The sequence below is a fragment of the Lithobates pipiens genome, unplaced genomic scaffold (genome assembly GCF_037356315.1).
Source record: "Lithobates pipiens isolate NorthernLeopardFrog02 unplaced genomic scaffold, aLitPip1_a1.2 Scaffold_13, whole genome shotgun sequence".
NCBI classification, from domain to species: domain Eukaryota; kingdom Metazoa; phylum Chordata; class Amphibia; order Anura; family Ranidae; genus Lithobates; species Lithobates pipiens.
In genome coordinates this window covers 48,618,717-48,690,805 of record NW_027507718.1, presented here as the reverse complement: position 1 = coordinate 48,690,805, position 72,089 = coordinate 48,618,717, and the positions used below count along the sequence as shown (strand labels likewise).

General features: G+C 45.5%; 1 pseudogene; it reads right to left on the bottom strand.

Moving 5' to 3' along the window:
* Positions 1–45,709: 45,709 nt before the first annotated feature.
* On the bottom strand, positions 45,710–54,082 carry LOC143976008 (transcription factor BTF3-like; annotated as a pseudogene).
* Between the last annotated feature and the right edge of the window lie 18,007 nt (positions 54,083–72,089).

Below are 72,089 nucleotides of genomic sequence, written 5' to 3'. Positions count from 1 at the left end.
AATTGCTGGTGTTCTTCTGATCCTATACCACAGACAGCTGCAGTAATTACAGTCGGTGTATCGTGTCATCTGCACAGTGTGCACTTAAAGCTACCCCAATTGCTGGTGTTCTGCTGATCCTATCCACAGGCAGCTGTAGCAATTACAGTTGGTGTGCTGTGTCATCTGCACAGTTTGCACCTAAAGCTACCCCAATTGCTGGTGTTCTGCTGATCCTATTCCACAGGCAGGCAGCTGCAGTAATTACAGTCAGTGTATTGTATCATCTGCACAGTGTTAGCCTAAAGCTACCCCAATTGCTGGTGTTCTTCTGATCCTATCCGCAGGCATCTGTAGCAATTACAGTTGGTGTATTGTGTCATCTGCACAGTTTGCACCTAAAGCTACCCCAGTTGCTGGTGTTCTGCTGATCCTATCCGCAGGCAGCTATAGCAATTACAGTCGGTGTACTGTTTTATCTACACAGTTTGCACCTAAAGCTACCCCAATTGCTGGTGTTCTGCTGATCCTATACCACAGGCAGGCAGCTGCAGTAATTACAGTCAGTGTATTGTGTCATCTGCACAGTGTAAGCCTAAAGCTACCCCAATTGCTGGTGTTCTTCTGATCCTATACCACAGGCAGCTGCAATAATTACAGTCGGTGTATTGTGTCATCTGCACAGTGGGCACCTAAAGCTACCCCAATCTGAATTGGATCTGAAGAACACCAGCAATTGGGGTAGCTTTAGGTGCACACTGTGCAGCTGTACCAATTACAGTCAGTGTACTGTGTCATCTGCACAGTTTGCACCTAAAGCTACCCCAATTGCTGGTGATCTGCTGATCCTATCCGCAGGCATCTGTAGCAATTAGAATTGGTGTACTGTGTCATCTGCACAGTGTGTACCTAAAGCTAACCTAATTGCTGGTGTTCTGCTGATCCTATACCGCAGGCAGCTCTAGTAATTACAGTTGGTGTATTGTGTCATCTGCACAGTGTGCACCTAAAGCTACCCCAATTGCTGGTGTTCTTCTGATCCTATACCACAGGCAGGCAGCTGCAGTAATTACAGTTGGTGTATTGTGTCATCTGCACATTGTACGCCTAAAGCTACCCCAATTGCTGGTGTTCTGCTGATTCTATACCACAGGTAGGCAGCTGCAGTAATTACAGTCAGTGTATTGTGTCATCTGCACAGTGTGCACATAAAGATATCCCTATTTCTGGTGTTCTGCTGATCCTATACCGCAGGCAGCTGCAGTAATTACAGTCAGTGTACTGTGTCATTTTCACAGTGTACACTTAAAGCTACCCCTATTGCTGGTGTTCTGCTGATCCAATACCGCAGGCAGCTGCAGTAATTACAGTCAGGGTACTGTGTCATATGCATAGTGTGCACTTAAAGCTACCCCAATTGCTGGTGTACTCATAGTAATAATACTACAGGCAGGCAGTTGATTCTGCTAGCTGCAGTATAATCAGTATATAAGTCCCAGCTTTGTGCAGCTACATCTCCCCGCAGGCCATTAGTATGTCTGGAAGGCCAACAAGGAGAGGCAGTCAGTCACGAGCCAATAAAAGAGGGCAAGCAGGCTCTGTGTCTAGAGGCAACAGTGCTGGTTGTGGACATAGTGCATCCTCATCAGCACATGACCATGGGACACACTTGTCCTTATTTTCAGCAGTTGAACGTGTGGAGCCTCAACATGCCGAAGACTTGGTAGAGTGGATGACCAAGCCGCTATCATCCTCCTCATCCTCTCTCTCACAGGCTCAGGGTACTTGCAAAGCAGCTGCCAACGTGGCCTCTTCCCTCGTCTCAATGGCATCAGTCAATGGCATCAGTCACTCCTTCCCTAGCCCCACCATGTCCTCCTGAGGATGCCCAGCGTTTTGAAGGCTCTGATGATGATACCAAGCTAGAGGAGGGCAGTAACGTGAGCCCAGACAGAGGGGATGCCCAAGAAGGACATCAATCTGGTAGTCATGTTCCCCCAGCTGCAGCATACTGCCAGGTTTGCTCCAGTGATGAGGAGGGAGGGGATGATGAGGTCACTGACTCCACGTGGGTGCATGATAGGAGAGAGGAGGAGGAGGCACATCTCCAACGAGGTAGGATGCCCTCCAGGGGCCATCTTAAGGGCAGCACACCGACTGCATCACACCACAGAGCTCCGCCTGTGCACGGTGCTGCCTCTGCGCGTTATTCCAAAAGTTCTTTGGTGTGGGCCTTTTTTGAGACAAGTGCATCAGATAGCACCACTGCTATTTGCAATATATGTCTCAAGTGTATCTTGTGTGGCCAAAACATCAGCCACTTGGGCACCACATGCTTGACCAGACATATGTCGACCTGCCATACAGTTCTTTGGCAAGTGTACCTAAAAGACTCACACCAAAGAACAAAGCGGACCTTTCCTTGCTCCTCATCAGCTGGGATCTCCAACCCCACTATACCTTCAGTCCTCCCTGAAACCTGTACTGAGAGGAATGAAGATGTAGAATTAGGTGTGTCACAGCCAAGTACTTGCGGGCAATCTGCTAGCGGTACACTGATGTCCGATTGTACCAGGAAAATTTCCCTGCCCCAGCTGCTGCACCATCGAAAGAAGTTCACTCCCAGCCATCCACATGCCCAGTGGTTGAATGCTAGCTTGGCTAAATTATTAACACTTCAACTGCTGTCTTATCAGTTGGTCGACTCGGCCCCCTTCCGTGAGTTTGTGCAATGTGTGGTTCCTCAGTGGCAGGTTCCCAAACACCACTCTTTCTCATGGAAGGGGATTCCGGCTCTCTACCGTCATGTTGAAGGCAATGTCCATGCCTCGCTGGACAGGGCGGTTAGCGGTAAGGTGCATATTACCACTGACTCATGGTCCAGCAGGCATGGACAGGGACGTTACCTATCTTTCATAGCCCATTGGGTGACTCTTCTGGCAGTTGGGAAGTATGCAGGACAAGGTGCTTGGTGTTGGAGGTTGTTCTGCCACCAAGGCTCCAAAATGCCACTACTGATGATTGTGACACACCTCTCTCCTCCACCCCCTCCTCTTCTTCTTCCTCCATGGCCTCTTCCTATGCTTTGTCCTCGGAACCAGAGGTGCTCCATAGGCATTTAAGGGGCTACGCAAGTACGCAGGCAAAAAGATGCCATGCCATGCTTGCGCTGTGTGCTTGGGGGACAGGAGCCACACTGGGGCAGAGATTCTGTCATCTCTGCAGGGGAAGGCTGAGAGGTGGTTGTTGCCATGCCAGATTAAGCCAGGAATGCTGGTTTGCGACAATGGAACCAACCTCCTCTCCGCCCTCTGACAGGGACAATTGACCTATGTGCTCTGTCTGGCTCATGTCCTTAACTTGGTGGTGCAGCTGTTCTTGGGCAAGTACCCTGACTTACAGGATGTCCTGAGGCAGGCCAGGAAAGTCTGTGTGCATTTCCACTGGTCATATAATGCCAGTGCTTGGCTGGCTGACCTCCAAAAGGAATTGAACCTGCCCAAAAAACACCTAATCTGTAACATGCCCACCAGGTGGAACTCAACGTTGGCCATACTGCATGGGCTGCACACGCAGCAGAGGGCCATCAATGAGTACCTGTGTGACTATGGCACCAGGACAGGGTCAGGGGAGCTAGTTTTTTTTCCCCACACCAATTGGTCGTGATCAGGGATGCATGCACTGTCCTGTCACCATTTGGAGAGGCCACGAGGATGGTAAGCAGTGACAGTGCATTCATCAGTGACACTGTCCCTGTTGTCCACCTGTTGGATGCTGCGTGGAATAATGGACAGGGCACAATGAGGCAGAACAGAGGCAGGAAGAGGAGGACTTCCTTGCCTCTCAAGGCCTTCCTTCCAGACAGTGTTCCTGCTGGCCCGCTGATCACACAGGAAGAGGAGGAGGAGGAGGAGGAGGAGGATTGTGTCAGCATGGAGGTGGAGCCAGGCACTCAGCATCAGCAGAAGTCTTTTATGGATCATTTACAGTCCCAAGAAACCCATAGACTTGTACGTGGCTGGGAGGAGGTGGCTGCGGATCATGTCTTCCTTAGTGACCCAGAGGACTCCGGACCGAATGCGTCAGCTAACCTACGCTGCATGGCCTCTCTGATCCGGCAAAGCCGGCGGAAGGATCCTCGTATTCATCGGATCAAGGAGAGGGATCATTACTGGTTGGCAACTCTCCTGGATCAAAAGTACAAGGGTAAGGTTGCGGACCTTATCTTGCCATCGCAGAGAGAGCAGAAAACTAGACATCTTTGGGAGGCCTTGCAGAAAGGTCTGTGCAATGCGTTTCCAGACACTGGGAGGTTACAAATTCCTGTTCCTGGACAACGTGTTGTTGAGGCTTCGGTCAGTCACAGAAGGAGCGGTGGAGAAGGTGGCCTTCTGACCGATGCGTTCAGACAACTTTTTAGTCTGCAGCCCCAAGGTATGATCGGTTCCAGCAACCATCGCCAGCATCTGATTTACATGGTGCAGGAATACCTAGGGGTAAGATCAGACTTGGACACCTTTCCCATCGAAAATCATCTGGGTTACTGGGTCTTGAGGATGGCCAGAGCTTGCACAGTATGCAATTGAGCTACTAGCTTGTCCTGCATCCAGCGTTCTTTCGGAACACACCTTCAGTGCTGCTGGAGGCTTTGTAACCGATCACAGGGTGCGCCTGTCCACCTACTCGGTTGATTGACTGACCTTCATAAAAATGAATCAGTCTTGGATCACCACCAGCTACCAAGCACCTGAAGCTGATGTAACCAAATAATTTTTTTTAAATGTCATATCCCTTCAAGACTGCCTATGCTGATGCTGAGTAACTATCCTGTTTTTCTGACTGACTATCCTCTTCCTCCTCCTAGATCCCGCTGATAGCTTGGAAGAACTTTTTTGGTTCTGGCCACCGCCACCAGTGGCTAAGGCCCAATTTTTCAGCCCCTGTTTAACAGGGGCGTGTAATTACAATTTTTGATGCAATACTTTGCAACAGGGCTCATTCCTGTGCTCCAACTAGAGTATATGTGAGGGGTTGCAGTGTCGTGGCACCAGCACCAGTGCCTAAGGTCCAATTTTTCAGCCCCTGTTTAACAGGGGCGTGTAATTACAATTTTTGATACAATATTTTGCAGGAGGGTTCGTTGCTGCGCGCAACTACAATATCTGTGAGGGGTTACAGTGTTGTGGAACCAGCACTAGTGACTAAGGCCCAATTTTTCAGCCTCTGTTTAACAGGGGCGTGTAATTACAATTTTTGATCCAATACTTTGCAGCAGGGCTAATTCCTTCTCTCCAACTAGAGTTTCCATGAGGTGTTGCAGTGTTGTGGCACCAGTGCCTAAGGCCCAGTTTGTGTGCCCCTGTCCAACAGGTGCATGTAATTATAATTCTTGATATAATATTTTACAGTAGGGCCCATTCCAGCGCCCACCAAGAGTAACTGTGAGGACTTACAGTGTTATGGCACCAGCACCACCACCACCAAAGGCTCAATTTTTCTACCACTGTTCAACAATGGCATGTAATTACAATTCTTGATATAATAGTTCACAGCAGCGTTTTTGAGGGCTTACAGTGTTGTGGCAACACAACACCTTAGGCCCAAATTTATGCAGAGCATATAGGGCTGGCCCCTACTTTCAAACATCCAACTTACAAACGTCTCCTACTTACAAACGGAAGGAGACAACAGCGGGGGAAATGAAATCTACCCCTAGGAAGGGAAATTCTCCCCGTACACACGGTCAGACATTCCGGCAACCAAATCCGTCGGATAAATTCAATGGATTTAGTCCGGAAGTTGTCCAGAAGTGGTGTTGCATACACACAGTCAAACTAAGTTGTCAGAAGTTCCGGTTGCCAAGAACGCAGTGACGTAAGCCGCGTACGACGGGACTAGAAAAGGGAAGTTCAGCACCACATCCGGCACCCTTTGGGCTCCTTCTGATGATCTTGTGTTTATCGCGTGTTAGTAGAAGTTTGGTGAGAGAAGATTCGCGCTTTTCAGATTTGTGCCTCAGTTCGTTACTGCTCTTCAGTTTGTGCTTGTCTGTGCGTATCTGATTATCAGTGCGTGTAGTCAGTAAGCATTTGTTGCTCATTGTGGACTATATCTTGGTATATTACATTTTGATTTGCATTGCTTATTGTCTGCTTGTTTCTGCTTTTCAAGTCGTTCTTTCAGGCATTGCTGTTTATCGGTGCTTTCTGTTGTCTATTCTGACCAGCCGACCGTTTTAAACCATGTTTCGTGTACGTACTCGTCGTAGAGTCTGTGCTGTGCAGGGGCTTGGTGTTGGGCTTTTAGCTTTGACACAAGCCTGGTCCATGAACAGGGCGAGGAGGAGTTTGTGGACCAAGAATTGGTTGCGCCAGCATGACCAGTTCTCGCACATGCCTTTGCTCCGTGAGATCCGGGAGAATAATCCTGATGATTTCAGGAATTATCTCCGGGTGACGGACCCCGTTTTTCACCATCTGCTGGCTTTGCTGTCCCCTTATATCACCAGGCAGAATACCTGAATGTGGCAAGCCATCACTCCGGAGCAGAGGCTCATCGCCACGTTGCGCTACTTGGCGACAGGGAGAAACCTTCAGGACCGAAAGTTCTCCACAGGGATCTCCCCCAGGCTCTGGGGATCAATATTCCAGAGACCTGTTCTGCCATCATTCAGGTCCTGCAGAAGGACTATATGAAGGTTTTATCCTTTAACATCACATTCTATGTATTTAATGATTGCTAATGTCTTGTATTTCTTTCCTCATTCCCTAATTACCATGATTGCAATATGCTCTAATTGATATGCTGTGCCCCTTTGTCCTCATGCATGCTGGAAGCTTTTCAAGTTCCTTTTTTGTCCTTCATGCATATTTGCCTTCACTAACTTCCCCACCATGCTCTTCTGGGCCCATAAACCTATAGTCTAGTCACTTAGCAATGTCTTTTGTCAGCTCCATAGTATTGCTTTCCCCTCAATACTTTCAAATGCTACATTTTCTTGTTTTTTTTTCTCCTATTATTATCTTGATAGGTAATAGCATAATGTCAAAATGTGCTTCCGTTTTTTTTGTTTTTTTTTGTTTTTGGTATTATGACACTTCTTACCTGTCCGGTGGGCTGCCAATAGTGAAAGTAAGGAGGGGCTGCCCAAAGTATCACACATTATTTATACATTCAGCTCTCAATGAAGTCCAAAACATCCTCCCCCCTCATTTTTTTGCAAGGGCCCATCAGATGGGGGGGATGGGGGGGGGTGATGACTCTAATAATAAGGGGACCTTATACTTTAGGCTTTAAATACTCATTTCCCAAAATGTTATACTGATCTTGGCCAAAAATGTTTGTCTCTAATCTGCTTGCAATGTTGATGTGCAAAATGACACATTTTTTGTCTTGTTTCACTCCACAGTTTCCTATAACGCCACAGTAATGGCAGACTGTGGCCTCCCACTTTGCCAATTGTGGAGGTGCAATTGATGGGAAACACGTTTGGCAAAATGGCCGGATGTCGGATGTTCGCACGTGTTCGCACGGACAGAATTCTACTGGCGTCTCCAGAGTCTGGGCTTGCCACCCCCAGAGGAGAATGTAGAAGAACTCCCGTTCATTTTTGTCGCGGATGAGGCGTTTGCCCTGGCAAACCACCTGATGCTGCCTTTCCCGATGAGGACCCTCACCCCGGATCATAGGATTTTAATTTCTGGCTGGCCAGAGCCAGAAGAGTCATGGAGAACACTTTTGGAATACTGGCCAGCTGGTTCCGCCTATTTTTGATGCCAATCCACATGGCGGAATATAAACTAAATCACATTGTGCTTGCCTGCTGTGTTTTGCACAATTTTTTGAAAAAACATTCAGCTAACTATGTGGTCTCAGTTGGCCCAGATGCAGACTTGCCTGAAAATGAGAATCTCACATCCCTTGAAGCTGCTCGTCCTGGCTTGCCCCCCCCAAAGCGCCCGCGAGGTCAGAATCCAATACGTGGAGTACTTTGTGGGTAGGGGGGCCATTGATATGCCAGACAATGTCTGAGAGGCATTTTTTGTAATACATTTTTCTTTGAAACTACAATAATCTTTGTTTTCATTTACTGCTTGGCTTGGTTTTAGGTGTCTCCTAGGTCTTTTTGCTTTTTTTTTGTTGGGCCTTCTTCTACAACAGTGCAAACCCAAGTTCTGAGTGAGATGAGATGACAGTCTCTTCTTCAGATAATCGTATTGTGTTGTGGGTCTGCTACACACACACCTTGTTTTTGTTGCAAATGTATGTAGTGCATTACTGACAAAAATATTGCTAATCTTCAGCACCATGACAGAAATATGTGGGGTCAGGAAAATTGCATGATTGGAGAAATGTAAACATCACTGTGGGTGTTATTTACTAAAGGCACATCCGCTATGCACTGAAACTGCACTTGGAGTACAAAGTGGATTTGCCTTTAGTAAATAATACCCATTGCTACAGAAAACAACAACTTTACTCCAAATACTGCTTTTGCGCATTGAAAAAGGAAGCCACACATTTTTGATAATTTTACTTTTTAATCAAAGCACATTCACATGTGCGTTTAGAAAAGGGTTTTACAACAAACCAACATATTTGGTGTATAGAAAACATTATTTTCGGTAACATTTTTGTAACTTGGCGTTTTTGTGTCAACAGGCATGTATCAAATCATGTCATACAGAACACAGGAACTTACAAAGTTCAACTTTGAAAAGTGAAGACAATATCAGACATGAGTATGTACAAACTGGGCTGATATTGCCTTCATCGCATGGGGTGTCACCCCTGGAAAAGTCAAATTTGGAAGATGCACACACATTGAGAATACAAAAGTGGTAATTTTCCTCCTGATCCCATGCCTAATGTGAACATGTGCTATCTCCCATCATGGGGTATCAATGTACATGTTTTGGGGGTGCAACCCCTTCATCTCAGCCACTTTCCACAAAACACGTACATTGATCCCCATGATGGGCGATAGTACATGTTGACACACTGTGTACATCTTCCAAATTTGGCTTTTTGTAAAATACAAAAGTTGTTTGTTAAAAACAAAAAAAAAATACCCTAGCTAGTTTGGGATGTTTCAGACTCTCCCCAAAACATCAATGATGTTCTTCATTTTCTTCATTTTCTGTTGAACATCATTGATGTTTTTCTGTATATTTTCTAAATCTCGATTGCACCCCATTATCTCCCCAATCAGGATCTGGCCACTTTTACTGGTAAAATGTGATTCTTCTTCCACATCACCTAAAAAAATAAAATAAACACACCATGTATTATAAATATGCCGACATACATTGATTAGCTTACCGTAAGCTGTGGTCTCCGACACTCACCTGTTGTGGTGACAATTTGTCCAACTTCAATAATCTCTCCTTCCTCCTCCTCCTCCTCTGCTTCTGGTGTTGGAATTTTGCCTTCTTTGGGAGGTGTGGGGTCCCTGGTGTCCTCAGACGTCCCGACTCTTCTCTCCCCTATGAGAATGAGTGAATGAATGAATGAAATACTTGCATAGCGCACAATGCGAACTGAATCGCCTTTAGGCGCTATAGCGAGCTTTGATCATCTGCTAAAAGAGGAAGGTCTTGAGTTTTTTCCTAAAAGCCAGGTGATTTTCTTCCAGGCGGATGTTGATTGGTAGAGCATTCCATAGCCGAGACCCTTGGACAGCGAATCTCCAATCTCCCTTGGATTTATACCGGGCTTTGGGCACGAGTAGGAGGTTTTTTTGGCTGATCGAAGACTGCGGTTTGGTGTGTAATGATTTATTTTCTCCATTAGGTATTGCGGAGCTTCTCTATGCACGCATTTGTGGGTGAGGCAAAGGGTCTTGAACGTGATCCGATTTTTTACGGTTAGCCAATGTAAGCTCCTCAGCGAAGGTGAGATGGATTCCCAGGGTTTTTTTCCTGTTATCAGCCTTGCCACCGTGTTTTGGATCAGTTGTAATCGCACAAGTTGATATTGTGGTAATCCTATGTAAAGCGAGTTTGCGTAGTCCAGTCGTGAATTAATGATTGTTCCAACTACCACTGCTTTATCATTCTTTGGGATAAAAGGGATGAGTCTGCGAAGCATGCGTAGCAGGTGGTGAGATCCACTGATTACTGCTCCTATTTGCGCATCCATTGACATTTGTGCATCTAAAATAACCCTGAGTCTCTTTGCTTTGGTCTTTGGGGAGATAGTCTGCCCAAAGGCGGTTGGTGGAGACCAGGAGGTTTTGGTTGCGGGCTTATGATTTGGGTGTAAGATAAGAAGCTCTGTCTTTGATTCGTTCAGCTGGAGGGAGTTAGTGGTCATCCAGTCCTCTATTGATTTGAGGCAGTTTTCAAGTTGTTGTTGGTGATCTTTTTTTCCATTGATCCGGAAATAAAGTTGTGTGTCGTCAGCGTAAGAGTGGAAGCAGAGATCTGAGCATCTGTTGATTTGAAGGAGTGGGTGAATGTAAATGTTGAAGAGAATGGGTGACAAAGGAGAGCCTTGATGGACTCCGCAGGTGACTGCCTGAGTTTCGAAGAGGAATTTTCCTAGTTTCACTGTCTGTGACCGATTTCCTAGGAAGGACGCGAACCATTGGAGATCTATGTCTTGGACTCTGGCTACTTCTGTGAGGCGGACGAGCAGACTTTTATGAGAATGTAAAAAAGGAATACTTAGCACACAGAAGGCAGAAATAGGAATATGAAACATTGCTTGGAAGTGTCGTACAATTGTGTTTTTTGGCCGAGTTCAAAGGTGAGAACATTATTTTGGACACTTTCTAAAGCTGGAATACTTACCTGCAGTGTGAAGAAATGTAGTGAAGTGTAATTTGGGAAAACATCATTTTGGAGTGGGCAAATGAACGATGTTTAATACGAACGAATGAACCCATGAACTTGAAAGTGGCCATTTTAAACTGTACAACATTAAATCAGAGCACATGGAGCAGTATGCAAGCAATAATAATAATATGAACACACGACAACTACTTACTTTTTTGAAGAACTCGCTTGATCCTTCTGTACTGATCGTGCTCCCTCAGTTTCAGGTCTGACCAGCTTTTTCTCAGTTGATCCTTGGATCGTCGTACCCCAAAATTCTTCTGAAGACTCTTCACAACTTTAGTCATGATCTTGGCCTTTCTGATATTTGGGTTTGGGTAAGGTCCATACTTCCCATCATATGTCCACCATCTCCAACATCTCTCCAAAAGACATATTTGAGGCCTTAAATCTTCTCCCCTGGAAACGGGACGTTTCAGGCTCCGGGCTTTCCTCGCCCTCCTCCTTGTTAGTGGAACTATGATTGCGCACCTGCGTTGTCTCCGCCATGTTCTCTCCTCACTGCACCGAAAGAAAAGGGGCAGGGAATAGTCTAGAAAGAACGTCAGGGGCGGGCGGAGTTTCACGCATTCGCACTGTATATAAAACGCAACACGCTTGTGACGTACGTACGATCTGTGATCAGAGGGAGAAGCTGATGCGCCGATCGTGCAAATGAAGGTACAATTTTTAACTTGGTACATCACTAGCCTATACTGCTTCTAGATTGAGGCCTGCATTGGGACAAGATTTAGTCGAGTTTAGCCTGACATTAGGGTTTGTCTTGTGTTGTGTCTTGCAGAGATTATGGGCGGGTTTAATGACCACAGTTTCCTCCCTCTGTTCATCGATAAGTACAGGGAGCTGCCCTGCCTGTGGCAAGCTACGCACCCACATTACAGTAACAGACTAAAGAGGCAGGCAGCGATGAAGAAACTGGTTGAGTTTTTGAAGCCAGTGGTCCCAAGGACTATTTAAAAGTGAAAATTGGTGGCCCCAGGAGTACATATCTGAGGGAGCGGAGGAAGGTGCTGGACTTCATGCAAACTGGAGCTGCAGCAGATGATGTTTATGTCCCCAGGCTGTGGTATTATGAGAGGATACAGTTTCTGTCAGACCAGGCTGAGGTCAGGGAATCCCTCTATACCCTTCCTTTCACGCGTCCTTCTATGCTACATTCCACACCTGCTGAGTCTTCCGACGCCCAACCTGGGCCTTCCACTCAGGAAGAACTGGGGGAGCCCAGCTTGAGCCAGGTATAGTATTGTTGTACATATTTTGGGAGTAAAAATGAATGATGTTAACTTGATTTTTGCTCACTAATTGCTGATTTTAGAAAGTGTTTCACATATCAATAGACAGTAGTGGCCAAAACCTTTGGGCCAAAAATGAAAAATGCTGGGCTCAGAATGATAGTCTTTTCTATTTGTTAACAATTTGCAACAGTCTTGAGCTGAAAATTGTGTGCGTGTTTGATGAACCAAAAACTAAAACTATGTCCTTTTTCATACACAGGAAGACATCAGCCAGGAGGAGGGTGTGGAATACAAAATTAGGGGGAAAACACTGCGCTATAGTTAAATATATATAAAAGAAAGGCCTCAACAGCCAAAACAGCAGCCAACACCAAAAACAAACAAAGTTCAACAAACAAAAAATAAAAATAGTGTAGCGCTTCAATGGTAATAGGTGTAGTCAACATAAATTAAAAGGATAATCATGTAACAGAGATCATATAGATGATATAGATGGCTAGAGAAAAAGTCCAAAAATGGGCACAAATTTCACAATGTAGCTGGCACGGGGGTGACCGAACCGTCACAAAGCAGGAAGAGATCACACTAAGCGGATGTATTCATGTGAATCTGCTTGTCTGTAAACATCAAGGAAGGTAGATAAATACTTCTTACCAACTCTGTTGGACTCACACAGTCGTATGACAGTTGAGTCTGAAAGGCTTGAGGTCACAATCTGGGACCAAGGAGTGTGTGGAGGGAGGTCCGTTGAACTGGTGGAGGAACTCCAAACGGCTGTATGCCGATGATGTATTTCACAGATGGAACATCAAGGTAGTTTGTAGTTCAGCTCAGACGCGGCCCGTTACACCGATACTCCAATCTCCCCCGAGTGGGGAGGAAGATATTTGGGGGTTTAGACCAAAAAGAAGGGAAAAAAGAAAAAAGGGCTCCACATGGTGCGGGTCAAACGGTATAAAATGGTAATTTATTAAAGTCAAAAAGTTATTAATGACTTGGTGATCACAAAAAATGGAGTAAAATGAAATTAAAAGCAATGTAGGGTGCCAACAGCTAGCCCAACGCGTTTCGACACATATGTCTTCGACAGGGGCATGCGTCGAAACGCGTTGGGCTAGCTGTTGGCACCCTACATTGCTTTTAATTTCATTTTACTCCATTTTTTGTGATCACCAAGTCATTAATAACCTTTTGACTTTAATAAATTACCATTTTATACCGTTTGACCCGCACCACGTGGAGCCCTTTTTTCTTTTTTCCCTTCTTTTTGGTCTAAACCCCCAAATATCTTCCTCCCCACTCGGGGGAGATTGGAGTATCGGTGTAACGGGCCGCGTCTGAGCTGAACTACAAACTACCTTGATGTTCCATCTGTGAAATACATCATCGGGCATACAGCCGTTTGGAGTTCCTCCACCAGTTCAACGGACCTCCCTCCACACACTCCTTGGTCCCAGATTGTGACCTCAAGCCTTTCAGACTCAACTGTCATACGACTGTGTGAGTCCAACAGAGTTGGTAAGAAGTATTTATCTACCTTCCTTGATGTTTACAGACAAGCAGATTCACATGAATACATCCGCTTAGTGTGATCTCTTCCTGCTTTGTGACGGTTCGGTCACCCCCGTGCCAGCTACATTGTGAAATTTGTGCCCATTTTTTGACTTTTTCTCTAGCCATCTATATCATCTATATGATCTCTGTTACATGATTATCCTTTTAATTTATGTTGACTACACCTATTACCATTGAAGCGCTACACTATTTTTATTTTGGGTGTGGAATACAGCAGCCAGGAGGTGGCTGTGGAAAGCGGCAGCCAGGAGGAGGCAGGGGTAAGCGGCAGCCAAGTGGTGGGCGGGTGGAGGAGCCTGACTCAATCACAGGTCCCTCCCCTCCGCCTTCCACACAAAAGGGCCAGAAAGGTGGAGGAGTCGGCTCTGAAGCTGATCGGGGAGGCTTTAGCAGCCTTCAAAGCCACCCCCACCTATCAAGAGGCCTTTGCCGCCTTGGCTGCCTGCAAACTCCAGCAAATGGAGGAGGGGCAACAGATCTAGTGTGAGGAGCTTATTATCCACACTCTCAACAACGGGCTGTTGGGCCAAATCCCACAAGCAACACACTTGTGTGATTTGGCCCATGCCCCTCCTCCTCCTTCTGTCACACCTCCAGCACCACAGCCACAGCCTGGAAGGAAGCGTGGAAGGAAGACCAGAGTGTGATGGCCTGGGTTCAGTCTGGTCTGACAGAAGATGCAGCCTCTTGTAGGACCACAGCCTGGGAACATAGATGTCATCTGCTGCTGTTCCGGGTTTCTTGGACTTCAGGACCAGACTTCTCTCCCTCAGATATGTACTCCTCAGGCCACCAATTTTTGCATTTAAATAGTTGATGTGTGCCTGGGGGCAAAAGGCTTCACTAATCTCCCCCGTTTCTCCAGCGCTGCCTCCCTCTTTATTTGTTACTGACCCCTAAATAACGTATGTGTTTTACTTCAAAAAGGACAGTTTATTTTTGAGTAGGCAGGTACATTTCAAAAATGCAAAGTCAAATTAAGAACAAGGGGCACTAACACCATACAACCTCCTGTAGATTAAAAAAGAAAACAATAAATTAAAAAGATAATAATGGTGTTGTGGTAAGTTGACACACCAAAACACACCAAAAAAAAATGCAAATATGAGCAAACTGTCAAAAAAAGGAGATGCTGATTAAAAAAACCAACCACAAAATAAAAATAAATAAAAAAATTGGGTAGATGTGACGAATTAAAATATTGTATTGCTGAAATTAGTAAAAAGAATGAAGAAATAAGTTTGGGAGAAGTATGTGTGAATATGAGCATCAAAACAAATTCATTCTTGTAGCATTGTAAAGAAAAAGAGAATGCGCTGCATGAAAGAATTTTTAACTTTGCAGTGTGACGAATGTGCTATATCGATTACGAGTGGTAGTTTTACCTGAGCAAGTGCTTCCGTCTCCGAATTTTATTGTGAGCATGCATGGCACCTTGTCCGTCGGACTAGGCTACACACGATCGGAATTGACATGATTGGATCATGTTGTCGGAAAAATTTTATAGCCCAGCTGTTAAACTTGGTCTGTTGGATGTTCAGACGGAAACAGTCCGATCTAGCCCACACACTGTCGGATTATCTGACAACACGGTCCTATCGGACATTGTTCATCGGAATATCCGACCGTGTGTACAAGGGCTAAGAGTTGATATGGGAAAAATGTGTCTCCTCTCCACTGATGCTTTATCCCAATCCTTGTTTTACTAAAAATCCCAAATTTTCAAAAAACACTTGTCATTGGGACAGAAAGTGATGTGAAATCTTCTGAAGAGGTGCACAGACAGTAAAAAAAAATGTTACAGGGAATGTACCAGTTCAAAATTACAAACATATTCTACTTAACAACAAATCTACACAGTCCCTGTCTTGTTTGCACTGACTGTATACTGCTGTTCTGAGTATATAGGGCCTGGGGGCCCCACACCATTCCTTTTTTTAATTTGAGTACGAGGTTTCCTTAATATCCCTTAATATCCATACAAGAGCCAAAGGTAATTGGCGGGGGGGGGGGGGGGGGGGTATGCCATTTTTCTCAATCATTTTCATCCATATTGCCGGGACCAGACATTACATTAAAACTGCAAGCAAGTTTTCAATTACTTTTTTTCCATTAGCAATGTCATTTTGTGCAGGGCCTGTTCTAAACATGATTAAATTTGAAAGGAATACTTCACTTTTTTTTTTCACTTTAAGTGTCATTAAATCAGTGCTTCTGAAAATACGTCCATTTTTAAAACTTTTTTTTGCATTGATACATGTCCTCTGGGGCAGGTCCCCAAACTGAACGTTCGCATCCCATAGACTTTAATTGGGTTCTAAAGTTCGTGAACATTTTCGATCCGTTCGCAGGTTCTGGTTGCAACAGCACAGGATAATGTGATTTATTTTGTAGTCCACCATATTGAATGCTGTGAGAAACAGGCAGAACCAGCTGGCCAAGGTATTCTCAACTCTTTTCACTCTGGCCAGCCGGTAGTCAAAAACCCTCCTCTCCAGGGTGTGGGTCCTTTGGGTAAACTGCCTCATCAGATGCTCGCTCAGACTGAAGGCTTCATCTGCAATGAAGACAAATGGGAGTCCTTTAATGTTATGGGCACCAGGTGGCAATTCCAGGCCACCAGTCTTCATCTGACATCCAACCATTCTTCCCCATGCTCACATACATAAATTCATATTGTGCCGACACCACCGCCATCAAAACTACATTATTAAATCCCTGCTAGTTGTAATAGTAAGACCCCGAATGGGGTGGTGGCACAATGTGTACATGCTTCCCATCTATCGACCCCTCCACAGTTGGGAAAGTCCCAAAGGTTAGCGAAATGGGAGGCCACAGTCTGCCATTCCTGTGGCGTTGAAGGAAACTGTTGAGTCAAACAAGAAAAATAAATAAAAGTTCTTTTGCACATAACATTGCAAGCATATTACACAAAAACATTCTTGCACAACAGTATAATATTTTTTTTGAAGGAGTATTTAAAAAGTCAAAAAGATAAGGCCCACTTATCAGATTCCTCACCCCCTCTGATGGCCCATTGATTTAATTAAATTAGGGGGTGGGGGGGGGGGTTGGGGGAGGGTTATAAATGAATCTAAGGACACACATTACATTTGGACACATTTTAAGGGGTGGAGGAGGGTTACAAATTAATTTAAGGACACACATTACATTTGGATACATTTTAGGGGGTGGGGGAGGGTTCTAAATTAATTTAAGGACACACATTACATTTGGACAGATTTTAGTGGGTGGGGGAGGGTTATAAATGAATTTAAGGACACACATTACCTTTGGACACATTTTATGGGGTGTTTTCGGGGGAAAGCAGTACAATAGACCTGACAATATACATTGTTAAAGGGACTAGGCTATAGGTGTATATGGTCTCAGGATTGCATGCTGGGGAGGTTAGTGAAGTCAAATATGCATGTAGGCCAAAAAAGGAGTTTTAAAAAAGTTTCCTGCATGCATGAGGATAAAGGAGACATTCACAACATATTCTAATCATGGTAGTTAGGTAATGATGAAATTAATACAATACATTAGCAAACATTAAATACATATAATGTAATGTCAAAGGATACGGCTTACCTTAATATAGTCCTTCTGCAGGACTTGAATAATGACAGAACAGGTCTCTGGGATAATGATCCCCAGAGCCTGGGGGGGATGCCTGTGGAAAACTTGAGGTTCTTCAGGCTTCTCCCAGTTGCCAAGTACCGCAACGTGGCGAAAAGCCTCTGCTCCGGAGTCATGGCTTGCCGCATACAGGTATCCTGCCTGCTGATATAAGGCATCAGCAAAGCCAACAGACGGTGAAAAGCGGGGTCCGTCATCCTGAGTAGGGATGAGCTTCTTGTTGGAGTCGAACATACGTTCGACTCGAACATCGGCTGTTCGCCCGTTCAGCGAATTCCGAACATTATGGGCGGTTCGCGCAAAATTCGTGTGGCGCTCACGGCCCACAATGCACTGCGTCATCACAGTGCATTGATGGCTCATGATTGGCCAAGCATGCACTGTGACCCGGCATGCTTGGCCAATCACAGCGCCAGCAGCGAGGAGAGCCATGATTGGCCACAGGCAGGATGCCTGTGGCCAATCATAGCTCAGGCTGTGTAGTACACGCCCCACACTATATAAGGCCGCCAGCGCGGCTGCCTTGTGTAGTGTGTTGGCGTCTGAAGCAGTTAGTGGGTGTTCTGTGTACCTTCAACACAGTACACACCGATCATTATCGGCCGATTTTCGATCTTGCTTTTCTGTAGTGGTTGTTGTCTGCTTGCCCTGACCGCAGTATACACCGCTATATTCACCTCACCTATATAGCTAGTGATCTATCTTTTATAATAGAGCTTGCAGTCAGTAGTGTTAGGAGCTTGTGCGTGCTGTCTGCGTGCTCTGTACCCAGTACACACCGCTATATCCACCTACATAGCTCTTCTCTATTTGAGCTCACTTGCCATCTGCAGGAGTTATTGGAAGTTGTGTGTGCCTCCAGCACAGCACAGTATACATCTGTATATACCCCTTTATCTCTGGTGTTCTATAAAAAAGGCATCTGCAGGAGTTAGTGGGTGTTTTGTGTCTCCAGCACAATATACACCTGTATCTACCCTTTATTGCTGTTCTCTAATAGAGCCATCTGCAGGGCTTAGTGGGTGTTGTGTGACTCCATTACAGTATACCCCGTTATCTCTGGTGTTCTATAATAAAGGCATCTGCAGGAGTTAGTGGGTGTTGTGTGCCTCCAGCACAATATACACTACCCAACTGCTGTTTTACCCAACTCCCTTCAGGCCATTACCATGTCTGGAAGGCCAGCAAGGAGAGGCAGACAGGCGCGAGACGATAAAAGAGGGCAAGCAGGCTCTGTGTCTAGAGACAACAGTGCTGGTCGTGGACGCGGTGCATTGTCATCAGCACGTGGCCATGGGATACGCTTGTCCTTCTTTTCGGCAGCTGGACATGTTGAACTGCAACATGCCAATGACTTGGTAGAGTGGATAACCAATCCCTCTTGATCCTCCTCATCCTCTCTCACCCAGTCTCAGGGTTCTAGCAAAGCAGCTGCCAACGCATCGTCTTCCCTCGTCTCAATGTCATCATCAGTGACTCCTTCCCTAGACCCACCATGTCCTCCTGAGGAGTCTCCTGAACTCTTTGAGCACAGTGTTGGGTACATGCTCCAGGAGGATGCCCAGTGTTTTGTAGGCTCTGATGATGACACTCAGCTAGAGGAAGGCAGTAGCGTGAATGCAGAGAGAGGGGATGCTCAAGAAGGACAGCAATCTGGCAGTCATGTTTCACAAGCTGCAGCATATTGCCAGGTTTGCTACAGCGATGAAGAGGGAGGGGATGATGAGGGCACTGACTCCACGTGGGTGCCTGGTAGGAGAGAGGAGGAGGAGGCACATGTCCAACGAGGCAGGATGCCCTCCGGGGGCCAGCTTAGGGGCAGCACACCGACTGAATCACACAGCAGAGCTCCGCCTGTGCAGAGCGCTGCCTCTGCGCGTTATTCTAAAAGTTCTTTGGTGTGGGCCTTTTTTGAGACGAGTGCATCAGATCGCACCGCTGCTATTTGCAACATATGTCTCAAGCGTATCTTGCGTGGCCAAAACATCAGCCGCTTGGGCACCCCATGCTTGACCAGACATATGTTGACCTGCCATGCAGCTCGTTGGCAAGCGTACCTCAAAGACCCACACCAAAGAACAAAGCGGACCTCTCCTTGCTCCTCATCAGCTGGCATCTCCAACCCCACTAGACCTTCAGTCCTCTCTGAAACCTGCTCTGAGAGGAATGAAGGTGTAGAATTAGGTGTGTCACAGCCAAGTGCTTCCAGGCACTCTGCTAGCAGTACACCCACGTCTCATTATAGCAGGCAAATGTCCCTGCCCCAGCTGCTGGACCGGCGAAAGAAGTTCACTCCCAGCCATCCACATGCCCAGAGGTTGAATGCTAGCTTGGCTAAATTGCTAGCACTTCAACTGCTGCCTTTTCAGTTGGTAGACTCGGCCCCCTTCCGTGAGTTTGTACAATGTGCGGTTCCTCAGTGGCAAGTCCCCAAACGACACATTTTCTCACGGAAGGCGATTCCGGCTCTCTACCGGCATGTGGAAGGCAATGTCCTTGCCTCGCTGGACAGGGCGGTCAGCGGTAAGGTGCATATTACCGCTGACTCATGGTCCAGCAGCCATGGACAGGGGCGTTATCTGTCTTTCACGGCCCATTGGGTCACTCTTCTGGCAGCTGGGAAGGATGCAGGACAAGGTGCAGTAGTGTTGGATGTTTTCCGCCACCACGCCTCCAAAATGCTACTATTGGTTGTGACACACCTCTCTCCTCCACCCCCTCCTCTTCTTCTTCCTCCATGGCCTCTTCCAGTGCTCTGTCCTCAGAACCAGCGGTGCTCTGTAGGCGTTCCAGGGGCTACGCAAGTACGCAGGCAAAACGATGCCATGCTGTGCTTGCGCTGGTTTGTTTGGGGGACAGGAGCCACACTGGGGCGGATGTTTTGTCAGCTCTGCAAGGGAAAGGCCAAGAGGTGGTTGACGCCACGCCAGCTTAAGCCAGGTATGGTGGTTTGCGACAATGGCACCAACCTCCTCTCCACCCTCCGACAGGGACAACTGACCCATGTGCCCTGTGTAGCTCACGTCCTTAACCTGGTGGTGCAGCGGTTCTTGGGCAGGTACCCCAGCTTACAGGATGTCCTGAAGCAGGCCAGGAAAGTCTATGTGCATGTCATGAAAATCTCACGAAGAGATTGTCCTCCAGGTCTTCTGATGTACGATCGTCGCGGGTACGCACGATCGTACGAACGCCCTTACGTTTCGTACACAGGTGCGCGTGCGCGGGCACGCGTGCGGTCGCGTGCGTGCGTCCGTATTGGCGCCAAACGGCCTATTTAAACCAGCCTCTTGCCAACAGTCTTTGCTGTCTCCTCTACAGCGTTATATCTGTGAGACCTGATCCGTATTGTTTGTTCCTGTTTGACCCGGCCTGCCTGTGACCTATCTGCTATCCGCCTGCACCCGACCTCGGCTTGTTGTGACTATTCTCCTGCCTGTTCCCTTGTACTTCGTTCCTGTCTGGTATCCGATCCGGCTTGCTCTGACCATCCGTCTGCTAAAAGGGTAACCTGCTTATACTGAACTGTTCATCTGCTATAAGTGCCTGCTCATATTGAACTACCTATCTACTGCAAGTCACCTGCTTATACTGAACTGTGTCATCTGCTACAAGTGATCTGTTAGTATTGAACTGTTCATCTGCTATAAGTGCCTGCTCATATTGAACTATCTATCTGCTGCAAGTCACCTGCTTATACTGAACTGTGTCATCTGCTACAAGTAATCTGTTAGTATTGAACTGTTCATCTGCTATAAGTGCCTGCTCATATTGAACTACCTATCTGCTGCAAGTCACCTGCTTATACTGAACTGTGTCATCTGCTACAAGTAATCTGCTAGTATTGCACTGTCCATCTGCTCCTAGTGCCTGCTTATATTGACTGTTTATCTGCTGCAAGCACTTGTGTATATTACACTGTTCACCTGCTACAAGTGGCCTGCTTTCCTGCACTGCTTATTGCCAAGTTACCTGCTCCTTTGAACTGTGTATCTGCTATAAACTACCTGCTGATCCCTTCACTGTGATTACCTGCTCCACTGAACCTCGCCTACCCATCCTACCCATCTGTTGATCCTGCCAGGCACCTGTACCCCTCCTTACTCCTGTGTTCCCTGTTACATTGCCAGGAAACCGGTAGTGGGAGTTGTAAAGGAGGCCTCTCTCCGCAATCCGGGCTCGCTACTAGAAGGTACGTAACAGTAGCAGACAGCCAATGTCTGAGCCCGAGCGGGGAGCCTCCGCCATGGAAGAACTTTGTCAACACCTGGCAGGACTGTCTGAGGCAGTTAAGGGCCTTCAACAAGGCTACACTCGGCTGGAGGAACGGGTAATTGCTCTTTCCAACCCCTCCGGATCCTTGGGGGCCCCTCAACCATCAGTTTCTTCAGCTGAAGCAGGTCCAACACCTACAGTTGTGATGTTACCACCAGAACCTAAAGTTCCCACACCCGAGCGATTTTCTGGGAATCGCAGTGGCTTCAGGGCCTTCCGCAACTCCTGCGAATTATATTTTGCCCTCCAACCACGGACCTTCTCTTTAGAGGCTACCAAGGTGGGTTTTGTGGTGTCTCTACTCTCTGGAGACCCCCAGACCTGGGCCCACCGCCTGTTAGAAAACAAGGACGCAGCGTTGACTAATCTTTCTACCTTTTTTGATGCTATGGCTCAATTGTATGAAGATCCTCAACTTTCAGCAACTGCAGAAACCGCTTTGCGGACCCTCCAGCAGGGACGAAGGGCGGTGGAAGATTATGTGGCCGAGTTCAGGCGATGGGGTGCGGATACGAACTGGAATGATGCTGCCCTTCGCCATCAGTTCCGCATGGGACTCTCTGATTCTTTGAAGGATGAGCTTGCTAGAGTCGGTGTTCCACAGACATTAAACGCACTAATTGACTTGGCGATACAGATCGATCGTCGTCTGAGAGAGAGAAGAGCTGAGAGGGCCACTGGTTTCTCTCATCCAACCTGGATGCTTCCAAAGGCCACAAGCCATTTACATCCAGCACCTGCCACCCGATGCACGTCTGACACATCTGAGCCAATGCAACTTGGAGTCTTGCGGCCATCTCTTACCCCCGAAGAACGTCAACGTCGGCGGAATAATAACTTATGTCTCTATTGCGGGGAATCTGGACATTACGTCAGGAGCTGTCCAATAAAACTTCGTAAGTGTCCATCCATGCCTCCTGATCTCCCAGACTCTTCAATAAAGTTTCCATCTCACCTTATCATTTCTGTCTCCTTTCAGTTCCCAGGAAAGACTTTACAGATACCCGCCATTATTGATTCCGGGGCATGCAGCTGTTTTATGGATTCATCCTTTGCTGCCCAACATCAGATTCCTCTCCTACCTAAGACCCGTGGACTCTCTATTCATTTGGCCAATGGCTCCGCTATTAAATCTGGTCCTGTAACTCGAGAAACTGCACCTCTACCTACTGTTATCTCTGGTTCTCATCGAGAACTTCTCCGGATGGACATTATCTCCTCCCCTCTTTTTCCTGTAATCCTTGGGATGCCCTGGCTACAGGCTCACAATCCAACCATAAATTGGACTACAGGAGAAATTACCTTTTCTTCACCGTATTGCCAGAAGTTCTGTGGTTCATCCGGTTCTCTGAGACCAGCAACTTTATCATCTATTGACTCAGAGATCGATTTACGTCAAGCCATTCCCGAAGTCTACCATGAATTTTTGGACGTGTTCAGTAAACAAAAGGCAGAGGTGCTCCCGCCCCACCGGGCTTATGACTGCCCCATTGAGTTACTTCCTGGAGCCAAGATTCCGTTTGGAAGGGTTTTTCCCTTAACAGAGGTAGAGCAGGAGAAACTCAAAGAATACCTCGAAGAAAATTTAAAGAAGGGGTTCATTCGCCCGTCTACGTCCCCAGCAGGTGCAGGTATTTTCTTTGTTGAGAAAAAGGACCACACTCTCCGACCCTGCGTAGACTACCGTGAATTAAACAACATCACTATAAAGAACCGGTACCCTCTCCCTCTTTTTCCAGAGTTATTCCAAAGACTGGGAATTGCTACGGTGTTCACTAAACTCGATCTCCGTGGGGCTTACAACTTGATCCGTATCAAGGCCGGAGATGAGTGGAAGACTGCTTTCCGTACCCGATTCGGACACTTCGAGTATTTGGTGATGCCCTTCGGTTTGTGTAATGCCCCTGCCACTTTCCAATACTTTATCAATGATGTGCTCCGGGACTTTCTGGACTTATTTGCTGTCGTTTATTTAGATGATATTTTGATTTTTTCTTCCTCCCTTGAAGCCCATCGCAAGCACGTCAAGAGCGTGTTGGGTCGGCTCCGCCAACACGGACTATATGCAAAAGCAGACAAGTGTTTGTTCGAACAGGAAAGTATACCATTCCTGGGGTTGATCATCTCTAGTAAGGGTATAAAAATGGACCCCCAGAAGATTGCTGCGATTTTTCGTACTGGCCGACTCCTGTAGACAGGAAAGGAATCCAACGTTTTATTGGATTCGCCAACTTCTACCGCAAATTTATTAAAGGTTTCTCAGCTATTGTTGCACCCATCACACAACTAACTAGACAAGGAACCCGTTTTCATTGGACCTCTGAAGCTCAAAAAGCATTCGAGACTCTTATGCCCCGTACACACGAGAGGGATTAAGTCTGACAGACCTCCAAAGGAGTTCCGCCGGAGTTCCGCCGGAGTTCCGCCGGAGTTCTGGCGGACTTTTCGACCGAACGGACTTGACCACACACCATCACACCAAACTCCGACGGAGTCGAACGTGATGACGTACGACTGGATTCGACGTAGGAAGTTCCTAGACAGTAGCCAATAGCTGCCCTAGCGTCGGTTTTAGTCCGTCGGAGTAGCACACACACGAGCGGATTTTTCAAAGGGGACCGGGTCCGGCGGAGTTCCGTCGGGAAAATTTAAAGCATGCTTCATTTCTAAAGTCCGTCAGACTTTAGCTTCGCTAAAGTCCGTTGCAGCCCACACACGATCGGATAGTCCGCCGGACTCAGTCCGTCGGAGTTTGGATGTCGAAAAGTCCGCTCGTGTGTACGGGGCATTAAGGGACTTTTCACCTCCGCTCCTATTTTAAGACATCCAGATTCCTCCCTGCCATTTGTTTTAGAAGTAGATGCATCCGAAATCGCCGTAGGAGCTATATTATCCCAAAGACAAGGAACTAAGGCCCTGCTTCATCCTGTGGCTTTCTTTACACGTAAGTTATCTGCAGCCGAGAACAATTACGATGTCGGAGACCGGGAGCTGTTGGCCATTAAATCCGCATTAGAAGAGTGGCGTTATTTGTTGGAAGGAGCTTCTCATCCAATTCTAATATTTACAGATCACAAGAACCTGGAGTACTTAAGATCTGCAAAAAGACTAAAACCAAGACAAGCCAGGTGGGCACTCTTCTTCTCCCGGTTCTCTTTCCATGTAACGTATCGCCCAGGGTCTAAGAATATAAAACCAGATGCCTTGTCACGGATGTTCCACAAGTCCCAGGAGAATTCTCCTCCGGATACCATTCTCGCTCCTGGGAATTTCCTTCTGCTTCAGGAAGATCTTCTCTCTCGGCTTAGACAAGCCTCCATGGGACAAAGACCCTTCTCAGAACCAGAACTACAAACCAGAGGTGGGTTACTGTGGTATAAAGACAAGATCTACATCCCCGAAACTCTGCGGGTATCTGTTCTAGAGCTGTGTCATGACCACGCACTCGCCGGACATTTTGGTATCACTAGAACCATTGATTTGGTACAGCGTACTTTTTGGTGGCCTCAGTTACGGGAGGATTGCAGGAAATACGTGAACACCTGCACTACGTGCATTAGGAGCAAGAACTGTAAAACCAAGGCCTGGGGCCTCCTTAAACCGTTGTCTGTTCCGGACAGGCCATGGAAAATGCTGTCTCTAGACTTCATTGTTGAATTGCCTCCAGCAGACGATCATACCACTATCTTGGTGGTGGTCGATCGTCTGTCAAAGATGGCACATTTTATTCCCATGAAGGGTACCCCTTCAGCCTCTGAAACTGCACAAGTGTTTATCAAAGAAATAATTAGGCTCCATGGGGTACCAGCCAATATAGTTTCGGATCGAGGAGTACAGTTCACCTCTCGATTCTGGAAGTCCCTCTGCAAGGCCTTGAATATTGAGCTATCTTTCTCATCCGCTTATCATCCTCAGTCCAATGGGCAGACTGAGAGGACAAACCAAACTCTCGAACAATATTTACGCTGTTTTTCCTCTTTTGCACAAAATGATTGGATCTCCCTACTTCCAGTAGCTGAATTTGCGTATAATAATTCTCTCCATTCCGCCATCAAACAGACACCCTTTTTTGCCAATTATGGCTTCCACCCTTCATTTTTACCCAACTCCCTTCCTGAATGTTCAGTACCTGCGGTCCAGGAAAAGATGAACTTTTTTTCAACCAACAACAAACTTCTACAAGAAACAATGACTAAAACTCAAGAGCACAACAAGGCAACCTTTGACAGGAAGAGACGAGGAGAGTTAGTACTGGTACCTGGTGATTTGGTGTGGCTATCCACGGTAAACTTGAAAATGGCGTGTCCTTCAAGGAAACTAGGTCCCAAGTTTTTAGGACCTTTCTCAGTCAAAAGGAAGTTTAACGAAGTTGCTTTTGAACTAGAACTTCCAGACTCACTAAAGGTTCATCCGGTATTCCATGTATCCTTATTGAAACCTTTCACTCCCAATCCATTTCCTAACCGAAAAACCACTCCTCCTGATCCGATCTTGGTTGATGGTGAAGAAGAATTTGAAATTGAAGCCATCCTAAAATCCAGAAGAAGAGGAAACCAGAACCAGTTCTTAATCAAATGGAAAGGATATGGTCCTGAAGAGAACTCTTGGGAGCCTGAGGACAACATTCATGCGAAAAACTTGATTCGATCCTTTAAAAGGGCCCATCCGGAAAAGTTTGCCCGAAAGGGCATCCGTAGGCTGCCCCTTGGGGGGGGGGGGGCAATGTCATGAAAATCTCACGAAGAGATTGTCCTCCAGGTCTTCTGATGTACGATCGTCGCGGGTACGCACGATCGTACGAACGCCCTTACGTTCGTACACAGGTGTGCGTGCGTCCGTATTGGCGCCAAACGGCCTATTTAAACCAGCCTCTTGCCAACAGTCTTTGCTGTCTGCTCTACAGCGTTATATCTGTGAGACCTGATCCGTATTGTTTGTTCCTGTTTGACCCGGCCTGCCTGTGACCTATCTGCTATCCGCCTGCACCCGACCTCGGCTTGTTGTGACTATTCTCCTGCCTGTTCCCTTGTACTTCGTTCCTGTCTGGTATCCGATCCGGCTTGCTCTGACCATCCGTCTGCTAAAAGGGTAACCTGCTTATACTGAACTGTTCATCTGCTATAAGTGCCTGCTCATATTGAACTACCTATCTACTGCAAGTCACCTGCTTATACTGAACTGTGTCATCTGCTACAAGTGATCTGTTAGTATTGAACTGTTCATCTGCTATAAGTGCCTGCTCATATTGAACTACCTATCTACTGCAAGTCACCTGCTTATACTGAACTGTGTCATCTGCTACAAGTGATCTGTTAGCATTGAACTGTTCATCTGCTATAAGTGCCTGCTCATATTGAACTATCTATCTGCTGCAAGTCACCTGCTTATACTGAACTGTGTCATTTGCTACAAGTAATCTGTTAGTATTGAACTGTTCATCTGCTATAAGTGCCTGCTCATATTGAACTACCTATCTGCTGCAAGTCACCTGCTTATACTGAACTGTGTCATCTGCTACAAGTAACCTGCTAGTATTGCACTGTCCATCTGCTCCTAGTGCCTGCTTATATTGACTGTTTATCTGCTGCAAGCACTTGTGTATATTACACTGTTCACCTGCTACAAGTGGCCTGCTTTCCTGCACTGCTTATTGCCAAGTTACCTGCTCCTTTGAACTGTGTATCTGCTATAAACTACCTGCTGATCCCTTCACTGTGATTACCTGCTCCACTGAACCTCGCCTACCCATCCTACCCATCTGTTGATCCTGCCAGGCACCTGTACCCCTCCTTACTCCTGTGTTCCCTGTTACATTGCCAGGAAACCGGTAGTGGGAGTCGTAAAGGAGGCCTCTCTCCGCAATCCGGGCTCGCTACTAGAAGGTACGTGACAGTGCATTTCCGCCGATCATTTAATGCCTGTGCTCGGCTTGCTGAGCTCCAAAAGGAGTTGAACCTGCCCAAGAACCGCCTTATATGTGACATGCCCACCAGGTGGAAATCAACGTTGGCCATGCTGCAGCGGCTGCACACGCAGCAGAGGGCCATCAATGAGTACCTGTGTGACTACGGCACCAGGACAGGGGCAGGGGAGCTCGGTTTTTTCTCACTACGCCAGTGGGGCATGATCAAGGATGCATGCACTGTCCTGTCACAGTTTGAGGAGGCCACAAGGATGGTGAGCAGTGACAGTGCATGCATCAGTGACACTGTACCTCTTGTCCACCTCTTGGAGCATACGCTGCGTGGAATAATGGACAGGGCACTTGAGGCAGAACAGAGGCAGGAAGAGGAGGACTTCCTTGCCTCTCAAGGCCCCCTTTATCCAGACAGTGTTCCTGCTGTGCCACCCATCACACAGGAAGAGGATGAGGAGGAGGAAGAGGAGGAGGAGGATGATTGTGTCAGCATGGAGGTGGAGGCTGGCACTCAGCATCAGCAGCAGCAGTCTTGTAGGGATGATTTACAGTCCCAAGAAACACGTGGACTTGTACGTGGCTGGGAGGAGGTAGCTGCGGATCATGTTGTCCTTAGTGACCCAGAGGACTCCGGACCGAATGCCTCAGCTAACCTACGCTGCATGGCCTCCCTGATCCTGCAAAGCCTGCGGAAGGATCCTCGTATTCTTCGGATCAAGGAGAGGGACCATTACTGGCTGGCCACTCTCCTTGATCCACGGTACAAGGGTAAGGTTGCCGACCTTATCTTGCCATCGCAGAGGGAGCAGAGGATGAGACATCTCCGGGAGGCCTTGCAGAAAGGTCTGTGCAATGCGTTCCCAGAGACTGGGAGGTTACAAACTCCTGGTCCTGGACAACGTGTTGCTGAGGCATCGGTCAAAAGGAGCGGTGGAGAAGGTGGCCGTCTGACTGATGCTTTCAGACAATTTTTTAGTCCGCAGCCCCAAGGTATGATCGGTTCCAGCAACCATCGCCAGCATCTGATTTACATGGTGCAGGAATACCTAGGGGCAAGGTCAGACTTGGACACCTTTCCCACCGAAAATCCTCTGGCTTACTGGGTCTTGAGGATGGATCACTGGCCAGAGCTTGCACAGTATGCAATTGAGCTACTGGCCTGTCCTGCATCCAGCGTTCTTTCGGGAACGCACCTTCAGTGCTGCTGGTGGCTTTGTTACCGATCACAGGGTGCGCCTGTCCACTGAATCAGTTGATCGACTGACCTTCATCGAGATGAATCAGTCTTGGATCACCCACAGCTACCAAGCACCTGAAGCTGATGTAACCGAATAATTTTTTTTGAAATATCACATCCCTTCAAGACTGCCTATGCTGATGCTGAGTGACTGTCCTGTTATGTTGATTGTCTATCCTCTTCCTCCTCCGCTGATATGTTGGAAGAACATTTCTGGTTCTGGGTGATACCTAAGGCCCAATTTTTCTGCCCCTGTTTAACAGGGGCGTTTAATTACAATTTTTGATGCAATGCTTTGCAGCAGGGCTAATTCCTGCAATAAAACAAGAGTATATGGGAGAGGTTGCAGTGTGGTGGCACCAGCACCAGTGCCTAAGGTCCAATTTTTCTGCCCCTGTTTAACAGGGGCGTTTAATTACAATTTTTGATGCAATGCTTTGCAGCAGGGCTAATTCCTGCAATAAAACAAGAGTATATGGGAGAGGTTGCAGTGTCGTGGCACCAGCATCAGTGCCTAAGGCCCAATTTTTCTGCCCCTGTTTAACAAGGGTGTTTAATTACAATTTTTGATGCAATGCTTTGCAGCAGGGCTAATTCCTGCAATAAAACAAGAGTATATGGGAGAGGTTGCAGTGTGGTGGCACCAGCACCAGTGCCTAAGGCCCAATTTTTCTGCCCCTGTTTAACAGGGGTGATTAATTACAATTTTTTATGCAATGCTTTGCAGCAGGGCTAATTCCTGCAATAAAACAAGAGTATATGGGAGCGGTTGCAGTGTGGTGGCACCATCACTAGTGCCTAAGGCCCAATTTTTCTGCCCCTGTTTAACAGGGACATGTAATTACAATTCTTGATATAATATTTCACAGGAGGGCCCATTCCTGTGCCCACCCAGAGTAACTGTGAGGACTTATAGTGTTGTGGCACCAGCACCACAACCACCAAAGGTCAATTTTTCTACCACTGTTCAACAATGGCATGTAATTACAATTCTTGATATCATCGTTCACAGCAGGGCGCTCCAGCGCCCACCAAGAGTCACTTTCAGGGCTTACAACACCTTGTTCCGCCATTTCTGCAGAGCATATAGGGCAGGCCCCTACTTTCAAACATACAACTTACAAACATCTCCTACTTGCAAACGGAAGGAGACAACAGCAAGTGAGATGAAAAAAGATGTACGACAAAACAAATTATACAGGGGTGATAACCCTTCCCTATGTTTTCCAAAAAGCTTAAAAATAGTTTTTTTGACTGGAGCTACACTTTAAAAATGTACCAGTTGAAAATTACAAACAGATTTAACTTAACACAACAAACCTACACAGTCCCTGTCTTGTTTGCACCGCCTGTATACTGCTGTTCTGAGTATATAGGGCCTGGGGGCCACACGCATTTCCTTTTTTTAATATGGGTACTGGGTTCCCCTTAATATTGGTACAAGACCCAAAGGGGCTGGTAATGGGCAGGGAGGGCTACCCATGCCATTTTTCTCAATGATTTTCAACCATATTGCAGGAACCAGATATAACATTAAAACCACAAGCAGTTTTAAATTATGTTATTTCCATTTAATGTCATTTTGTGCAGGGACTGTTCTAAACACGGGAAACACATGGCACTTCACAGGCATACTACAGACACCCCCCAGGCACCATATTTAAAGGAATATTTCACTTTTTTTTTTCACTTTAATCGTCATTAAAATCAGTGCTCCCGCCAAAACACCATTTTTAAAAACATTTTAGGCATTGACCCATGTCCCCTGGGGCAGGAGCCAGGTCCCCAAACCCTTTTTAGGACAGTATCTTGCATATTAGCCGTTAAAATTAGCACTTTTAATTTCGAACATTCAAGTCCCATAGACTTCAATGGGGTTCTAAAGTTCGTACGAATTTGGGGTCCGTTCGAAAGTTCTGGTGCGAACCGAACCGGGGGGTGTTGGGCTCATCCCTAATCCTGAGGTCATTTCTAAAATTCTTAGGATTATTCTCCTGGATCTCACGAAGCAAAGGCATGTGAGAGAGTTGGTCACGCTGGAGCAACCAATTCTTCGTCCATGAACTCCTCCTCGCCCTGTTCATGAACTGGGCTTGAGTCAAAATATTAACCCCAACACCAAGCCCCTACACAGCACGAACTCGAGAATGAGTACGTCCATGCACCCTGCCTTCAAAACGGTCGGCTGGTCATCACAAACTTAAATGAACGCACTGAAGAACAGCAAGGCCTGTGAAGAGCGACCTGAAGAACAGGAACGAGCTGACTAGAACGCCCTGATATACAGGTACGAACTGACCAACACGCACTGAAAACCAGATACAAACCCCACAAGCACAAACTGAACCGCATTAAAACAATCTAAATAAGCTAGAGTCTGAAAAGCGCAAAGCGTCTCTAACCAAACTAACACGAGATAAACACGCGATCAGCAGAAGGAGCCCAAAGGGGGGCATACTGGGTGATGGACTTCCTTTTTCTAGACTCTACAGTTTTGTTCTGTACATCACCACGTTCTAAACGGGTGGAATTTTTGAGTGATCATGTGTGGGCAAGTCCGTTAGTTTGGAAGTCCGCCAGAACTCCACTGAAAAGTCCATCGAGAAGACCATCGGACCTAGTCTGCCGGAAAGCCCGGTCATGTGTACATGGCATATTGTTTTTACGTTTAACTGCACACAGGTTTTTTCTTTTTTATCTTAATGCATTAAAATAAAAATCTTTCTGACTTTAGAACCACTTTAAAGTCCTTACTTTTGTGCTTGCTGTAAATCTACACATGTTGGTAAATGTTGGTGTCCCTCCAAAAAAAACTAAAATTACCACTACTGTTTGTACCTTTAAAGGCTTGTGAATTGGGTTTCTGTTAGTGCTGTTATCACTTTTGTATTGTCCCCCAACAAAATTTATGTTCTTTTGTTCATTTGTGTGTTCTTTATTCTGAAATCTAGTGTTACAAGTAGTCCTCCAAATTTTGCATACTCTGGCAGAAATCACGATATGTTGGCATTGGTACTGAAAATATGAGTTATCATGCCAAAAGCTTTCTTTTATTTAAGGACAGTGATCACATGAAGCCATTTATTATTACATATTTGTTTGCCTCCCTTTTAAATCATAATGATAACAGAAATCACCCAAATGGCCCTGATTAAAAGTTTACATACCCTGGAATGTTTGGCCCTGGTACAGAAACACAAGATGACACACACAGGTTAAAATGGCAATAATAAAGGGTAATTTCCCCCATCTGTGGCTTTTTAAATGGCGGGTAGTGTCTGTATATAAATAGTCAATGATTTTGTCAGCTCTCACGTGGCTGCACTGAGTAAGCTAGATGCTGAGCCATGGGAAGAAGAAAAGAACTGTCAACAGACCTGCATAATAAGGTAATGGAACTTTATAAAGATGGAAAAGCATATAAAAAGATATCAAAAGCCTATGCATATGCCACTCAGTACTGTTCAATCACTTATTATTAAGTGGAAAATTTAAGGATCTCTTGATATCAAGCCAAGGTCAGGTAGACCAAGAACGATTGCAGCCAAAACTGCCAGGAGAATTGTTCAGGATACAAAGAAAAACCCACAGGTAGCCTTAAGAGAAATACAGCCTGCTCCGGAAACTAAAATGACCTGCATGGTTCAGTTGCCAGAAAGAAGCCTTTACTGCACAAATTCTATAAAAAATCCTGGTTACAATATGCCTGACAACACTTTGACATGTCTCACAGCTTCTGGAACACTGTAATCTGGAGCGACGTGACAAAAATAGAGCTTTATGTTCATAGCCATAAGCGCTATGTTTGGAGAGGGGTCAACAAGGCCTATAGTGACAAGAATACAATGCCCACTGTGAAGTATGGTGGTTGCTCACTGATGTTTTGGATATATGTGAGCTCTAAAGACATGAGGAATCTTGTGAAAATTGATGGCATACTGGCAGACAATATTCATTATTCTGCACGAAAGCTGCACATGGGACGCTCCTTGGACTTTCTAGCCCCACAAGGTCAAGTTAACCCTCTAGTGGTTTCAGCAAAAAAGTGGAGGTTCTGGATTGGCTATCACAGTCTCCTGACCTTAATATCACAGAGCCACAATATAATCAAGCCACAAGACAACCAAAGAATTGAAGGACCTGGAGGCACTTTGCCAAGATGAATGGGCAAAGATAAATACCATCTGCAAGAATTTGGGGCCTCGTAGACAACTATTACAAAAGATTGCACACTGTCATTGATGCTTCACTTTGAAAAGTTTTAAAATTCTAGCCTATAATTAAGAATTTCTGCATAGTTATTTTCATAGCTTTAATAGGATTCTCATAATAAATTGTAATTAAGATTTGTTTCTATGAAAACAGTGTTTATGGGTTAATTTAGTTACATCAATAACCATTTTTATGTATCTTTTAATTTTAAAGTCTATCAAATGTTTTATTACTGTTTTAACACACAAAAAAGTCAATTTTAATGCATTTTTATTAAATTAATGCTGGAAAAAAAAAGTCAGATCCTAAAAAAGTTATTTCCTTTTAAAGGTCAAACAGATCAAGTATGCTAACAAATCTTAGTATTTCACGTTTATTTGGTTCCAAAGCTTTATCACTATTGCAGGTCATGATTTGAAGAACAAATACTGTGAACAAGATAGCACATTGAAAAACAGAAAAGAAATTGATGGTGTGTATTTTAGTGCAGTGACCTGGAAGCGACCAATATGGCCTTTTCAAGATAGCTTATTGATCACAATTCTAAGATACAGACAACAAACATCTCTTTTAGAGATGCTAACAAATACCACACACGGTAACACTGATGACTTCACTTCATTTGGTTTATTAGTGTTTTTCAGGCTATAAGTGAACTACATGATCAGTCCTGTTTAATATTAAAATAGAAAGCACTAGTTCATGAATGTATTAGGAACCCACATGGATACAGGAAACAATTGTGAATATATATATATATATATATATATATATATATATATATATATATATATATATATATATATATATATATATATAAATATTGTTTAATCCAGAGAAATTTCTCATAAATTCATTCATGGGGCAAAATAGAATGTTCTTCTGTTTCTTCTACAGGTCAGATATTATTCAGTCATAAACAATAGAATGGTTTTGAAAAATGCCAAATTATGTTCCCTAGATGGAGCTGATCATTTTTTTTTATTTCCTTTAACCCTTGGCTTCATCTAGTCGCCATAATGCAGCATTTGTTGAACCACTCTATCTTATTTATAAATGAATAACTTTTGACCTATAGAGAAAATAGAAGGAGAAATTTCAACTTTGCTCCATTCACACATTCAAATGTATCACAAGTTTCACTGGACAAATTGCTATGCAAAGTTTAATATAAATACACAAATTTGTGTTTTGAAATGGCAAAAAATAGTAGTAAGGTACAGAACATCAAGCAAAACATAAATATGACTATTTTGAGCCCATTGTATTAAAGATCTAACAGTGTCACATGCCCCATACACACTATCAGTTTTTCTGCTGAGTTTTTCCTTCAGGTTTACCGAAACCATGTAGTGGAAGGGCCTGCCTGATTGCATACAAATTGAAACTCCTAAGGTTTGACCTCATATTATATGGTTTTGGTAAATCTGAAGGAAAAACTCAGCAGAAAACCTGATAGTGTGTATGGGGCTTTATAGTCATATTCCAGGGAAGCACTATTTTCAAAAAAGTATTAATAGCTTTGACAGTTGTATATTGCAGAATATTACATGAGCAGGACATGAAGTATTTATTCCCAGATGTTGTATGGACCCCTGGGTGTAGCCTGGAAGCATTTTGATGTTAAACATGGAAAATTCACAAAGTTCTGGGTTACCTGCCCCTTTGCAAACAGGTTTAATACTACTGTGAGAGGTGTCCCATCTCATGGCTACAAGCATAAACAAATCAGTATGACACAGTAGTGTTCCCGGGGCTGCTTGAAAAAATATTTACCTCCAGAAGATCTCTTAGGTCCCAATGCTCTACTGGTATTGCCAGAACCATTAAGTCACCAGCCTTTGCATATTTCTCTGAAATCTTGCATAGCCATATTTTTTGAAATGTAGACGTATTCATGGGCAGCAGAATGAGTTGCATTTGCCTTCCATTTATCAGCATTCCCTCTGCACAGTTTTGTTATGTATAGTGGTGTCTGGAGACAGAAAATGTACAGTATTTGCCATGTTTTCCAGTGAGTGGTTTTGGGCTATACTCACCATATAAGACTACCTCCTTCTGAAGAAACACCATAAAAAAAAAAATATCAGAAACATTAAAAAAAACAAAGCAAGAATGTCAACTACTTATCCACCATGTTGTGATAGTTTATACAATAAATCAAACAGTAATAACACAGACAGAGATCTCTTGAATGCCACACCTCTGGAAAGTAGAATTTTCACTAACCAAAGCTATACCACTTTTGGGTAACATTCTATGGGAATTGTCCACCAAAATGCATTTAATAAATGTATTAAATTTACTAGTAATACAACCACCCCCCTGTCATATGTCCCAGATTCACCTGTCCCTCTTGGGTGCATGGGACCTCAAAGGCAAACAGCAGGATGTAGAATAGTGGGAGATCAGTGAATGGATTTACCCTGTAAAGTATGTTGAGTAATGTATTCTTTTAATGAATACAAAGCCTGCTCAGATTGGCAGAGGCTGTAACATTATCAGCCCGCTCCTCTCTCTCTCTCTCTCTCTCTCTCAAAGCCAATACAAGCAGGCTACTGTATGTAGCCTGCTCTGATTGGCAGAGGTTGTTACTCCAAACCAAGCAGGCTTTGTATTCATTAATAGAATACATTGCTCGCCGGGATTGGCTCAGCAGTGTATACTGTATGTAGCTGAAGCTACATTCAGTATTATCGCACATCCGGTGGGCTGACATACAGCGGGGGGCATTTTATACCCAATGTATAAGACGACCCCCATTTTTGTGGAGTACTTTTAAGTGTGAAAGGTCATCTTATGCGCCGGAATATATGGTAAATGGTGAATTATAGACTAAAATCTGCATTTGTATGATGTGAAAATTACAGCAAATGTGCTATGGTAAATTCACAGGACGAAGTGTGAGCATGTTGGCAAATCATTGATGAAAGTATTAAAGTGGTTGTAAACCCTTACAAACCACTTTGACCTACAGGTAAGCCTAGATTAAGGCTTACCTGTAGGTCCAAGAAATATCTCCTAAACCTACAGGGTTTAGGAGATATTTAGTAAAAGACAGTGACAGCTGTCTATGGCGCATGCGCTGTAGACAGCGGCACGCAGGAGCACTATTGGCGTTAGCAGCATGCCGCTGCTAACGCCGATATGCTGTTAGTGGCGGCTCCCGTGCGCAAGCGCGGGAGTGACGCCATCACTGCTCCGCCGCTGTGAGTGGCCGGAGCAGCGACACCTGGAAGAAGATGGAGGCTCCGGACTACAGGGGACAGCGGTGACATCGCTGGCTCCTGTGTTAGGTAAGTGACACATAATGGGCTACTATGCGATGCATAGTAGCCCATTATGCTTTACCTTTGCAGGGAGACAAAGAGGAAGTTAACCCATCAGGGTTTACTTCCTCTTTAAGTTGCCATTGCAAAGCCCGATTGGTGTCCAGAGGTTGTAACATTTTCTATATTATGAACACAACTAATGTTACAGAAACCCAGATTTACATCATACACAGGACTCCAACCAGTAAATGTATTTTATAACCATGACTAGGGATGAGCCGAACACCCCCCGTTCGGTTCGCACCAGAACTTTCGAACGGACCCCAAATTCGTACGAACGTTAGAACCCCATTGAAGTCTATGGGACTCGAACGTTCGAAATTAAAAGTGCAAATTTTAACGGCTAATATGCAAGATACTGTCCTAAAAAGGGTTTGGGGACATGGGTCAATGCCTAAAATGTTTTTAAAAATGGCCGTTTTGGCGGGAGCACTGATTTTAATGACGATTAAAGTGAAAAAAAAAGTGCAATATTCCTTTAAATATGGTGCCTGGGGGGTGTCTGTAGGATGCCTGTGAAGTGCCACGTGTTTCCCTTGTTTAGAACAGTCCCTGCACAAAATGACATTAAACGGAAATATCACCATTTAAAACTGCTTGCAGTTTTAATGTTATATCTGGTTCCTGCAATATGATGGAAAATCATTGCGAAAAATGGCATGGGTAGCCCTCCCTGCCCATTACCAGCCTATTTGGCTGTATACAGGCGGTGCAAACAAGTCAGGGACTGTGTAGGTTTGTTGTGTTAAGTTGAATCTGTTTGTAATTTTCAACTGGTACATTTTTAAAGTGTTGCTCCAGTCAAAAAAACATTTTTTAAGCTTTTTGGAAAACATAGGGAAGGGTTATCACCCCTGTATAATTTGTTTTGTTGTCCATCTTTTTTCATCTCACTTGCTGTTGTCTCCTTCCGTTTGCAAGTAGGAGATGTTTGTAAGTTGGATGTTTGAAAGTAGGGGCCTGCCCTATATGCTCTGCAGAAATGGCGGAACAAGGTGTTGGTTTTGCCACAACATTGTAAACCCTCAAAGTGACTCTTGGTGGGCGCTGGAGCGCCCTGCTGTGAACGATGATATCAAGAATTGTAATTACATGCCATTGTTGAACAGTGGTAGAAAAATTTACCTTTGGTGGTTGTGGTGCTGGTGCCACAACACTATAAGTCCTCACCGTTACTCTGGGTGGGCACAGGAAGGGGCCCTCCTGTGAAATATTATATCAAGAATTGTAATTACATGTCCCTGTTAAGCAGGGGCAGAAAAATTTGGCCTTAGGCACTGCTGCTGGTGCCACCACACTGCAACCTCTTCCATATACTATAGTTTTATTGCAGGAATTAGCCCTGCTGCAAAGCATTGCATCAAAAATTGTACTTAAACGCCCCTGTTAAACAGGGGCAGAAAAATTGGGCCTTAGGCACTGGTGCTGGTGCCACCACACTGCAACCTCTGCCATATACTCTAGTTTTATTGCAGGAATTAGCCCTGCTGCAAAGCATTGCATCAAAAATTGTAATTAAACGCCCCTGTTAAACAGGGGCTGAAAAATTGGGCCTTAGGCACTGCTGCTGGTGCCACCACACTGCAACCTCTGCCATATACTCTAGTTTTATTGCAGGAATTAGCCCTGCTGCAAAGCATTGCATCAAAAATTGTACTTAAACGCCCCTGTTAAACAGGGGCAGAAAAATTGGGCCTTAGGCACTGGTGCTGGTGCCACCACACTGCAACCTCTCCCATATACTCTTGTTTGATTGCAGGAATTAGCCCTGCTGCAAAGCATTGCATCAAAAATTGTAATTAAACGCCCCTGTTAAACAGGGGCAGAAAAATTGGGCCTTAGGCACTGGTGCTGGTGCCACCACACTGCAACCTCTCCCATATACTCTTGTTTGATTGCAGGAATTAGCCCTGCTGCAAAGCATTGCATCAAAAATTGTACTTAAACGCCCCTGTTAAACAGGGGCAGAAAAATTGGGCTGATGGCATCACCCAGAACCAGAAATGTTCTTCCAACATATCAGCGGAGGAGGAAGAGGATAGACAATCAACATAACAGGACAGTCACTCAGCATCAGCATAGGCAGTCTTGAAGGGATGTGATATTTCAAAACAAATTATTCTGTTACATCAGCTTCAGGTGCTTGGTAGCTGTGGGTGATCCAAGACTGATTCATCTTAATGAAGGTCAGTCGATCAACTGATTCGGTGGACAGGCGCACCCTGTGATCGGTAACAAAGCCACCAGCAGCACTGAAGGTGCGTTCCCGAAAGAACGCTGGATGCAGGACAGGCCAGTAGCTCAATTGCTTACTGTGCAAGCTCTGGCCAGTGATCCATCCTCAAGACCCAGTAAGCCAGAGGATTTTCGGTGGGAAAGGTTTCCAAGTCTGACCTTGCCCCTAGGTATTCCTGCACCATGTAAATCAGACGCTGGCGATGGGTGCTGGAACCGATCATACCTTGGGGCTGCGGACTAAAAAATTGTCTGAAAGCATCAGTCAGACGGCCACCTTCTCCACCGCTCCTTCTGACCGATGCCTCAGCAACACGTTGTCCAGGACCAGGAGTTTGTAACCTCCCAGTCTCTGGGAACGCGTTGCACAGACCTTTCTGCAAGGCCTCCCGGAGATGTCTCATCCTCTGCTCCCTCTGCGATGGCAAGATAAGGTCGGCAACCTTACCCTTGTACCGTGGATCAAGGAGAGTGGCCAGCCAGTAATGGTCCCTCTCCTTGATCCGAAGAATACGAGGATCCTTCCGCAGGCTTTGCAGGATCAGGGAGGCCATGCAGCGTAGGTTAGCTGAGGCATTCGGTCCGGAGTCCTCTGGGTCACTAAGGACAACATGATCCGCAGCTACCTCCTCCCAGCCACGTACAAGTCCACGTGTTTCTTGGGACTGTAAATCATCCCTACAAGACTGCTGCTGCTGCTGCTGCTGATGCTGAGTGCCAGCCTCCACCTCCATGCTGACACAATCATCCTCCTCCTCCTCTTCCTCCTCCTCATCCTCTTCCTGTGTGATGGGTGGCACAGCAGGAACACTGTCTGGATAAAGGGGGCTTTGAGAGGCAAGGAAGTCCTCCTCTTCCTGCCTCTGTTCTGCCTCAAGTGCCCTGTCCATTATTCCACGCAGCGTATGCTCCAAGAGGTGGACAAGAGATACAGTGTCACTGATGCATGCACTGTCACTGCTCACCATCCTTGTGGCCTCCTCAAATGGTGACAGGACAGTGCATGCATCCCTGATCATGCCCCACTGGCTTGGTGAGAAAAAACCGAGCTCCCCTGACCCTGTCCTGGTGCCGTAGTCGCACAGGTACTCATTGATGGCCCTCTGCTGCGTGTGCAGCCGCTGCAGCATGGCCAATGTTGAGTTCCATCTGGTGGGCATGTCACATATAAGGCGGTTCTTGGGCAGGTTCAACTCCTTTTGGAGCTCAGCCAGCCGAGCACAGGCATTAAATGATCGGCGGAAATGCACACAGACTTTCCTGGCCTGCTTCAGGACATCCTGTAAGCCGGGGTACCTGCCCAAGAACCGCTGCACCACCAGGTTAAGGACGTGAGCTACACAGGGCACATGGGTCAGTTGTCCCTGTCGGAGGGCGGAGAGGAGGTTGGTGCCATTGTCGCAAACCACCATTCCTGGCTTAAGCTGGCGTGGCGTCAACCACCTCTCGGCCTGCCCCTGCAAAGCTGACAAAACATCCGCCCCAGTGTGGCTCTTGTCCCCCAAACAAACCAGCGCAAGCACGGCATGGCATTGTTTTGCCTGTGTACTTGCGTAGCCCCTGGAACGCCTACGGAGCACCGCTGGTTCTGAGGACAGAGCACTGGAAGAGGCCATGGAGGAAGAAGAAGAGGAGGGGGTGGAGGAGAGAGGTGTGTCACAACCAATAGTAGCATTTTGGAGGTGTGGTGGCGGAACAACCTCCAACACTACTGCACCTTGTCCTGCATCCTTCCCAGCTGCCAGAAGAGTGACCCAATGGGCCGTGAAAGACAGGTAACGTCCCTGTCCATGCCTGCTGGACCATGAGTCAGCGGTAATATGCACCTTACCGCTGACCACCCTGTCCAGCGAGGCAAGGACATTGCCTTTCACATGCCGGTAGAGAGCCGGAATCGCCTTCCGTGAGAAAAAGTGGCGTTTGGGGACCTGCCACTGAGGAACCGCACATTGTACAAACTCACGGAAGGGGGCCGAATCTACCAACTAAAAAGGCAGCAGTTGAAGTCCTAGCAATTTAGCCAAGCTAGCATTCAACCGCTGGGCATGTGGATGGCTGGGAGTGAACTTCTTTCGCCGGTCCAGCAGCTGGGGCAGGGACATTTGCCTGCTATAATCGGACGTGGGTGTACCGCTAGCAGAGTTCCCGGAAGCACTTGGCTGTGACACACCTAATTCTACACCTTCATTCCTCTCAGAGCAGGTTTCAGAGAGGTCTGAAGGTCTAGTGGGGTTGGAGATGCCAGCTGATGAGGAGCAAGGAGAGGTCCGCTTTGTTCTTTGGTGTGGGTCTTTGAGGTACGCTTGCCAACGAGCTGCATGGCAGGTCAACATATGTCTGGTCAAGCATGTGGTGCCCAAGCGGCTGATGTTTTGGCCACGTGAGATACGCTTGAGACATATGTTGCAAATAGCAGCGGTGCGATCTGATGCACTCGTCTCAAAAAAGGCCCACACCAAAGAACTTTTAGAATAGCGCGCAGAGGCAGCGCTCTGCACAGGCGGAGCTCTGCGGTGTGATTCAGTCGGTGTGCTGCCCCTAAGTTGGCCCCCGGAGGGCATCCTGCCTCGTTGGACATGTGCCTCCTCCTCCTCCTCCTCCTTCTCCTCCTCTCTCCTTCCAGGCTCCCACGTGGAGTCAGTGCCCTCATCATCCCCTCCCTCTTCATCGCTGTAGCAAACCTGGCAGTATGCTGCAGCTTGTGGAACATGACTGCCAGATTGCTGTCCTTCTTGAGCATCCCCTCTCTCTTCGCTCACGCTACTGCCTTCCTCTAGCTGAGTGTCATCATCAGAGCCCACAAAACACTGGGCATCCTCCTGGAGCATGTACCCAACACTGTGCTCAAAGAGTTCAGGAGACTCCTCAGGAGGACGTGGTGGGTCTAGGGAAGGAGTCACTGATGATGACATTAAGAGGAGGGAAGACGATGCATTGGCAGCTGCTTTGCTAGTACCCTGAGACTGGGTGAGAGAGGATGAGGAGGATGAAGAGGGCTTGGTCATCCACTCTACCAAGTCGTTGGCATGTTGCGGTTCAACATGTCCAGCTGCCGAAAAGAAGGACAAGCGTGTCCCATGGCCACGTGCTGATGACAATGCACCGCGTCCACGACCAGCACTGTTGTCTCTAGACACAGAGCCTGTTTGCCCTCTTTTATCGGCTCGCGCCTGTCTGCCTCTCCTTGCTGGCCTTCCAGACATGGTAATGGCCTGAAGGGAGTTGGGTAAAAAAGCAGTTGGGTAGTGTATATTGTGCTAGAGGCACACAACACCCACTAACTCCTGCAGATGCCTTTATTATAGAACACCAGAGATAAAGGGGTATATACAGATGTATACTGTGCTGTGCTGGAGGCACACACAACTTCCAATAACTTCTGCAGATGGCAAGTGGTCTCAAATAGAGAAGAGCTATGTAGGTGGATATAGCGGTATGTACTGGGTACAGAGCACGCAGACAGCACGCACTATCTCCTAACACTACTGACTGCAAGCTCTATTATAAAAGATAGATCACTAGCTATATAGGTGAGGTGAATATAGCGGTGTATACTGCGGTCAGGGCACGCAGACAACAACCACTACACAACAGCAAGATCGAAAATCGTCCGAAAACGATCGGTGTGTACTGTGTTGAAGGTACACAGAACACCCACTAACTCCTGCAGATGTCTTTATTATAGAACACCAGAGATAAAGGGGTATATACAGATGTATACTGTGCTGTGCTGGAAGCACACACAACTTCCAATAACTCCTGCAGATGGCAAGTGGGCTCAAATAGAGAACAGCTATGTAGGTGGATATAGCGGTATGTACTGGGTACAGAGCACGCAGACAGCACGCACTATCTCCTAACACTACTGACTGCAAGCTCTATTATAAAAGATAGATCACTAGCTATATAGGTGAGGTGAATATAGCGGTGTATACTGCGGTCAGGGCACGCAGACAACAACCACTACACAACAGCAAGATCGAAAATCGTCCGAAAACGATCGGTGTGTACTGTGTTGAAGGTACACAGAACACCCACTAACTCCTGCAGATGTCTTTATTATAGAACACCAGAGATAAAGGGGTATATACAGATGTATACTGTGCTGTGCTGGAAGCACACACAACTTCCAATAACTCCTGCAGATGGCAAGTGGGCTCAAATAGAGAACAGCTATGTAGGTGGATATAGCGGTATGTACTGGGTACAGAGCACGCAGACAGCACGCACAAGCTCCTAACACTACTGACTGCAAGCTCTATTATAAAAGATAGATCACTAGCTATATAGGTGAGGTGAATATAGCGGTGTATACTGCGGTCAGGGCACGCAGACAATAACCACTACACAACAGCAAGATCGAAAATGGGCCGAAAACGATCGGTGTGTACTGTGTTGAAGGTACACAGAACACCCACTGCTTCAGACGCCAACACACTACACAAGGCCGCCGCGCTGGCGGCCTTATATAGTGTGGGGCGGGCACTACACAGCCTGAGCTATGATTGGCCACAGGCATCCTGCCTGTGGCCAATCATGGCTCTCCTCGCTGCTGGTGCTGCGATTGGCCAAGCATGCGGGGTCACAGTGCATGCTTGGCCAATCATGAGCCAGCAATAACCTGCGCCATCGCAGTGCATTGTGGGCCGTGAGCGCCACACGAATTTGGTGCGAACGGACCAAAATGTTCGGATTTCGCCGAACGGACGAACAGCCGATGTTCGAGTCGAACGTATGTTCGACTCGAACACGAAGCTCATCCCTAACCATGACAAACCTGACATGCATGTCATGTTGAATTAGCAATGAATGATCAGTTAACTGCTCATTGACTGCCCCCACCCAGAGTGTGTTTTGTACTGAGTAAGTGCATTTGAGACTTTTAACCATTTGTGTTAAAATAACAGTAAAATGTCTGCTATAGCAGAAAATATATTGCATACAAAGATGCCACCTTTTCTTATTTGTTTATGAAGTTCCCAGATTTTAAAAATATGTGTTTGAAAATGTTTCTTTTTAAGAATTCAGCTCAGATTTATTCTTTTTACAATTCTTGCTGGATGTTTTGTAGCTGATTCACTATGGCTATTGCAAACTTGCCCATGCCACGCTACCTCGCAGATGCCTAAATGACAGTGCCTCTGCATTTAACAATCTCCTAAAGACTGTCGCTAATCCAGTACAATAGCTCATTATAGAAACGCCAGATTTAAAGGATTAGTTCACCTTTACTTACTATTTTTACAAAGCCCCCTATGCATTATAGTATCCTTAGTAAATTAACATTCAGCACTTCTTTTTGTAAAAGAATGCTTACTTTTTGTAAAAGAATGATTACTTTTTCAGCTGCTCATTCCATTGCCCTCCCCTGTCTGTCCTCCCGTTTTAGGAGAGCAATTAAAAAAGCAGCTGAAAATGCAAGCATTATTTTATAAAAACGAGCACTGCATATTAATGTACTGAGGACACTGTAATGCATAGATAGGAAGGGGGTGATTAATGGGGAATGAATGATTCTGAACATGCTATTTCTTTTTGTTATTGTATTTTGACTGTATTATTTCCATAAGATTCCATGCATTCAACTTAATTCAAACCTAATATTCGTAGTGGATGGGAGGTGACAAGAATGCAGAGAGTGCAGAATTCCTTCTCTAGGTGTGTTTAATTTGACACATATCAAGGGCAAAACTTACAAGATTGTTGAATTTTACAGCTGTTCATCCATTATGTTGTCTACTGTTTGGCCTGCCCATTTGGGTTGTACTATGTGTGCAGGATCATAAGAACCCTTAACCCCTGTACACACGGTCAGAGATTTCCACAACCAAATCCGTCGGATTTTGCCCGTCGGATTTTGCCCGTCGGATTTTGCCCGTCGGATTTTGTCCGTCGGATCTTGTCAAAGTTGGCGAAAAATCTGATCTTTCAGAACGTGATGACGTTGAATGACTACATTCAGGCTAGTAGCCAATAGCTTTGATGTAGGAATTTGATCTGAGCATGCGTGGCACTCTACACATGATCGGAGTATGTCCGATCGGCCCAGTTGGTCAAGAAATATTTCCAACATGTTGGAAAATTGGGTCCGACGGATATTCAGACGGAATCAGTCCGATGCATACCACACACAGTCGGATTATCCAACGACACGGTCCGATAGGACACATTCCGACGGATTCTCCGACCATGATTACAAGGGCTTAGGAAAAGGTTTGGCAAACATTGCCTTTTTATTTAAGAAGGTAACAAACGCTGTGGGCCCCAACATTTTTTTATGAATATCGCAATAAGTCCACCCAGGGTTTAAGTGTATGGGTCATAGAGGCCATGCCCAGGGGTCTCCCTAAGGCTGCTTTCACACTGGGGCGGTATTCAGGCGTTACAGCGCTAAAAATAGCGCCTGTGTAACGCCTGAAAAAAACCGGCCCCTTTAACTCCAGTGTGAAAGCCGGAGGGCTTTCACACTGGAGCGATGCGCTGGCAGGACAGTGAAAAAAGTCCTGCTAGCCGCATCTTTGCAGCGGTGAAGGAGCGGTGTATTCACCGCTCCTATACCGCTCGTACCCATTGAAATCAATGGGACACCGCGGCAATACCGCCGGCAAAGAGCCGCTGCAGCGGCGCTTTGCGGGCGGGTTTAACCCCTTTTCGGCCGCTAGCGGGGGTTAAAACCACCCCGCTAGCGCCCGCACACCGCCGCTAAAACGACGGTAAAGCGCCGCTAAAAATAGCGGTGCTTTACCGCCGACGCTGCTCCCGCCCCAGTGTGAAAGCAGCCTAAGGCCTCTGCCAATGGGAGGCTTATTGGATTTATTTGCTTGATATTCTCTCACAGGGAGGTTTAAATAAAGACTTGGAGGTCAGCACAATATTATAATTTTCCATTCCGAATTCTATCATCACGTTTAGTCTATTTATTCTTTTAGTCTAGCGTCATATCATTTTCATTGTTAGAGTAACCATTTTTGTTTACTTCCCACTATGTTTTCTTCTGTTTTTTTTTTTTTTTAAGTTTTACGCATTATCAATCTTTATTTCTAGTGGTCTTCAGTTCGGATGGGGTGCAAGGGGTCTGCAATGAAGGTGACCGAAGAGAGCTGCTACATATTGGGCATCTTAAAAAGGAATTCAACTTTAATCTAATTGGGTCAAAAACAAAGAGCAAAAATAGATAAGTGACAATATACAATAGCAGCTCTGTTCAGCTTATTAAGTTCCATAGTGGTTTCAGTTTAGACTGCTTCATTTTTTGAGGCTTCATCAAAGTTCTCAAGCAGGTCAGAAAGTTAATTGTCTTCTTCCTCCCCAGTGGCAAGTGGTGCTTTAACATCTAAAGATTGTTTTGGCAGGGTCTCTGCAAGTTTTTGCAGGCTGGTGAGGCTGTCAAAGATGCTATGTAACATCTCTGTGAGCTGTTTGGTCTCAGTGTGACCTGTAATGGTGAAGGTATTGGCAGCCAAGGAAGCCTGTACTTTGGGATTGTTGAAACGTATAACTGTCCCTTGGTTTGTAAACATGTTGACCTCTTCTATGCCAGAGATGATGTTCACACTCAGCTTTTTCAAGGAGAACAGTGTTTTCTTACCATCTGCAGTAGGGATGAGCCGAACACCCCCCCCCCCCCCGGTTCGATTCGCAACAGGACTTTCGAACGGACCGCAAATTCATACGAAATTTAATTTAGAACTCCATTGAAGTCTATGGGACTCGAAAGTTCGAAATAAAACGTGCTAATTTTAATGGCTAATATGCAAGATTCTGTCCTAAAAAGGGTTTGGGGACCTGGCTCCTGCCCCAGGGGACATGGGTCAATGCCTAAAATGTTTTTTAAAATGTCCGTTTTGGCGGGAGCACTGATTTTAATGACGATTAAAGTGAAAAAGAACGTGAACTATTCCTTTAAATATTGTGCCTGTGGGGTGTCTATAGTATGCCTGTGAAGTGCCACGTGTTTCCCGTGTTTAGAACAGTCCCTGCACAAAATGACATTTAACGGAAAAAAGTCATTTAAAACTGCTTGCGTTTTTAATGTAATATCTGGTTCCAACAATATGGATGAAAATCATTGAGAAAAATGGCATGGGTAGCCCCCCTGCCCATTACCAGCCCCTTTGGGTCTTGTATGGATATTAAGGGGAACCCCGTACCCATATTAAAAAAAGGAAAGATGTGGGGCCCCAAGGCCCTTTATACTCAGAACAGCAGTATACAGGCGGTGCAAACAAGACAGGGACTGTGTAGGTTTGTTGTGTTAAGTAGAATCTGTTTGTAATTTTGAACTGGTACATTTTTAAAGTGTAGCTGCAGTCAAAAAATCTAATTTTAAGCTTTCTGGAAAACATAGGGAAGGGTTATCTGCCCTCAAAGTGACTCTTGGTGGGCGCTGGAGCACCCTGCTGTGAACGATTATATCAAGAATTGTAATTACATGCCATTGTTGAACAGTGGTAGAAAATTTGGGCCTTTGGTGGTTGTGGTGCTGGTGCCACAACACTATAAGTCCTCACAGTTACTCTCGGTGGGCACAGGAACGGGCCCTGCTGTGAAATATTATATCAAGAATTGTAATTATATGCCCCTGTTATAAAGGGGCTGAAAAATTGGGCCTTAGGCACTGGAGCTGGTGCCATGACACTGCAACCTCTCCCATATACTCTAGTTGTATTGCAGGAATGAGCCCTGCTGCAAAGCATTGCATCAAAAATTGTAATTAAATGCCCCTGTTAAACAGGGGCTGAAAAATTGGGCCTTAGCCACTGGTGCTGGTGCCACGACACTGCAACCTCTCCCATATACTCTAGTTGTGGTGCAGGAATGAGCTTTGCTGCAAAGCATTGCATCAAAAATTGTAATTAAATGCCCGTGTTAAACAAGAGATGAAAAATTGGACTTTAGGCACTGGTGCTACGACACTGCAACCTCTCCCATATACTCTAGTTGTAGTGCAGGAATGAGCCCTGCTGCAAATCATTGCATCAAATATTGTAATTAAACGCCCGTTAAACAGGGGCAGAAAAATTGGGCCTGAGGCACTGGTGCTGGTGCCACAACACTGCAACCTCTCCCATATACTCTAGTTGTGGTGCAGGAATGAGCCCTGCTGCAAAGCATTGCATCAAAAATTGTATTTAAATGCCCCTGTTAAACAGGGACTGAAAAATTGGGCCTTAGGCACTGGTGCCTGTGTCACAACACTGCAACCTCTCCCATATACTCTAGTTGTGGTGCAGGAATGAGCCCTGCTGCAAAGCATTGCATCAAAAATTTTAATTAAACGTCCTGTTAAACAGGGGCTGAAAAATTGGGCCTGAGGCACTGATGCTGGTGCCACGACACTGCAACCTCTCCCATATAGTCTAGTTGTGGTGCAGGAATGAGCCCTGCTGCAAAGCATTGCATCAAAATTTTTTATTAAACACCGCTGTTAAACAGGGGCTGAAAAATTGGGCTGGTAGCATCACCTAGAAACAAAAATGTTCTTCCAACATATCAGCGGAGGAGGAAGAGGATAGACAATCAACATAACAGGACAGTCACTCAGCATCAGCATAGGCAGTCTTGAAGGGATGTGATATTTCAAAAAAAAATTATTCGGTTACATCAGCTTCAGGTGCTTCGTAGCTGGGGGTGATCCAAGACTGATTTATCTTTATAAAGGTCAGTCAATCAACCGAGTCGGTAGACAGGCGCACCCTGTGATCGGTAACAAAGCCTCCAGCAGCACTGAAGGTGCGTTCCGAAAGAACGCTGGATGCAGGACAGGCCAGTAGCTCAATTGCATACTGTGCAAGCTCTGGCCAGTGATCCATCCTCAGGACCCAGTAAGCCAGAGGATTTTCGGTGGGAAAGGTGTCCAAGTCTGACCTTGCCCCTAGGTATTCCTGCACCATGTAAATCAGACGCTGGCGATGGTTGCTGGAACCGATCATATCTTGGGGCTGCGGACTAAAAAAATGTCTGAACGCATCAGTCAGACAGCCACCTTCTCCACCGCTCCTTCTGACCGATGCCTCAGCAACATGTTGTCCAGGACCAGGAGTTTGTAACCTCCCAGTCTCTGGGAACGCGTTGCACAGACCTTTCTGCAAGGCCTCCTGGAGATGTCTCATCCTCTGCTCCCTCTGCGATGGCAAGATAAGGTCGGCAACCTTACCCTTGTACCATGGATCAAGGAGAGTGGCCAGCCAGTAATGGTCCCTCTCCTTGATCCAAAGAATATGAGGATCCTTCCACAGGCTTTGCAGGATCAGGGAGGCCATGCAGCATAGGTTAGCTGAGGCATTCAGTCCCGAGTCCTCTGGGTCACTAAGGACAACATGATCCGCTGCTACCTCCTCCCAGCCACGTACAAGTCCACGGGTTTCTTGGGACTGTAAATCATCCCTACAAGACTGCTGCTGCTGCTGATGCTGAGTGCCAGCCTCCACCTCCATGCTGACACAATCATCCTCCTCCTCCTCCTCCTCTTCATGTGTGATGGGTGGGACAGCTGGAACACTGTCTGGATAAAGGGGGCCTTGAGAGGCAAGGAAGTCCTCCTCTTCCTGCCTCTGTTCTGCCTCAAGTGCCCTGTCCATTATTCCACGCAGCGTATGCTCCAAGAGGTGGACAATAGGTACAGTGTCACTGATGCATGCACTGTCACTGCTCACCATGCCTCCTGAAATGGTGACAGGACAGTGCATGCATCCCTGATCATGCCCCACTGGCGTGGTGATAAAAGACAGAGCTCCCCTGACCCTGTCCTGGTGCCGTAGTCACACAGGTACTCATTGATGGCCCTCTGCTGCGTGTGCAGCCGCTGCAGCATGGCCAACGTTGAGTTCCACCTGGTGGGCATGTCACAAATAAGGCGGTTCTTGAGCAGGTTTAACTCCTTTTGGAGCTCAGTCAGCTGAGCGCAGGCATTAAATGATCAACGGAAATGCACACAGACTTTCCTGGCCTGCTTCAGGACATCTTGTAAGCCCGGGTACCTACCCAAGAACCGTTACACCACCAGGTTAAGGATGTGAGCCACACAGGGCACATGGGTCAGTTGTCCCTGTCGGAGGGCGGAGAGGAGGTTGGTGCCATTGTCAAAAACCACCATTCCTGGCTTAAGCTGGCATGGCGTCAACCACGTCTCGGCCTGCCCCTGCAGAGCTGAAAAAATATCTGCCCCAGTGTGATCCTGTCCCCCAAACAAACCAGCGCAAGCACGACATGGCATCGTTTTGCCTGCGTAATTGCGTAGCCCCTTGAACGCATACCGAGCACCACTGGTTCTGAGGACAGAGCACTGGAAGAGGCCATGGAGGAAGAATAAGAGGAGGGGGTAGAGGAGAGAGGTGTGTCACAACCAGTAGTAGCATTTTGGAGGTGTGGTGGCGGAACAACCTCCAACACTACTGCACCTTGTCCTGCATCCTTCCTAGCTGCCAGAAGAGTGACCCAATGGGCCGTGAAAGACAGGTAAGTCCCTCTCCATGCCTGCTGGACCACGAGTCAGCGGTAATATGCACCTTACCGCTGACCGCCCTGTCCAGCGAGGCAAGGACATTGCCTACCACATGCCGGTAGAGAGCCGGAATCGCCTTCCGTGAGAAAAAGTGGCGTTTGGGGACCTGCCACTGAGGAACCGCACATTGTACAAACTCACAGAAGGGGGCCGAGTCTACCAACTGAAAAGGCAGCAGTTGAAGTGATAGCAATTTAGCCAAGCTAGCATTCAACCACTGTTCATGTGGTTGGCTGGGAGCAAACTTCTTTCGACTGTCCAGCAGCTGGGGCAGGGAAATTTGCCTGCTATAATCGGAAGTGGGTGTACTGCTAGCAGAGTGTCTGGAAGCACTTGGCTGTGACACACCTAATTCTACACCTTCATTCCTCTCAGAGCAGGTTTCAGAGAGGACTGAAGGTCTAGTGGGGTTGGAGATCCCAGCTGATGAGGAGCAAGGAGAGGTCTGCTTTGTTCTTTGGTGTGGGTCTTTAAGGGAAAGCTTGCCAACGAGCTGCATGGCAGGTCAACATATGTCTGGTCAAGCATGTGGTGCCCAAGCGGCTGATGTTTTGGCCACGCGAGATACACTTGAGACATATGTTGCAAATAGCAGTGGTGCGAGCTGATGCACTCGTCTCAAAAAAGCCCACACCAAAGAACTTTTAGAATAACGCGCAGAAGCAGCGCCGTGCACAGGCGGAGCTCTGCTGTGTGATTCAGTCGTGTGCTGCCCCTAAGGTGGCCACCGGAGGGCATCCTGCCTCGTTGGACATGTGCCTCCTCCTCCTCCTCTCTCCTACCAGGCACCCACATGGAGTCAGTGCCCTCATCATCCCCTCCTCTTCATCGCTGGAGCAAACCTGGCAGTATGCTGCAGCTTGTGGAACATGACTGCCAGATTGCTGTCCTTCTTGAGCATCCCCTCTCTGTGCGCTCACGCTACTGCCTTCCTCTAGCTGCATATCATCATCAGAGCCTACAATACACTGGGCATCCTCCTGGAGCATGTACAGTGGTGTGAAAAAGTGTTTGCCCCTTCCTCATTTCCTGTTCCTTTGCATGTTTGTTATACTTAAGTGTTTCGGAACATCAAACCAATTTAAACAATAGTCAAGGACAACACAAGTAAACACAAAATGCAATTTTGTAAATGAAGGTGTTTATTATTAAAGGTGAAAAAAAATCCAAACCATCATTGCCCTGTGTGAAAAAGTGATTGCCCCCCTTGTTAAAACATACTATAACTGTGGTTGTCCACACCTGAGTTCAATTTCTCTAGCCACACCCAGGCCTGATTATTGCCACACCTGTTCACAATCAAGGCATCACTTAAATAGGAGCTGCTTGACACAGTAAGGTCCACCAGAAGATCCTTAAAAGCTACACATCATGCCGAGACCCAAAGAAATTCAGGAACAATTGAGAAAGAAAGTAATTGAGATCTATCAGTCTGGAAAGGGTTATAAAGCCATTTCCAAAGCTTTGGGAATCCAGCGAACCACAGTGAGAGCCATTATCCACAAATGGCGAAGACATGGAACAGTGGTGAACCTTCCCAGGAGTGGCCGGCCGCCCAAAATTACCCCAAGAGCGCAGCGACGACTCATCCAAGAGGTCACAAAAGACCCCACAACAACGTCCAAGGAACTGCAGGCCTCACTTGCCTCAGTTAAGGTCAGCGTTCATGCCTCCACCATCAGGAAAAGACTGGGCAAAAATGGCCTGCATGGCAGAGTTCCAAGGAGAAAACCACTGCTGAGCAAAAAGAACATCAAAGCTCGTCTCAATTTCTCCACAACACATCTTGATGATCCCCAAGACTTTTGGGACAACATTCTGTGGACCGATGAGACAAAAGTGGAACTCTTTGGAAGGTGTGTGTCCAAGTATATCTGGCGTAGAAGGAACACTGCATTTCATAAAATGAACATTATACCAACAGTAAAATATGGTGGTGGTAGTGTGATGGTCTGGGGCTGTTTTGCTGCTTCAGGACCTGGAAGACTTGCCGTGATAAAAGGAACTATGAATTCTGCTGTCTACCAAGAGATCCTGAAGGAGAATGTCCGACCATCTGTTTGTGTACTCAAGCTGAAACTAACTTGGGTTCTGCAGCAGGACAATGATCCTAAACACACCAGCAAGTCCACCACCGAATGGCTGAAGAAAAACAAAATGAAGACTTTGGAGTGGCCTAGCCAAAGTCCTGACCTGAATCCTATTGAGATGTTGTGGTATGACCTTAAAAAGGCCGTTCATGCTCGAAAACCCTCTAATGTAACTGAATTAGGATAATTCTGCAAAGATGAGTGGGCCAAAATTCCTCCAGGACGCTGTAAAAGCCTCATTGCACATTATCGCAAACGCTTGGTTGCAGTTGTTGCTGCTAAGGGTGGCCCAACCAGTTATTAGGTTTAGGGGGCAATCACTTTTTCACACAGGGCCATGATGGTTTGGATTTTTTTTCACCTTTAATAATAAACACCTTCATTTACAAATTGCATTCTGTGTTTACTTGTGTTGTCCTTGACTATTGTTTAAATTGGTTTGATGTTCCGAAACACTTAAGTGTGACAAACATGCAAAGGAACAGGAAATGAGGAAGGGGGCAAACACTTTTTCACACCACTGTACCCAACACTGTGCTCAAAGAGTTCAGGGGACTCCTCAGGAGGACGTGATGGGTCTAGGAAAGGAGTCACTGATGATGACATTGAGATGAGGGAAGACGATGCGTTAGCAGCTGCTTTGCTAGTACCCTGAGCCTGGGTGAGAGAGGATGAGGAGGATGAAGAGGGCTTGGTCATCCACTCTACCAAGTCTTTGGCATGATGCGGCTCTACATGTCCAGCTGCCGAAAAGAAGGACAAGCGTGTTCCATGCCACGTGCTGATGATGACGATGCACTGCGTCCACGACCAGCACTGTTGTCTCTAGACACAGAGCCTGCTTTCCCTCTTTTTTTGGCTCGTGCCTGTCTGCCTCTCCTTGTTGGCCTTCCAGACATGGTAATGGCCTCAAGGGAGATGGGAAAACCAGCAGTTGGGTAGTGTATATTGTGCTGGAGGCACACAACACCCACTAACTCCTGCAGATGCCTTTATTATAGAACAGGAATTAAAGGGTAGATACTGGTGTATACTGTGCTGTGCTGGAGGCACACAACACCAACTAACATCTGCAGATGGCAGATGGCTCAATTAGAGAAGAGCTATATAGGTGGATAATGGTGTATACTGCAGTCAGGGCATACAGACAACACGCACAATCTCCTACAGCTGACTGAAAGCTCTATTACAGAAGAGCAATATAGCTAGGTATATAGGTGGATATAATGGTGTATAGTGCGGTCAGGGCACGCAAACAACATGCACAATCTCCTACAACTGACTGAAAGCTCTATTACAGAAGAGCAATATAGCTAGCTATATAGGTGGATATAATGGTGTATAGTGCAGTCAGGGCATGCAGACAACACGCACAATAGCCTACAACTGACTGAAAGCTCTATTACAGAAGAGCAATATAGCTAGCTATATAGGTGGATATAATGGTGTATAGCGCGGTCTGGGCACGCAGACAACACACACAATCTCCTACAACTGACTGAAAGCTCTATTACAGAAGAGCAATATAGCTAGCTATATAGGTGGATATAATGGTGTATACTGCGGTCAGGGCACACAGACAACACACACAATCTCCTACAACTGTCTGAAAGCTCTATTACAGAAGAGCAATATAGCTAGCTATATAGGTGGATATAATGGTGTATAGTGCGGTCAGGGCACGCAGACAACACCCACAACTCCTGCAGATTGCTAAAAGCTCAGTTACAGAAGAGCAAGAACGCTAAATCGTCCGATAATGAACGGTGTATACTGTGTTGAAGGTACACAGAGAACACCCACTAACTCCTACAGACGCCAACACACTACACAAGGCCGCCGCGCTGGCGGCCTTACGTATGTTCGACTCGAACATCAAGCTCATCCCTAATCTGCAGTAGCTGTTCTGTGGACAACCTTCTTTCTGCGAGCTGTGCCCTTTCCACCAATGTGCACTTGTGCTTGCAGTTGGGCTGACTTTTCTTGATTCATGATGGTTTCTTTCATCTGTCTGATAGGAGCATCAACAGCATATGGTGGTATGCTCCTCAATGGCTTTGTGTTGCTGTTCCTCTGTACTGTTCTTCTTTACCCTTCTGTATAATTTTTATTAGTCCTATGTTGCACTGTTAATTTTAGCAGTATTGTAAGTATTTTGCATAGATATATTGTTTATTTGCATCGCTGGGCTTTTTTGTCCACAGCCACCCCACTTTATAACTGTGGCTCTCTTCCCCCTTGGGCATTGGTTTGAAAAAGGAGCGAATGCTCTGAAACGTGTTACTATCCCCTGCCATATGATGTCATTGCCTATGGTGCACTGGTTGCGAAACTCTGGGAGCCATCTTGCTTACCTTCCAAATCTCGTGCTGAAAGACAGCACAGACTAAAGTCAGATACTGTCAGACGTTGGATGCTCTGTCCACTTTACCATTCTGTTATATTTCCCTCGGATCCTCTCATGTTGCTAGAAATCACTGGGCATATTTGGTCAATGATGTCACCACCATCTCTTTGAAACATGCAAACCCTGTTAAAGTCTATGTGACTTGAACGTGAAAAGTCAAAAGTGCGAATTTTAAAATCTAATTTGCAAGTCTGAGGCACCACAAGGACCAGCAGGCATTTTGGACGAAGTGGACAGCGCTGAGCCCAACCTCTGCTCTCCTCAGAACTCCCCTGCTAACAGAGGTCAATCCCCAGCACCCTCTCCCTCCAAAGCCCCGCTGTACAAGAAACAGAATTGGGACACACCTAAGGGGAATGAAATCACACAGGAATACCTAGCTTCTTTACCTGCTAGCGATCAGCCTACCTCGGAACACACCCTGAAATTGATGCTACTGTCCTTACAAAAGGACCTGTGTAATGAGCTCCACTCATCCCTATCCTCCCTCCATTCCAGAATGGACCAAATTGAGGAACGTACAGACGTACTTGAGAGGCAAGTCAGAGACCATATTGCTGCTCACCACAAAGCTTTTGAGGCATATCACCAACAAGCCCAAGAAATCCAATACTTGCAACCTTTTAGGACTGTTCCAGGAGGAAAAATATAAAATTCAGAGGTATCCAGCGCCTAGAGGCGATTCAGTTCGCATTGTGCGCTATACAAGTATTTCATTCATTCATTCATCCATCCCTGAAACTATCAAACCTCCAGACCTCTTCTACTATATCCAGCAATTGTTTCTCAACCTTATTCCTTAACTATCACAAGCTGATCTCGCTTTAGACCACGCTCACAAGATCACAAAACTGAATTACCTACCTGAAAAAGTTAAACGAGACATGCTAGCACGTATTAATTACTTTCAAACTAAAGAAAAAGTCATGTTTGCAGCCCGCACTAATGCTCCCCTGCCCGATCCTTACTCTTCAATTACGCTTTGCACAGATATCTTGGCTGCCACATCGCAAAAGCAAAAAGGATTAGCTCCAGTCATTACTGTCATTACTGTCCTCCGTGAGCGCAACATCACCTACAAGTGGGGTTTCCCCACTAAATTGATGGTGACATTCCAAAATCAATACACTACCATTTCCACCCCTAAAGAGGGCATCAAAAGATTGCTAAATTGGGGCCTCACCCCCACCAGTGATGGACCCATGCCGACCACAATCATCCAAGCATGGTCGCGACAACACCAACCGCGTCTCATGCCGATATCAACACCTACGCTGACATCCTAATCTCACTCGAGGCCAACTATGTTACTAAACGAAAGATTTGGACATCATTTCTCTCCGCTACAACTGAATGTATCATATGAATATTGCATGCTCACTTTGAATTTACGTTTTCTTCTTATTTTTTCCTGTTTTTCTTTCATACTTCCCCCTGGATGGTGTGCAAATCAACAGGTGTTCTCATCCCTTACACCCTTAAGCATCTCAAAGCTCTGTTTTACACATACTTACTATGTCTCTTAACATTGCCTCCCTGAATGTCAAAGGCCTCAACTCCCCCTTTAAACCTCATTTACTATGAAAGGAAGCACTGAGACTTAACGCAGATCTTGTTCTCACAAACAATTTCCCCACTGCTTCTTTGCCAACTCCCCTAAGAAAAAAGCTATTCGCTCTACAGTAGTGTTTCAGCATATCCAGTGGTACTCGTCAAGGCTACCCCCTATCTCCATTAATTTTCACTCTTATCATGGAACCTCTAGCACACTCCATTCATTTAAACCCTGCAATTTTCGTCATTGAGATTGGGAAATGCAACCATACAATCGGTCTTTATGCAGACTATGTGATCGTCTCTATTACCAACCCCATACTGTCTCTCCCCCACCTTCATCAAATCCTGGACCTTTTCAGCAAAGCATCTTTATACAAAATCAACTACTCTAAATCCTGTATGATTGGAGTTAATATTGATCCTAACACCAAGCGTAGCATTGCTCAACTCACCTCTTTTTCATGGGCCCCAGACTCCACTCTCACTTATCTAGGTATCCACTTGACTACTCCTACTTCCTGCCTACTTTTCCTTAATTTTTCACACCTAGTTGCCAATTTACAGAAAACTTTACAAAATTTAAGAAACGTGCAAGCATCATGGGTTGGACGTATTGAGCTTACAAAAATGTACCTTCTGCCTCATATACTATACCTATTTCGGACTTTACCTATCCCCTTCCTACAATTACAGTTCAACCAACTTCAAGCTATAATGACCTCTTTCATATTGAATGAGAAACACCCCACAATTAAAAGATCCACCCTTTGTTCACCGACATCTACTGGTGGAATGGGAGCTCCTAACATCTCAGCATACTTCAAAGCAACCTTTGTAGATCAAACCAAACACTGGTGGAAAGCAGATACTCAAATCCTGTGGTTACAAATTGAAGCAACAGTCATGGAAACCCATCTTAAACTGAACCTTAGTGCACTACTCTTGCAACATCATACAAAGCTAAGCTATCTCTCTACAGTCAATGCAACAAGGCACGCAATCTTGCAACAACTAAGTGGCATACCTCACTGGATACTTCAGGACATACCTCTCAAGACTCTACAAACGATCCCACCTGATATCTCAATCTCAAACTGGATACATAAAGGAGTTACTGCCATTGGAGTTCTCTACCAAGACTCCCTGCTCTCACCCTTTCAGCAACTACATATGACCTACCACATTCCATCCAGAGACTTTTTTGTATACCTCAGAATCCGCTCACAGGTATTCTGGTCAAAAAATCCTTTCTTTTGGCTCCTACTACAACTCTAAAATGCAGCGCATACCCGTCTAAAGGGCATCTCATATATCTACAAGCTACTCACCAACCCAGTTCAGGATATCAAATCTGCTGCTATGCTGAAATGGGAGGACTTTCTCAAATGTACTTACACCCACCAGCAATGGCTCAGCGCCTTCAGAAGGCCCCTAGAATTCTCCCAATGTATCACACATTGGGAAACGGTACAAAAAATCCTACATAACTGGTACCTTACACCATCTAAATTGGCTAAACTATACCCAAACACATCTGACTCCTGCTGGAGAACTTGTGGCCACTCTGAAACAACAATACATATTTGATGGTCTTGTCTCAAATTGAAAACCTTTTTCACATGCCCTTACGAAACTCCTTTCTTCCAACCTATCTACTCCTATTTCACTGTCTTTGCATTTGATCCTTTTGGGTTTAGGCTTTGACTCCTGGCCCCCAGCCACTCACCTTATTCTAACTCACGTCCTTATTGCTACCAGGCTGACAATTGCTATAAAATGGAAATCTCTCGAGCCCCTCACACTTATAGAAGTCATTCAATTGTTTAACAACCATTGCCTCATGGAATTAATGTATACCAGGGCCCCCCACTTGCTAGTCCCCACATTCCTAAACAGATGGAATCCCTGGTTAGTACACCCTAAATGTATACCCCTACCTCAAACTCCTATGCTTGTAACACAACTCTAAACTACTGACAGCCAAAGGGAACACCTGCTCTATCACTACTGTATTGATATGTGGCCCTAGATGTTATAGGCCACACATCATGGTTATATTGTTATTATTATTTTTCCAGTCACAAAGGAATGACTGTTGCATCGCAGATGACTATACCTAGCCACATTGTTGTAATCTTGTAGTGCTACCCATATGATACGTTTCATATCCTTTCTGTATTACCAATTTTTGGCAACCCTTTTATATCAAACACATGGTAACATGGAGGATGGATGTGTTGTCTCTCCCCAAAGACACAGTATGTTCCCAGATGGGGTGTCTGGGGGGGGGGGGGGGTAATGCCCTTCTCCTCCTATTATGATATAGCACTTCCAATGTTTTACACATGACTTTGTACCTTTATTGACATACAAAAGATACTGTTTTCCTTTTTTTTGTATTATATGATAAAACCCAATAAAACTTTGGAAAAAAAAGATAGGGACTGTAGGTTTGTTGTAACTTTTGTAACTTGTAACTTTTTTTTTCTGTCTGTGCCCTTGTTCAGAAGATTTCACCTCACTTTCTGTCCCAATGCCAATTAGATTTTGAAAAATTGGAGTTATGAGGGAAAGAAGGATTGGTGATAAAGCATCAGTGGAGACACCTTTTTCCCATATTAGCTCTTACAGGAGAGAATTTCCCTTCCTAGGGGTACATTTCCTCTCACTTCCTGTTGTCTCCCTCCGTTAGTAAGTAGGAGTCATTTGTAAGTCGGATGTTTGAAAATAGAGGACCACCTGTATATACTAAACAGCCTGCCTATACACCTTGTGTAAAATCGGGCCTTAGGTGTTGGTGGAACCAGAACAAACACTGTAAGCCCTCAGAGTTACTCTTGGTGGGCTCTGGAATGGGCCCTGCTTCAAAATATTATATCAAGAATTGTAATTACATGCCCCTGTTAAACAAGGGCAGAAAAATTGAGTCTTAGGCAGTGGTGGCGGTGGTGGCACAACACTGTAGCTCCTCACAGAAACTCTTGTTGGGTGCAGGAATGGGCCCTGCTGTGAAATATTAGATCAAAAATTGTAATTACAATACAGTGCACCTGTAGTGCAGTTGCTACTACTTTTCTGGTGGTGTACACAGTATATAATACAGTGTAGTGCAGTGTTGCAAAACAAAATATACATCAACTCCAGAAGGCCACCAAGGAGAGGCAGACATTCACAGCAGGCCACTAAGCAGGCTCTATGCCTACAGTCAACAGTGCTGGTCATGGACATGGTGCATCATCTGCCGGTGGCTGTGGGGCACACGTGTCCTTTTTTGCTGCTGCTGGCCATGTTATTGAGCCAGAACATACAGAAGAGATGTTGGAGTGCATAAAAAAGTCAATTTCATCCTCCTCATCCTCTGTCACCCAGGCTCAGAGTAGTTTTCCTTCCTATGCAGCTGCCAAAGCAGCCTTTTCCACCAGCTCCTTATCCACAGTCACTCCTTCCATAGCCCAACCATCATGCATGGAGGAGTTCCCTGAACTATTCAACCACAATGTCAGGTACATGCTGCTGGAGGATGTGCAGGGATTTGAAGTCTCTGATCTTGGTTCCCAGGTTGAGGAAGGGAGTAACGTGAGCCTAGAGAGAGGGGGTGCCCAAGAAGGCCAAGAAACTGTCAGTCATGTTCCCCCAGTTGCAGCATGGTGCCAAGTTTGCTCCAGAGATGAGGAGGGAGGGAGGTCACTGACTCTACTTGAGTGCCTGATAGAATAGAGGAGGAGGAGGCACAACTCCAACGATGCAGGATGTCCTCTAGGGGGCAGCTTAAGGGCAGCCACCCTACTGCATCACACCGCAGAACTCTGCAGGTGCAGGGCACTGCTGAGTCCCCGCTGATTTTGAAAAGTTACTTGGTGTGGGCCTTTTTGGACACGTGTGCAGCAGATGGCACTGTTGCTGTTTGCAACCTGTCTGAAGCGGACCAAGCGTGGCCACAACAGCAGCCACTAGGGCACCACATGTTTGACCGGACATATGATGACCTCTCATGCAGTCTTTTTCCCATATACTATATTTGAGATTTAATATCTCTCAGATATGATTTGGGTTAAATGAGAGTTCTTTGACCATGAGTGAAAGCTTTAACACAATAACAACATTTATTTGTGAGTAGTTGAAAGTCTATCTAATACAAAACCATCTATCTATAGTCTATAGCAAGGAAGAAAATATTAGGTTAAAATAAGAGCATTACATGAAGGAATACATAATATATTCCTGAAACCATTAATCTGCAAACATATTTAGTTACAAGTAAAATGCAGACCTTTCCCATAATTACCCTTTGCACCAAGGTTCCATCCATTCTGATGGTTGCTCTCCCATAAAAGTGTGTGTTTCCTTCCCATCTAGTCTGTATATATCATTACATGCTGATGTCTCATTGGTTGTCATAGCGTGTCTCTGATTGGTGAGCTTCCTGGTTAAGGACTGGCTACATCTCCAATCCCTATACTTTGCATAAGTCAGCCCCATTTATTGCAAATCCTTGTGACTATTCTGAGCAGGAATTTAACTTGAATTTTCCCGGGAAATTAAGTATTTATTACGAGTTGGTCTCCCTTCATTGCATATCCCAGCATGGGATCCTTTGAAGTGAGTATGTGTAAAACAATGAAGTTTGGATCCCATTGTTCGTATAAACAAGCCTAGGCACCGACTTGTCTTGTCTACCAGAGTTTTCAGTGAAGATAATATGTTCCGCCCTACATAGCTGCAAGCTAAATTAAATATATTCATTAAATATAAAATAATTAAATATATTAATTAAATATAAATACATTTAATATAAATGAAATATATTCATAATTACAATATCCTACGGCAAAAGCACTTCAAAAGACACACATCAAAGAAAAATACAGACTTTTCCTTGCTCCTCATCTGGAATCTCCAACCCTATGCCCCTCTGGAAAACCTGAGAGGAATGAAGGTCTAGCAATAGATGTCCCAAGTACTTGCAGCCAATCTGCTAGCAGTACACCACCGTTTGATTTTAGCAGGGAAATTTCCCTACCCCAGTTGCTAAACATTAAAAAGAAATTTGGTCCCAGCCATCCACATGCACACCTTCTGAATGCTAGCTTGAATGCCAGCTTGGCCAAATTGTTAGCATTGCAACTACTACCTTTTTAGATGGTAGACTCTGCCCCCTTTCATGAATTTGTGGAATGTGCTGTACCTCAGTCGCAGGCACCAAAACGCACTTTCTTTTCATGAAAGGCCATTCCAGCTCTCTAAGGGCATGTGGAAGGCAATGTTTTTGTCTTGTTGGACAGGGCATCAGCAGTAAGGTGTATATTACCACCGACTCATGGTCTAGCAGGCATGGGCAAGGATGTTACTTTTCCTTCACGGCACACTGGGTAACTCTGTTGGCAGCTGGGAAGGATGCAGGACAGGGTTCCATATTTTTGGAGCTTGTTACGCCACCATGTCTCTAAAATGCTAGAAGTGATTCTGCCACAGCTCTCTCCTCCACCCCTCCTCTTCTTCTTCCTCTATGGCCTCTTCTGCAGACTTGTTCTCTGAACCAGCGGTGCTCTGTAAGCATTCAAGGGTCTATGCGAGCACTCAGGCAAAAATATTCCATGCGGTGCATGAGTTACATTGTTACATAGTAGGTGAGGTTGAAAAAAGACACAAGTCCATCGAGTCCAACCTATGTGTGTGATTATATGTCAGTATTACATTGTATATATGTTGCAGCCGTTCAGGTGCTTATCTAATATTTTCTTGAAACTATCGAAGTCCCCCCGCTAAGAGTGACCACCACCTGTGGAAGGGAATTACAGTAAAGAAACCTCTATGTAGTTTAAGGTTAAACCACTGCATAGGGGACAAGAGCCATACTGGGGCAGAGATTCTGTCAGCTCTGCAGGGGCGGGCTCAGGGGTGGTTGGCGCCACGCCAGCTTCAGCCAGGAATAGTTGTATGCGACAACGGCACCAACCTTCTCTCTGCCCTCCGACAGGGACACTTGACCCATGTTCCATGTTTGGCACATATCCTGAATTTGGTGGTGCAGTGGTTCTTAAACAGGTACCCAGGCTTACAAGATCTCCTGAGGCAGGCCGGAAAAGTCTGTGGTCATTTTCAATGGTCATACAATGCCAGTGCTCAGCTGGCTGACATTAAAAGGGAATGCAACATGCCCACCAACCGACCCCATTTGTGAAATGTCCACCAGGTGGAAGTCAAAGTTGGCAATGCTGCAGCAGCTGTAGATGCAGCAGAGGGCCATAAATGAGTAACTGTGAGAGTATGACAACAGGACAGGGTCAGGGGAGTTTGGCTTCTTTTTACCACACCAGTGGATACTGATCAAGGATACATGCGCTGTCCTGTCACCATTTGATGAGGTCACAAGGATGGTGAGCACACTGAGCAGTGACAATGCATGCATCAGTGATACTGTCCCTCTTGTCTTCCTGTTGGAGCAAACGCTTCATGGAATAATGGACAGGGCACTTGAGGCAGAGCAGTGTGAGGAAGAGGAGGACTTCCTTACCTCTCAAGTCCCCCTTTATCCAGATATTATTCCTGCAGGCCCGCCAAACACACAGGAAGAAGAGGAGGAGGAGGAGGATTGTGTCAGCGTGGACAGTGAGGACAACACTTAGCAGCAGTCTTCAAGGGATGGTTTTCAGTCCCCAGAAACCCAAGGAGTTGTACGTTGCTGGGAGGAGGTTGTTTAGGATCATGTGATCCTTAGTGACCCAGAGGATTCAGACTCAAATGTGTCTGGAAACTTTTGCAGTCTTTTTAGAATCAGGGAGACCATGCAGCGCAAGGATCCTAGGAATCGTGGTATCAAAGAGAAGGAATCATTACTGGCTGGCAACCCTTCTTGATCCACATTACAAGGGTAAGGTTGTAGAACTCATCCTGCCTTCGCAGAGGGAGCAGAGGATGAAACATCTTCAGGAGGCCTTGTTTCTGCAATGCATTTCCAGACCCTGTGAGGTTACAATTTTGTTGCTGAGGCTTCTGTGAGGTCACCCGAGGCCAGGTGACAGATGCACACTGTTGGAGTCAGGAGTGCACCAAAAAGATAGTGGACACTACAGCTGACTGCTGCGGATGGGAGTCTAGGTGGTTAAGGAAGGCAGGTCCTCTGGAACACCAACACGGACCCCACAGGGTCTAGAGTGTAAGGTTCCCCAGGGCGCGGAGTCTAAGAGCCAGCAGGTGTTCACCAGAGCCTCTAGTGGTGAGGATGGACTGGGCTGAAACTGGCTCCAGGCCACATCCCCCAGGGTCTCCCAGCTCACGGCCACTGTAGGCTACAGGAGGACATCGATCGTAAGAGAATAAGCCAAAGGTCAGGGCCACTAGCAGTAGCAGACAAGGATAAACATAGAACACACTAAAGGTCAGGGTCACAAGCAGGCAGTGATAGTCAAGAATAAGCCAAGATCGATAACTGGAATCAAACATAGAAGACACAGCAAGATGCACACGGAAGCTAAACATGCAAAGGTTGATCAGCAAGGCAGGCTTGCAGTGCACAGGTTAATATACAGTTCCCTGATAGGGGCTGGAATGGAGCCATGCTTTGAGGAGAGATTATTTAAATAGCCAGGTGAGAGTGTCTGGCCTCTAAAGGTGAACACATAGAGGAGAGGTAAGCTGGCAGACAAAGATTACTGCATAACCATGACAGCTTTGTTCAGTCTGAGGAAGAGCAGTGGAGAAGGTGGCCGGCTGACCGATGGCTTTAGACAATTTTTCAGTCATCTGCGCCAAGGTCTGGTTGGTTCAAGCAACCATCGTCACCGTCTGCATTAGATGGTTCAGGAATATCTAGGGCCAAGAGCAGACTTGGAGACCTTTCAAATGGAGCATCCACTGGGTTACTGGGTCTTGAGGATGGACCACTGGCCAGAACTAACTCAATATGCAATTGATCTACTGGCCTGTCCTGCATCCAGCATTCTTTCTGAATGCATATTCAGTGCTGCTGGAGGGTTTGTAATGGATCATAGAGTGTGCCTGTCCACAGACTCCCTTGATAGGCTCACATTCATAAAAACAAATCAATCTTGATTCAGCAGCAGCTATCAAGCACCTGATGCTGATGTAACTGCTTGATTTTTCTATGGATGCGGGATCCCTTGAAGACTGCCTATGCTGAGTGACTATCCTATTTCTCCTCAATATTGATGATGCTAGCTTCCAACAATATTTTTAGTTTAGGGAACCCTCACCACTGCCTAAGGCCCCTAAGGCCCCATTTTTCTGTCCCTGTTTAACAGGGGCATGTAATTACAATTTCTGATCTAATATTTCACAGCAGGGCCCGTTCATGCGCTCCCAACAAGAGTACCTGTGAGGGGTTACAGTGTTGTGGCACCACCACCACCAAAGGCAAAATGTTTATGCCCCTGTCCCAGCAGCAGAAAAAAAGGAAAACCGTGCCCCGTGGCCACCTGCAGAAGATGCACCATGTCCGTGACCAGCACTGTGGACTGTAGACACAGAGCCTGCTTGCCCTCTTTTAGTGGCCTGTGAGCGTCTGCCTCTCCTTGGTGGCCAGGATGGAGATTTTGTTTTGCAACACCACACTACACTGTATTGTGTACTGTGTACACCACCAGAAAAGTACTAGCAACTGCACTATGGGTGCACGGTATTTTGTACACCACCTGAAGTCTAATAGCAACCATGGGTGCACTGTATGTTTTGTGTACTGTGTACATCAGCAGAAAAGTAGTAGCAACTGCACTAGGGGTGCACAATACTGTGTACAATGCCTGAAGTATATTAAAAACAGTACACCAGGAATGGCCTGCAGTAAGATATAGCTAAACTGTATGCGTATGCATATGCATATATATATATTAGACTGACTGTATATATATATATATATATATATATATATATATATAAAATAGACTGCAGCTAACTGAATCATCTGCCTGCCTGAAAGTATATTTAAAAAAGTACACCAGGAATGGGCTGCAGTCAGATATACGCTTGGCTAGATTGGAATGCAGTGGATATATATATATATACAGTGGTGTGAAAAAGTGTTTGCCCCCTTCCTCATTTCCTGTTCCTTTGCATGTTTGTCACACTTAAGTGTTTCGGAACATCAAACCAATTTAAACAATAGTCAAGGACAACACAAGTAAACACAAAATGCAATTTGTAAATGAAGGTGTTTATTATTAAAGGTGAAAAAAAATCCAAACCATCATGGCCCTGTGTGAAAAAGTGATTGCCCCCTAAACCTAATAACTGGTTGGGCCACCCTTAGCAGCAACAACTGCAACCAAGCGTTTGCGATAACGTGCAATGAGGCTTTTACAGCGTCCTGGAGGAATTTTGGCCCACTCATCTTTGCAGAATTGTCCTAATTCAGTTACATTAGAGGGTTTTCGAACATGAACGGCCTTTTTAAGGTCATACCACAACATCTCAATAGGATTCAGGTCAGGACTTTGGCTAGGCCACTCCAAAGTCTTCATTTTGTTTTTCTTCAGCCATTCGGTGGTGGACTTGCTGGTGTGTTTAGGATCATTGTCCTGCTGCAGAACCCAAGTTCGTTTCAGCTTGAGTACACGAACAGATGGTCGGACATTCTCCTTCAGGATCTCTTGGTAGACAGCAGAATTCATAGTTCCTTTTATCACGGCAAGTCTTCCAGGTCCTGAAGCAGCAAAACAGCCCCAGACCATCACACTACCACCACCATATTTTACTGTTGGTATAATGTTCTTTTTATGAAATGCAGTGTTCCTTCTACACCAGATATACTTGGACACACACCTTCCAAAGAGTTCCACTTTTGTCTCATCGGTCCACAGAATGTTGTCCCAAAAGTCTTGGGGATCATCAAGATGTGTTGTGGAGAAATTGAGACGAGCTTTGATGTTCTTTTTGCTCAGCAGTGGTTTTCTCCTTGGAACTCTGCCATGCAGGCCATTTTTGCCCAGTCTTTTCCTGATGGTGGAGGCATGAACGCTGACCTTAACTGAGGCAAGTGAGGCCTGCAGTTCCTTGGACGTTGTTGTGGGGTCTTTTGTGACCTCTTGGATGAGTCGTCGCTGCGCTCTTGGGGTAATTTTGGGCGGCCGGCCACTCCTGGGAAGGTTCACCACTGTTCCATGTCTTCGCCATTTGTGGATAATGGCTCTCACTGTGGTTCGCTGGATTCCCAAAGCTTTGGAAATGGCTTTATAACCCTTTCCAGACTGATAGATCTCAATTACTTTCTTTCTCAATTGTTCCTGAATTTCTTTGGGTCTCGGCATGATGTGTAGCTTTTAAGGATCTTCTGGTGGACCTTACTGTGTCAAGCAGCTCCTATTTAAGTGATGCCTTGATTGTGAACAGGTGTGGCAATAATCAGGCCTGGGTGTGGCTAGAGAAATTGAACTCAGGTGTGGACAACCACAGTTATAGTATGTTTTAACAAGGGGGGCAATCACTTTTTCACACAGGGCCATGATGGTTTGGATTTTTTTTCACCTTTAATAATAAACACCTTCATTTACAAATTGCATTTTGTGTTTACTTGTGTTGTCCTTGACTATTGTTTAAATTGGTTTGATGTTCCGAAACACTTAAGTGTGACAAACATGCAAAGGAACAGGAAATGAGGAAGGGGGCAAACACTTTTTCACACCACTGTATATATATATATATATATATATATATATATATATATATATATAGGAGACTGTATATATATTTTATGCACTGGAGCTAACTGAATCGCCTGCCTGCCAGAAGTATAGGAGAAACAGTACACCACCAGGTACAGACTGCAGTGAGATCTAGCTAAACTGTATGCAGTGGATATAAATATATATATATATATATATATATATATATATATATATATATATATATATATATATATATATATTAGACTGAGTGTGTATATATACAGTATATATATATATATATATGAAATACACTGCAGCTAACTCAATTGTTTTTTAACCCCTTCCCGCCGAGCGTACGCAGATCTGCGTACTCGGCTTCCGGGGGGTATACCGGGATGATGCCCGCGCCTGCAGGCATCATCCCGGTACCGTTTTTTACAGCGGGCGATTGGCTTTCCAGCCATAACAACCGATGCGGCTAAAAGCCGCTCGGCTGTTATGCCGGAGGAGCGGGAGGGGACGTCCCCCCTCCCGCCGCCTCTCGCCGCTGTTACCGGTGCTCCCGCTCGATCGGGAGCACCGATCAGTGGTCCGACGCCTCCGGCTGCTGCGGAGGAACTGGAACGAAGCCGTAATCGGCTTCGTTCCAGTCTCTTCATCGTAAACACGGAAGCGACGTCATGACGTCACTTCCCGTTTACTCGGCTGCCAATGGCGCCGGTTTTAAAAAAATATCCGGTATTCAGAATCGCCGTTTTCGGCGATCTGAATACATTGAAGTGTAAAGGAGGGGTGGGGGGTCTTTTAGACCCCCGATCCCTCCATAAAGAGTACCTGTCACCACCTATTACTGTCACAAGGGATGTTTACATTCCTTGTGACAGCAATAAAAGTGATCAAATTTTATTTTATTTTTTAAAACAATTTAGTCGTTTTAAAATAAATAAAATAAAAAAAAAAAATAAAAAAAAATTTTCAAAGCGCCCGCCGTCCCCGCGAGCTCGCGAAGCAAAGAAAACGCATACGGAAGTCGCGCCCGCGTATGTAAACGGTGTTCAAATCACACATGTGAGGTATCGCCGCGATCGTCAGAGCGAGAGCAATAATTCTAGCAGTGGACCTCCTCTGCAACGCTAACCTGGTAACCGTAAAAAAATTTTAAAGCGTCGCCAATTGAGATTTTTAGGTACCGTACTTTGTCGTCAATCTACAAGTGCGTGCAATTATAAAGTGTGACATGTTTGGTATCTATTTACTCGGCGTAACATTATCTTTCACATTACGCAAAAAAATTGGGCTAATTTTACTGTTTTGTTTTTTTTTTATTCATGAAAGTGTCCCTTTTCCCAAAAAGTTGCGTTTAAAACACCACTGCGCAAATACCGTGTGACATAAAATATTGCAACAATCGTTGTTTTATTCTCTAGAGCCTCTGCTAAAAAAATATATATAATGTTTGGGGGTTCCAAGTAATTTTCTAGCAAAAAATATGGATTTTAACTTGTAAACACCAAATTCCAAAAATAGCCTTAGGCCGCGTACACACGCGGGGACTGTTCGCTGAAACTGTCCGCTGAAACCAAGTTTCAGCGGACAGTCCGCTCGTGTGTGGGCTTTCAGCGGACAGTTTCAGCGAACAGTCCGCTGAACAAGGTTTTTCGGAAATTCCGAAAAACTGTCCGCTGAAACCTTGTTTCAGCGGACAGTCCCCGCGTGTGTAGGCTTGTTCGTCAAACAAAGTTGCGCGCATGCTCAGAAAGGATTTTCACGCCGAAAGTTATAATGCAGTGTATAGGACGTCATATTTTTCGTCCCGTCGTACGTGCCGTTCACGTCATCGCGCACGGTTTCAGCAAACTGTTCGTCCGTCGTGTGTGGCCATGTCCGTCCATGCTAATTTTGAGCGGGCTGTTTGCCGAAACTGTTTGACGGACAAAGTTGGGCGAACAGTCCCCGCGTGTGTACGCGGCCTTAGTCATGAAAGGGTTAATAATGTTTAATATCTTCCCACTATAGCTGTTAAATTGAAAACTAAAGGGAGGCCTCGGTTTACTCTTCATATGGTAACAATTACCACCTGTAGATGTAGTGACAGGTGGTAATCGTTACAATATGAAGAATAAACCGAGACTTCCCATTAGTTTTCAATTTAACAGCTATAGTGGAAAGATATTTAACATTATAAAAAAAACAATGGCCCCTAATAAAAAGGTCCTACCCTCAAGTTGAGATCTTACAGCAAGTCCCTGTGTGTGCTTATCGTAAAAAAACCATAGGAGACTGGCTTGCTAGATCGGAATTTAGGAGTGATAAAAAATCTAAAATTACATTCCTTGGCAGCAGAAGGAAGGGTTGCTTCTTGTGTTTAAAATGCATACAATGCAATCTACTGATTGAAGGGGATCACTTTGTACACCCCACATGTGGCGATAAGATCGTGATTAATGCTTTTTACACATGTCAATCATGCTATTTAATCTATATTCTGTTGTGCCCCTGTGGCTTATTATATGTGGGGGAGACAACCCAGAAAATTAAAGACAGGATAGCGCAACAGAGATATAAGATGATCAATCATAACTTTGTCTTTTTATAACTTTTTAAAATGAGTTTATAGGCAAATAGTTGTAAATCTTTTTCCAACTCAAATTTGTCTAGACTTGCATTGGGAAATAAATGTAGGTCTTTGCTTAGAACATGTTGGGTTCATGTTGTTGGGTGCTGTTTCTAAAAAAATACCTGATTTGGTGTTAGCGGTGGAACCTTCATAATCATTACCAGGGGATTTAGATACGTTAGATAGAGACCTACCACTTTTAGGTTTCTCAATAGAAATAGTAGGACCCATCAACAAAGTTGGTACATTACCTGGTACCGGAAGAGAAGAACAAACAGGTGTAGAGCTACTCTAAAGGGGTAAATGATGTGCAACAAGATTTAATTTCAATAGGTTTTTTATTAATTTTTTACATAAAATATAATGCAAAACACATTGTGGGTATAAGCCCTTGTACACACGGTCGGACATTCCAATGGACAATGTCCGATAGGGCCAAGTTGTCGAATAATCCGACAGTGTGTGGGCTCCATCGGGCTGTTTCTGTTGGAGTATCCGACGGATGAAGTTTTCCAGCTGGGCTATAACATTTTCCGACAACATGATCCGATTGGACTTTGTCCGATTGTGTGTAGAGAATTCCGATTGGACAAAGTGCCACGCATGCTCAGATCAAATTCCTAGACCAAAGCTATTGGCTACTAGCCTGAACGTAGTCCCATCCTAACGAAATAATGTCATCACGTTAAGTACGATTGGATTTTCTGACAACTTTGTCGGACTGTTTCAGACAAAATCCGTCGGACAAAATACGAAGGATTTGGTTGTCGGAATGTCCAACCGTGTGTACAAGGGCTAACAAGCAGTATCGACTGCCAACAGTATAAAACCAACATGGTTCATTGTTGAAAAGCATAACCAGTTACATTCTAGTCCTCAATATGCTTGCCAACAAGTAAAATGAACAGTAAGAGAGAGAAGAGTTAAAAAAACATAAAACATGAAAAGAAAAGTGGTGAGTTTCAGTTAAACAAATCTAATGATAAAGTCTCCAGTTTTTAAGTTTTTAGATATAAACTTATATCTAGTGTTGAGCGAACCCAAACTGTAAAGTTCGAGTTCGTACCGAACGTTTGGCTTTTTGGGTCCCGAACCCGAACAATTGACTGTATGTTTGGGTTCAGGCCCGGTGTTCGGCAACGTAATGGCGCATTTTAAAAAGCCCTGCAGCAGCCAATCAACATTCATTTAACTGGCATGCCCTTAGAAGCAATCACAGCCATGCCTACTAATGGCATGGCTGTGATTGGCCAGTGCAGCATGTTACCCAACCTCTATTTAAGCTAGAGGCATACAACACAGCATGTCACTCTGCTTTAGACAGTGTAGGAAAAGGTTCCTGGCTGCTGCTGCTGTTAGGGAGAGAATAACATAGGAATCCTGATTCTGAAATCTATTCTAATTAGTCAGCGATTTTACACTGCACTGAGAGAAAAGATAGACAGTGTAGGGCAAGGTTCCTGTTGGTGCTTTGAGGGAGAGAGAATTATCTAGGAGTCCAGATTCAGAAATCTATTCTAATAACGCAGCGATCTACACAGATTTACCTGGTTGGGTTGCAGTGCACTAAGGATGAGCCGAACACCCCCCTGTTCGGTTTGCACCAGAACCTGCAAACACACCTAAACTTCGTGTGAACTTTAGAACCCTATTAAAGTCTATGGGACTCGAACTCGAAGCTCATCCCTACAGTGCACAGTCTTTTTACACTGCCATGAGCACAGTGCCAGAGAAAATATAACTTTTATCTGCAAGCTCAGTGCACTAGCACTGCATATGTTACTGTGATATACACCCTGTACATACTCTGGGTATATTCTGCTATTGCAAGAACACCCATTTATGGAAAAAAAAAACTTTGCAGTGTTTTCTGCATATGTGGAGGTGTGTGTTACACAATTTATGTATTTTTCTTCTATTGTGTTATTCAAAAAATTTTTTTTAGGGCAAAAACATTTTTTTTGAATAGCATTTTCGCCATTTCTGCAGCTCTAAGATACATGTTTACATACTCTAGGTGTATTCTGCTATTGCAAAAACACTAATTTAGTGCAAAAAAAAAACTTTGCAGTGTTTTCTGCATATGTGTAGGTGCGTGTTACATAATTTATATATTTTTCTTCTATTGTGCTATTCAAAAAATAAATTTTAGGGCAAAAACAATTTTTTCGAATAGCATTTTCGCCATTTATGCAGCTCTAAGATACACGTTTACATACTCTGGGTGTATTCTGCTATTGCAAAAACACCCATTTAGGGCAAGATCCTAAATTTGTAAAATATGAGGAGAACGTCAAAGAAGGGACATGGCTCCGGTCGTGATGCTGCTGGGGGAGCTCCTGTTGCAGGGAGAGGACGTGGTCTATCTGTGCCAGCTACACGCACAAGTGAAACACCTTCCTCAGGTGCGAGTAGACGACAGAGCCTGCAGCGGTATTTGGTCGGGGCTAATGCAGATGTATGAATGTTGAAGCCAGGACAAGTACAGGTAGTAGATTTAGTTGCTGACAGTGCCTCCGGTTCCTTGACAATGTCTCCCACCCAGTCTCCCGATGAAAGATCAGAGTTGGCACCTGCAGCCGATGTCCATCAGTCTTTCACATCACCCCCTTGCAAATCAGCCAAGCAGTCTGAGCCCCAAATCATGCAGCAGTCTCTTCTGCTATTTGATGACTCTGTTAGCAGGGTTTCCCAGGGCCATCCACCTAGCCCTGACCCAGAAGTGGAAGAGATTGAGTGCACTGATGCCCAACCACTTATGTTTGAAGATGAGTACATGGGAGGACCATCGCAGCACGTCTCAGATGATGACGAAACACAGG